The 72,089-nt window shown below is 38.2% G+C and overlaps 2 protein-coding genes across 2 annotated transcripts; both read right to left on the reverse strand.

Annotated features, from left to right (window-relative positions):
* Window positions 1-9,344: 9,344 nt before the first annotated feature.
* On the reverse strand, window positions 9,345-34,144 carry LOC110887807. The gene is made up of 6 exons (XM_022135376.1): window positions 33,967-34,144; window positions 32,887-33,822; window positions 32,117-32,451; window positions 14,880-15,494; window positions 14,393-14,638; window positions 9,345-9,407 (listed from the first exon to the last, which is right to left on the reverse strand). The coding sequence occupies exons 1-6, from the start codon at window positions 34,142-34,144 to the stop codon at window positions 9,345-9,347; spliced, it is 2,373 nt and encodes a 790-aa protein (XP_021991068.1).
* Window positions 34,145-39,822: 5,678 nt separating this feature from the next.
* On the reverse strand, window positions 39,823-41,827 carry LOC110889672 (tryptophan aminotransferase-related protein 4). The gene is made up of 5 exons (XM_022137236.2): window positions 41,501-41,827; window positions 41,043-41,337; window positions 40,669-40,943; window positions 40,292-40,572; window positions 39,823-40,127 (listed from the first exon to the last, which is right to left on the reverse strand). The coding sequence occupies exons 1-5, from the start codon at window positions 41,800-41,802 to the stop codon at window positions 39,913-39,915; spliced, it is 1,368 nt and encodes a 455-aa protein (XP_021992928.1). The 5' UTR covers window positions 41,803-41,827; the 3' UTR covers window positions 39,823-39,912.
* Window positions 41,828-72,089: the final 30,262 nt, after the last annotated feature.

Consider the following 72,089-nt stretch of genomic DNA (forward strand, 5'->3'; position numbering starts at 1 on the left):
TGTTTGTAAAAATGTTTTGGATCTGGACTTAAGTGGTATGCAGTAAAAATGTTTTCGTGAGAGCCCTAGTGATCATAGTCTAGACTCGAGAAGGAATCCTAGTTCGCTATGATCAGAGCTCTGATACCAAGCTGTCACACCCTGGCTTTGCGGAAGCGTGGTTAATTTGGTGTGACTTCTTAATACCATAGCTTAATCATAACAAAGCTATATGAATTAAAACATGCAAGAATCATCCATTAAATTTTTTTAAATCCAAACATAGTATCATTGTTTAAACGGAACAACACTCTAATAATCATAACATTGTTTCCCAAACAAAACAACTTAAACATAACACAAACACAGTTTAAGGACTGTGACTTGTCCAGGAAAGAGTCACATTCCCTAAACCCCGGATGATCTTGGAAACTAGTGCAGCGGGAAAACGTGCCATACCGTGCCAGATCTTTTAATTCCCTGAAATACATGTAAGTTGAAAAATCAACAATAATGTTGAGCGAGTTCATGTGTAAGTGAGTAAATAAACCTTTGTAGTTATCAAAATCCTGGTATGTAGCAAATAAGGAAAAAGAGATCACCAATGGTTTGCAAGGCCATTGATATGTGTGAAATGCAAGTAGGAAGGCTCAAACCTAGCAGATTTATGCGTCGGGTACAAAGTCATCCCGAGGTCCGTTATGCTGGGCCTGGGACTGGGCTCGCTACACCCAAATAGATCTATCGCTCCTGCCCCTCGGTCCTACCCTGAGGATTAATGACCTCAAGTTTCCGCCTACCCATTCACATGATCTAAAAAGTAACCCTCCTTACGCTAACCATACCATGTATAAAGTAATCATAAACATTGTAACATGTATTTCACCCCCGCAGTTTAGAAAACTGAAAACAGTTAAGAGAAAAGGGGGACATGAACTCACAGTCAGTGCGTCTCTACCAAGTACTCCGGATATCTGCTGTGCGACGACCTACATGTACTAATTCTATTAGACGGATGGCCGTGCCTTAGCTTTATAGTTTAGGTTTTTGGGAAATAGTTAGACAACTATTTCGTGTTTATATTTTGCATGTACTTGGTAGTTAATCTCCTCCCCAAGGATGGGGGATTTAATACATGTGCGTTCAATTTATAATATTAAGTCTCACTTAATATATCTTCATTCCAAATATAAATATTTTTCTCAAAAATATTATATTTCCATTTCACATAATTTTCCCCAAAAACAATACATTGATAAAATATACGTTCATAATCATTTCCGTATAATGCGTAAGTTACGTTTTAGTAATCGTGTGGTAATATTAATTACCGTTGTAACTTATATGTTTATCGTGAAAGCGTTTGTATTATTTTGGATTCGTCAATGTTGGTAAATATTATTTTTACTCTAAAAATAATATTTGTGTATTTTCACAAAATAATCATAAACAGTGTGATGAAAATATATTTACCCAATATATATATTTATCACGTTTAGTTTTGTGAAAATCCCACCTCCGGATATTTGTAAATAAAGTCGTGGCGAAATATATTTTGAAATATATCAAAAATAATTCTAGCACTTGTAAATAATTCTAAGTATTATGTTTTTAGAAAAATTTCGCCAGAGTTTCCCCTGTAACTGGAGGTGGGCACGCTTTCAAGCGTATCATTTTCTTTTACAAAATCATTTCAACAACTTCTTGATTCAACCAAACAATTTCTGACACATCAAACTAGTCGACAAGCATGTAAATCGCATAATCACATGAACTTGTGGTTTTTCCGAAAACTATAGTGTAGATCCCGTTATATGTTGTGGATCTTTGTATAAAGTAACTCAATCTTGTAAAAACCTCGTTTTTAGAATAAATCCATCCTTACAACTTCCCGTCATCTTTCACAAAGATTGTTATTTTGTCGGATCTTTCATTTCACAAGTGTTTATACGCTTGTGGTTTGTAAAAATCACACTTGTTAGTGTGTTATCCGTCTTTTAGAAAACATGATTTTCTCGACACTTGGTCCTTTGAAAATACCACTTGCAGATACGTAGATCCGCTAGTTTTAAACACTATTTTACAAGTAAAAATACTTTTACACAAGTTCATGTTTCTCGTGTGGTAGAGTTTCACCTTTTAACCCTTGTACCGATAGAAACAAGGTTATGTCAAGATCTATGATCTTAACAAAGTCGGGTTAAACGATGATCCGAGCTACCACAACGTAGATCGGGTCTCAATATTCACAACTTTCAAATACTACAACTTTTACACAAGTATTAAGTTTTTATCCAACAATATTCATGTTTTAGTAGCCTTTAAAGCTTCAAAAGATAAGTTTCCGCATTTTAACCGTTATGAATCTTATTAACCACCTTAGAATGATTCGAGTATGAGTTTCAAGTGTTATACCTCTAGCTCGGGGCTAGGGAAGAATCTATGCGAAAATGTGGTGGATAAAAGCAAGATAACGAGGTCCTTCGCCTTCCGTTAGCTCCAAGACTCCTTATGCGTGACCCGAAAGACTTGTATGATGTTGGAATGAGAAGATCAAAGCTCGAAAATGGATGTAGAGGGGAGGGGTGTTTCGGCCGAGAGTTAGAGAGCAAGAGGGAGAGAGTTGGTTGAGTGGTTTGGTGATAATGATCTTCCATGTAAACCCAAGTTACTTATAGGCATTAGTTATGGTTATGATCCAATGGATCCCTTGTCTACTAGATATGGGACAAGTGATTATAAAATAATCAAAAATGGTACAAGCTTAGTTACATTGGGACCGAAATCGGTCGTGGGGGGGGGTCTAGTTCGATTCCAACAAGTTGGTTGGTATTTAGTTTAGTTAACTAGGTTAGATTAGGGGTTAACTCAGTTAGTCACATGTTGTGCTTTAACGCGGGTGTTAGGGTATTCAGGGACCCTAACTGGCTCAGAAAAAGACCAATAATATTATTGTCAATATTTTTATGTTCCGGGTATAATCCGGTTGTTCGGTTGGATAGAAATCCTTTAAAGTGCTTAAATAAGCTTTTAAGTGTCGTAAATAATATTTTTAGTGACACACTCATTCTGCAAAGTGTCAGGAATATTTTCCTCATGTTTTGGCACTTTATTAGTTAGCCAGAAGCTAGTATGTTAAAAAAAAAATGCTGTGGCTTGTGCTTAGAGTACGTTTTAGGCACATCCAGTCATTATATCTTATTCCTAGAGACGCAGTTCTCCAACCCTTGTATCCTTACACTCACTATGGGTGTAGTAAAATATTTCTGGCTCATACAGGCCCTTAGAGGCAGTGTCTGCCTGATGCTGGCTTTATCAGCATGTTCAATAGGTTATCCGTTCTAATGCTACTGTGCTTTAGTGCATCATGTTTGTCACTAAGGTTCAACGTGTAAATAATGTAGTGACGGTAATTAAAGTATGATGCAGGAATATACAAGTACTAGAAATCAAGTAGCAGTTCGTCAGCAATTTCAGTTAAGCACAGTAATTAAACAACAATTAATTATTAATTAAATCGTACGGATACCTGGTTTAGTGAGGGTTGTCACATCATAATGGGAAAATAGTTTGTTGTCAGGGGGAGTTCTGATTGTTTAATCCAAGAGAATGGAGAAATGAAGCAATTCACATCAGTTTGTCATTTTATTTGTACAGTTTATTGCGTTTATTTTTTTTTTTGAAAAAAAAATTCAAATTTTCCTTGAAAATAAAAAATTGAAACATATTTTTGATTTTACGGGGAGCAAAAATTTTTTTAGAAATTTTGAAAATTTGAAAAAATCCAAAAACATGATAAAACAAGAAAAAAAACCAAAAACATTGAAAAATCAAAAATGAGTTTTGTTTTGAAAAAGAGGAAATGATAGTACATCAATGGACTATCACAATATGCTAAAGAAATGAAAAGTCAAAATGTTTTTAAACAAGTCTAACTGATGATGTGCCAGTAGAAGATTGAATTTGAGATATAAACCTAAATATCAATACTTGCTTATCTCGTGGGGAACATCTCTCGGATATATGGGTAACCCCCGAAATCTTGTTTGAGAGATTGCCTAATTCTGAGATACTAGGTCTTTATACTGTTTGATATCTGGGGTATTATACCTAGTCTTCTAATATTGCGGAAGCAATGGCCTAGACTTTGTATAACACTTTACACGCTTTTAAAGCTTACCCTCTGTATAAAAATTGAAAAATATCGAAAGATATGAATCAATTGCAGTTGAAGAAAAGATTCCCTAAAGGGAACACACCTAAAGTCGAGCATTCATCTCTTTGACTGAACGGAAGTTCATACCTGAGCTCTCAAGGTCTCGCATTAACCCAGATATAGATATCAAATTGGTATACTCACCTGTAAGACTGAATCTAGGGAATCTTGATACGGGAGTATATTCTGAGGTGGGACGCGCGATTAAGTTAAGTGCTTAAAACACTAATTCTCGTATCTCGAAACAATTGAACTTTGTGTGAAAATTTAAATGGATCAGTATACTGACAATCTAAGTGAATCATTTAGAACTTAAAGTCTAAAAAGGTCAACGGTGTTAGTGATAAGTCTTAAAAACTGATATGATCCTCTTACACAAACTCACAAAAATATGTCTGTATATAGTTTATTTCCCAAAATCCAAAAAGATTTTCAGTGTGTTTTAGCATAAAATTTTGAAAAATCAAAAAGATTTTATTTCATTTTATTTTCGACAACTGATATTGAAAAGCTGATTTTTAAAATTCCGAGTGCTAAACATGATGAACAACAGTGGATTGGGAGAGTGTGTTTGAAATGAAAAATGAAGATAAAGTTTGAGATAATTTGAGAAATGTTATAAGATAATCTTAAAAGTGATGTTTTGAGGCTGATTTTACTATTAGTTAATCAAAGTCATTAATTGAACTTGATATAACTATTGTTGATGTTGAGTGATATCTACAAGTGGTTTCTAAATTTGTTAAATTTTAACAATTGTGAAATTTAGTTTTGGGTAGAGAATTGTGCAGGTTTCCAGATTCCTGATCCTGTTGCTACGGAGAGCCAGGAGATGTTTCTGAACCTGTGAAAGCTGTAGAGACAGATCCCCATGTCTAAGCCTGAGCAGAGTTTGAGCCAGGACACGATCTTAGAACGAGTGCCATGTCAGATTGCGATCCCGGAACAACTTAAGGGGGAGTCTGTTAATTGGAAGATTTCAGATTGCTGATGAGTTTAAAGAATCGAGAGATCTGATCAAGAGAGACTGAAAGATAGAGATTGAAAGATGCTTACAGAGAAAGATACTTTGGAAAGAGCGAGAAGACCGATCAAGACTGAAGACTCAATACACTGAAGACTCGTCAACATCCAAGGGGGAGTTTGTTAGTGCATATGTCTGTTGACTTTGTCTTGTATCGAGGCATGTGATAGAATAGATAGACCAGGACATATTATACGAGAGAGTCGGGAAACAGGCCTGAACCAGCCACCTCACACGAGGTGACCAAGTTCATGCGACCTGGCAGGTTCATTCGACCTGGCCAGTTCGTGCGACCTGGCAAGTTCATGGGGTCTGGCCAGAAAGCATGAAATGGTTCGTGTGGTCTGGCATTCCTATAAATAGGTGGTCTTGGATCTTCATTTGTAACTTTGTGATTCCGGAGACGAAGTGCTGCCGAAGTGTCGAACGATCTGTAAACACTATCAAATCAATACAATCGACAGTTAAAGTGATTCTAAGTGTGATTCTAGCTGATATAACATCAATACGTCTGATTCCGCCTTTCGTATTGATTGAGAACTCTTCTGAACGACTCGTTTGATCGATTCCCCGATCCTACATGATAAGATGTATCAAGACTTAAGAAAGAATTTCTGGTGGATAGGAATGAAAAAGGATATAGCAGCCTATGTTGCCAAGTGTCTAACCTGTTCACAGGTTAAAGCTGAACATCAGAAACCCTCAGGTTTGTTACAGCAACTAAAAATGCCAATATCGGAATGGGAATTGATAATAATGGATTTTGTTACCAGATTACCCAAGTCACGAAAAGGTAATGATACAATCTGGGTGATTGTAGACAGATTAACCAACTCTGCTCATTTCTTACCGATGAAGGAAACTTTCAGTATGGAACAATTAGCCAAATTTTATATAAATGAAATAGTTTCATTACATGGAATTCCTTTATCTATTGTATCTGATAGAGATAGCTATTTTACTTCTCATTTTTGGACTAGTTTCCAAAGAGCAATGGGAAGCAAGTTAAATCTAAGCACAGCTTATCATTCTCAAATGGATGGACAAAGCAAAAGGACAATCCAGACAATGGAAGATATGCTTAGAGCTTGTGTAATTGATTTTGGAGGAAATTGGGATGATCATTTACCATTAATAGAATTTTCCTACAATAACAGCTATCTTACCAGTGTCAACGCTGCACCATTTGAAGCACTCTACGGACGAAAGTGCCAAACTCCAGTCTGTTGGGTAGAAATTGGAGAAAGGCAACTGTCTGGACCAGATTATTCAAGTCAAGGAAAGACTAAAAGCAGCACGTGATCGCCAAAAGAGTTATGCTGATAACAGACGAAAACCATTGGAGTTTCAAGTAAGAGACAAGGTATTATTAAAAGTACATCCATGGAAAGGAATAGTCAGATTCATCAAAAGGGGAAAGCTAAGCCCCATGTATGTTGGACCCTTTGAGATTATTAGAAGAATAGGACCCGTAGCTTACCACCTACAACTGCCAGAGGAAATGGCAGGAATACATGATGTGTTCCATGTATGTAATCAAGTGCTTAGCAGATAAATCATTAGTGGTACCTCTTAAGGACATAGAGGTAAATGAGAAACTTCAGTTTGTAGAGAAACCCCTACAAATTGAAGGAAGAAAGATCAAGAATCTCAAACACAAGATACTAGTTTTAGTCAAAGTAAAATGGGATTCCAAGAGAGGACCAGAGTACACTTGGGTGCTCGAGGACGAGTTCTAAAACAAGGTGAGGAGGATATAACAACTCTCCTAAAATCCTTAAAACACCCTTATATGTCCTAAAATACACCCCGTATATGAAAAACGGCCCCGTAATGCCTTTATTTTTACAAAAATAAAATAAAACCAAATCTGGTAGGCTCTCGCGGGGCGCGACACAGACAGGAAAGTCTGTCGCAGGGCGCGACAGTTGGCCACCAGGCCGCACCCCATGCCGCCACGTGGCATGACACCCGGCAAGCCTATGCCGGTGACTAACCGAGGCTAGGGCCTACCCTATAGCCTCTCGGGCCGCGAAGCCCTGTCTTAAATCCCTCGCGGGCGCGAGCTGCCCCATTTCCAGTCCTATAAATTGAGGTTTCGACGTTCAGTTGAAATCGTTCATAATCGAAATTTCTCTCTCGAATCTCTAATAGTAAAAATAATTCTCGGGTATAATACCCACTAAAAAGCGAAGCTCTGCCTAGATGTAAGTATTATAACCCCCGGTTACCTATTAGTTACGCTGCCTGATTGATCTAGAGCTCTGTAACGCATGTCAAGGCTCTGCCTGACTCAGGCGTTGGAGTTCTGTCTCGGGGATAAAACTAATGTAAATTGAGTTATCTTACTAACATGTGTGTATTAATTAATTTAATAGATTATAGCCAGGAATTTTCTAAAATAGCAATGTGAGTAATTCCTCTTTTTGTAAACTGTTTTTACAAAACCTCAATTTTTTTATATCATAAATAGTGATCGAGTATTTGTGATTCTACAATTACTGTCGGTATGTTGGGGTTTTATATACATGACTTGTTATTACACTGGGAGTAGTAGCATGACCACAAGTCAGGATTGACAGTACCGTGGGTGGTAATTCAAGTAGATGTAAACGAATGTAATTGCGGGTTGCCCTCAATGCTGTAAAATGATAAAACTTATTTTGATTAAACCGGGATTCATCGCTAGTATTTCTTGCTGATAAAACTTTTTAATACGCGTTTCAGGTAACAAAATGTGAAAGCCAATAGAAGCCAGCTGGAGAGCACTGAAGGCTTTGAAAAGTGTCTATAAAAGTTACCTAAATAAAGAAGAAGTTTTATTTCAATGAATTAGGGTTTATCCCTATAAACATGTTGTAATGGAAACTTGGGATTCTCCCATGTATTTATTATTATATAAATGTGGTGTTTTACTCTGATAAACTATTTCTTAACTACGGTCTTGATGTAATTTCCGCTGCCAAATTTATAAACATCGATACCACTAATACTGGCTTACGGCCGCCCGCTCCTAGGATAGGGGTCGGGGGTTGCGACAATACTTGATTAAATATGTATTTAGTTTATGTTTTGTGTTTGTGTTTTGTAGAGAGCGCAAGGAAGGCATTAAGCCATGCTGAAACAATGCTCAGTTCTTATCCTGTTAGGGGTCTTCCTTCAAAAATCACAATTGCAACCATAAATCCAACTTCTTTAACTCGGGTAAGAATTTTTATGTTTTTAAATGTGAATGTATGGTTTTGGTAAGTCTTGATCTTTTTACAGGTGGATGGCTGAGTCACTTGGGCACACGGTTCTTGGCTAGCATACCTTCCTACAGATAATTCTGGTTTGGGTAAATCCGCTCTGTCAACTTAACCTGTTATTGAACAAGTATTTCTCACACTCACTTCTAGGTCTAAAGCTGACTTTGAACAACAATTATATGTTAAATTTACCATTTTTAATGGGTTTATGTTTATCTTCTTTATTAATTAGTATTTGCAGATGTACATACTAAGGAGGTTTTCAAGGGTAGCCATCCATGCTACATTAAACCTTCAACATGGAGGGATCAGGGACTTCTACATGCGTTTTTTGTCATCTAGGTTCGTTTATTGATTATATATATTTTTTTAATATTTATACATTTGACTTCGGGGCTGTAAACAAGCCTATTTGAGCTGAGATATGTTATGCTCGGGCTCGGAGTTAAACTATCAACCTTGGCTCGGCTCATTTAATTTCAGGTGTGTATATTTTATATAAAAGTTTCCAACTCTCTAGGATTACGTGCCCTTGGACTCTAAGTTTGTGGGACCACGAGATAAGAGTTGATGCTAAATTGGCAGACTCATTAGGATCGTTCCGGTTGAAGCTTATTCGTGATGAATTCAGATATGGAAAAATTGGCAAAGATATCTATAAGAAGCTTGAAGACAAGTATGGAGGGATGACCATTTATGCTCGAAAGTTTGATTGTCAAACTGCAGGCTTGTGGTTGTCACCGACAGTTTAAAAGCGCCATTCAATGTCTTATATTTAATATTATTTGAACTTTGATAATGGTTGTTGACACAATTCGAACAACTTTTAATTGCTGGTGCTGCTGGAGGGACGTAGGCACATGCAAAGGACTATTGTTCATTTACCGGCTTTAAACCTTTCTAGAGGGATCTCACTAACACCTGGAGAGAAGGAGCCATCCTAAATTTAAGTGTAATTTATTAAATCCGTATATTTATAACAAATATTTCCTTTATACAACCCGTATGAACATATACTAGTTTAATATATTCTTGTTTTGTTATCTATACAAACAAGTTTGATGTAGTAATGAAATCAATGATTCAGTGTATCATATCATCAAGATTTCACTTGAGAGGTATACACCCTTGGCCCATACCACACACAAGGTTAAAATTCTACATCTTCCGGTGGTATCTTAATGGCTATGAGTAGTGGCGGACCCAAGAATTTTTCCTGGGGCATAGAAAAAATTTAAAGCTTTTAGGCCCCTAGTTATATAAAAAAATTTGGTTTATAGCGGGTCGTGTAATGTAAAGCCAGTAAACATAAACAAACAAAGTTTTGCAGACCGGATTAGATTGGGTCGGGTCGGGTTGGGTCAATTTCAATTTTCAAACAATGAAACCCTATTTTCTTACTTCCTATCGCATTAACAAACAAAGTTTCAAGTAAAACAGTAAACAACATAAAAGATCTTCATAAGTAAGTAAATTAACAACAAAAAACCATCAAAGTTCAAATGTTACCTACTTCTATTTCTCCTAATCATTAAATAAAACAACAAGAAAACTTATCTAAGACATAACTTGGTCTCTAACTAGAAGAATCCGACAAAAAAAGTGGTCCAGCTCTTTTCCTCTTGAGAAATCGCACCATAACTTCTCTATGCATGGTTCTCATCACATATAAATTGGCTCCATAAGTTCATAAAACAACACTATACACTTAAAAAAATAAACAATCATATTCAACCAATACCATAGTCCATAATTTTCAATTTTAATTTTCAAACATTCAAGCCCTAGTTTTAAATTGTAGGTCCACTAGCGGAGGATCTAGTCCCCTAATCCTTGTGATACGAACAATCCCGGTTGTGCGGAATCCAACCGGGAAAGCAAACCGAGATCAAGAATACAAAGACACAAAGATTCAACTTTAAAGCTCACTTATATAACATTCAGAACAGTTACATTACAACGATTACAACACAGCTCTTAAACTTTTTGAATACTCTCTCAGTGTGTGTTCTCTCGTGTGTCTCTGTTCTGACTTCTGTCTTCAGTCTGCTGTTTATATAGGCTGCAGGTCGACGAAAGACCTGCAGCGACGAAACATGTTGACGAAAGATTTTGGTGCCGACGAAAGACTTCAGTCCACAAAGAACCTCGACGAAAGACCATAGATGACGAAAAACAACAGGTCTTTTGTCACTATCCATGCATGACAAAAAATGACTTTCATCAAGGGGTTTTTCGTCATGTGACAAGGTGCTGGTTCTTCATCGCAGAAAGCAGCAAACAGAATAGCAAACAGACATATCTGCAACATTCAGATCAGCAACATGATTGAATCGAAACTTGATGGAGGATATCCGCTTTGGTCTTCATTCCGTAACACGGGCGAACCAAGTCGAGCCGCATCCACAAGAGATGCATTAACAAACTCCCCCTTGGATGCTGCTCGTGAGGGTTCGTTCTTCACGTAGTTGTCGGATCTTGAGATGTCTTCACTTGACGTAAGTAGAAAGTGTATCAACAAAATCCCCCTTTCATTTAGGAAGTGTGTTAACAAACTCCCCCTTAAAATAAACTCTCCCTTGAGTTATGCTTGTGAATCTTTTGATCTTCAATTCTTTAGATCCTTATGGTGTTGAAGAGTGGTCAGCGACAACTAGATCATCTTGAGAGCTTCCATGTTGTGTCTTCATTCCAAAGCTGGTTATCCAACACGTTCTCTTTGCCTTTAGTTGGTTTGAATGTCGCATCTGCACATACAAGAAAGCTAAACGCGTAATGAGAACAACTGCTTGGAATATAATTAACATAAACAAACTACACACATGTGACCATTTTTCAATCAACTACCGTCCGACAGTTTGAAAGTTTAACAAATTGTTCAATTTTGGTTTTTAACTTTCAAAACTTACAAATTTCTGACCGTTTATGAAGATTCAGTCGTTTTGGTTTTCGTTCTGGTTTCAGGTAACGGAGACTCGAGTTCCAACATCGGGTAATCAAAAAAATTAGAAATAATTTTTTTTTGGCTTTTATAAAGTTTATATTAAAACACACCTAAAATCTTTTTGGTAATTTTGAATATGTGAAATATAAAGACGGAAAGCAGTAAATAAATATATACAGAGATGCAGAAACTGAAAGCATTAAATAAATATTTACAGACATTCTTTTTGCGAGTTTCGAGGGTAAGGGAATCATATCAGTGTACGGTCACGCCAAAACGCTCTTGTTGCTCAGTTAGTTAACATTTAGATAAGCATCCTATAACGATTATCGGTATTGTTGTTCAATTAAGCTCAACTTATCAGATGTAATCACGGCGAGGGGATACGTTAAGGTATTATTTATACTTGCCGACCGGTGTTCATCCACACACGACACATTCCCGTATCAAGGTATGCACGAGAGTTCTTCTTACTGGCGAGTATACCATTTATCATCTGTTTTGACGTCTATGAAAATGTGAGATACTCACTTATTTTTGGTTGAAAACAAGCCCTATGTGATAGAATCACTTATTGATGAGGAACTTGATTTTCATATGCATGAGGGCACAAGAGCAAGTCCGTGAACAGGTTAGTACCAACGTACAGACAAAGAGATGAACTTGACTCCCGCATGAAAGCTGTGATATTATATCACTTATTGATTGGGGATGTGATTATTTATCACTTATTGAGGTCGTATGCACTATGTACACGTATGTATGGTATCATAGAAGATCTAGACTTCATCTCCATTATTTTTCGGTAAAAGAAACAACCATGATACCCAAATGATAAACAGCATAAAGACCACATATCTTAGAACCTCGGCAATCTATCAAACAAAATTTCAGTACTAAGACCATATGCAAATGAGCGGTTCCCACACAGTCTTTAGTCGATTTAGGTTTATATCACCCTACACACTTTAAAATGATTGTGAGCCTACCGATACATCTTATATAGAGCTGCTTATCGTTTTTCATTTTAGGTTTAAAGTGGTTTGGACAGACCACTGATGTACTATCATTTTCTCTTTTTCTCGCCAGGAAACTCATTTTTGTTTTTCTATTGTTTTTGTGTTTTTGAAATTTTTCGATGTTTTTGAATTTTTCAAATTTCGATTTACTCCCCCTAAAATGTAAATACTATGATAAATTAAAAACACAAAGATATTTACAAAAACGATTTTCCAATGTCGGTTTTACTTGCTTGACCTTAATGCCGTTTACCAATAATAAAAAGTTAAATCGTGATTTGTCGAATGCTTTGGTAAAAAGGTCGGCACGTTGGTCATTGGTGTGAACCTTAACAACATCGACAAGCCTTTTATCAAAGCAATCACGTATGAAGTGATACTTAATTTCGATGTGTTTGATCTTTGAATGCTGCACAGGATTTCTAGTGATCTATAAGGTAACAGAATTATCAACGAAAATAGGAGTAGTTAGGAATTCAAAACCGTAGTCTCGCATTTGTTGTTGGATCCATATGACTTGGGAGCAACAACTTGAGTCAGCAATGTATTCAGCTTCGCAAGTTGATGTAGCAACACAAGTCTGCATCGGCGATTTCCCAAAAACTGACCTCCAGCCGTTGTGGATTTGCCGTCGATTTTGCATCCGCCAAAATCAGAATCACTGAAAGCGATCAAGTCAAAGCTATCATCCCTAGGGTACCATAGACCGGTGTCCGGGCAACCCTTCAAATAGAGGAAAATCCTTTTAACAGCTGCAAGATGTGAGGCCTTCGGGTTGACTTGATATCTGGCAAGCAGGCACGTAGGATACATTATGTCGGGCCTCGAGGCTGTGAGATACATTAGAGATCCGATCATTGCGCGGTAATATGAAGAGTTAATGATTTCACCCTTCAGATCCGGAATAATCCTGTGATTCTGCGGAAGTAGGGTACCAATGGGCGTTGCATCAGACATCTGGAACCGGCTCAAGATGTCACCAACATATTTAGTCTGACGGATGAATATCCCAGACTCTGTTTGTTGAACTTGTAGGCCCAAAAAGAAATTCATTTCCCCCATTGCGCTCATCTCGAATTTTTCTTGCATAACACGCTCGAATTGCCTGCACAAAACATCGTTTGTTGAACCAGATATAATATCTTCTACGTATACCTGTACCAATAGAAGATCTCCATCCTGTTCTTTGATGAAAAGAGTGCAATCGATAAGACCTCTGCGAAATCCATTCTCCAGCAGATAATTTGATAAGGTTGCATACCAAGCTCGTGGTGCTTGATGTAGACCATAGAGAGCTTTGTTCAACAACCAAACCTGATCAGGGTGAATAGGATCTTCAAAACCTGGAGGTTGTTCGACATACACCTCTTCTTCAACCACACCATGTAATAATGCACTTTTCACGTCCATCTGTTATACCTTGAATCCTTTGAAGGACGCATAGGCTAGAAAGATCTGATTAGCTTCAAGATGTGCAACCGGTGCATAAACTTCATTGTAGTCGATACCCTCAATCTGACGAAAACCTTGAACGACTAATCTTACTTTGTTTTGAGTGACAATCCCACGGTCATCCTTTTTGCACTTATACACCCAACAGGTACCAATCTTCTTGTAATCATCAGGTTTGTCAACGAGTTTCGAGACACCTAGCTTCTGGAATTACTGCAGTTCTTCCTGCATAGCTTCCACCCAAGAATTATCTTTCAAAGCTTCTTTCCAAGATTTTGGTTCCTCTTGTGAAACATAACACGCGAAGGACCAATCATTCTGCAAACCTGATTCTCGAATATATGCATACAAGCCTGCATTGTTGTTGTTTCGCAACTGGTTTCTCGTTTGAAGGCTACTTTGTACATTTCCAATGATGTGTTGTTGAGGATGGGTATTATGAATTCTTGTTTCTGGATTATTTTGAACTTGAATATTTGTACCCAGATTGTTGAAATTAAGATCAACAACCAAATCAATACCCTGAACTCGCGAAGAGGATGATGCAGTAGCTTCAGCTGTTATAGGGGCGTCTACTGGAGGTGTAGCCTCTGAAGTACCATGAACAACTTCTTGGTCTGCATCGAGAAATTCATCATCCTCTGAAGATTCGTTCAGTTCGGTAGCATCGTAAAAATCCTCATTGTCGAGAGCATTATTGTTCACTGAAGATGGTCCTGGATTGTTGACAATAATTGGACGAACCAATGGTTGAATCTGTTGCATTGTCAATCTCGAAAACCATCTGTGCCGCAACATCTACTGCAACTTCTTCAATATTGATCTAATTGAAAAAGTCATCGTACTCAAACATCCAAGGCTGACCAGGACATTTAACTGGAAATGTGTGCCTTTTTACTCTGACTTCAGACCATTCCTCGACCCTTTTTGTCTCTAGATTCCAGACTCTTAAGTTCGGGGTGGCATACCCAAGAAAGTATCCTTCAATTGCTTTTGCCCCAAACTTTCCATTCGGATCGATCATTGTGCAAGGAGCTCCAAACAGTTCAAGATATTGTAAATCTGGTTTCCGTTTGTGAAGAAGCTCAAAGCAGGTTTTGTTGTGTCTTTTAACTGTAAGGACTCGGTTCATCGTATAACATGCAGAGGCCATAGCTTCACTCCAGAACGGAATGGGTAACTGGGACTCTACCAACATGGTCCTAGCAGTTTCGATCAATGTACGGTTCTTACGCTCAGTGACGCTATTCTGTTGAGGAGTGTAACTTGCACTAAATTCATGAAGAATACCATTGGATCTACAGAACTCCTCCATGGCATGATTCTTAAACTTGGTTCTATTGTCACTGCGTATCCGTCTAACTTTCAAAGTATACAAATTCTCAATCTTTGTGATCAAGTTTTTGATAATTTGGAAAGTATCACTCTTGTGTGCCATAAACGCCACCCCAGAAAATCTTGAATAATCATCAGTCACCACGAGGCAGTACTGATCATTCCTGATGCTTTTATGCTTGACATGACCGAACAAATCCATGTTCAAACGTTCAAGCGGAACGGCCATGGTGTTGACTTTCTTTGTAGGGTGCGACTTCTTTCTTTGCTTCCCTTTCTGGCATGAAACACAGACGTCTTGAAGATGGAAATTTTTAAGAGGAACACCAGTCACTAATTCATTCGACACCAAATGATTCCTTTTTCTTAAATGAAGGTGTCCCATCCGTCTGTGCCAAGAGATTGAATCCTTTTCTGTGGCTTTGGAAACGAAACAGGTTGCTTGTGCAGACGTTGTAATTGCTTGGCTCATATCAAGGACATACAAATCATTAATCCTTGGAGCAGATAAGAGAATCCAGTCTTTTGGAATCTTGAAGCCGGGTTTCGGCACATAACATCCATTTGCATCAAAGTGTACTGAAAACTTCTTATCACAAATTTGTGAAACACTGAGAAGATTGTGATCAAGTTGTTGCACAAAGTTGATCTTATCAAAGCTTACAACCCCATTGGATACCATTCCTTCACCAGTAATATATCCGCCTTTATCTCCAGCAAAAGCAACATAACATCCTCTAATAGATTTAACGTCGTAGAGAAGCTTCATGTCGCCTGTCATGTGCCTGGATGCCCCACTATTGTCACACCCCTAATTTCCACGTGTCACCGGTGGGCCCGGTGGGGGTTCCGTGACGTAGTTGATATCGTCATAGTCAAACATACAATAATATAAATGCACAGCGGAAGCAAAGAAAGATTTATTTCAACTTTAATTATTGTAATATTCAAGTATCACAAAATGTCGAAATAGATCCACAGGCAGATTCAAACAAAAAGGAAACTTTATTTCAACAGACTTCATGCATCCTAAGCTTGCGAGACTTCTATGGATGCTTAAGGAGTGACCAGCCTATTACGCGTAGTACCTGCACTTAGCCTTTTTGGAAAATACGTCAGTTTACACTGGTAAATACAATTTAACTGACTCATTTTGAAAATGTTTAAAATTGATTTAAATGCCCGTGGCATAAAACTTTTTATAACTTGGGATAATTATTTGCTTAATAATCTTGTAAAAGAATTACATGTTCGTTATACGTTCAGTGGCCCGGGTCGCGCCGGGTTAAAGTCCAATAGACACACCACTTAATATAATTCCACCGCAAGACTTCTCTCGGCCGGCGATTATACATTTAATAAAACACACAACGGGTGTACGCCTACACCCGTGTGCTATGGTCGTGGCCATTCTTTGAATGATGCCAAGGATATCCGGGACATGGTCATTAAACCCCCAAAGGCGTTAAACAAACAAAACAACATTTTTAAACGAGTTAATTTGACAACACTTAGCCATCAACTGGTTAAGGTCAATTCCCCGACCAAGCGGTATTTTATATACCGTACCCTAAGCCCGTATAGGGAAAATAAGTTAAACGTATTTACCTGAGCAAAGTATAAACCAAAAACAGCGAGTGCACGTAGCTTTTACTGGGCTCCTAGATCTGGAAATTAAGGTTTTAATAACCTATTAGAATTCTAACGGGTCTTAAGCTTAGACCGGTTAGTTAAAAAGGAAGATTGCGGTTTTAAACGCAAAATAAGGCGAAGACCGTTTTAGAATGTGGTTTTGACCCAACAAGCTTGCATACTTGTTTAATATGGGTAATATAACCACATTCTGGATTTTGAGACCAAAAAGATATGGTTTAACCCGTTTCGGCTAAGATGGCCAAACTAGTCACATAAGCCGATCCGAACGCGTATAGTGCGTAACGAGTAACCATAAGAGTCAAATACAAGTTTCTGAAGTCAATATGCTTAAAATATGTTGTGATATCAGAATGATACCTTCCATTATGCCCCAAATGATTTTAAACCAAAACTATGCCTTATAAGGGCGTTTTGGTCATTGTATAAGGTGTAAAAGGGTTAAAATAATAACCTGAGTTACAGGTCTGACTAATTTAGTAAATATACTTAATTTACTAAGTTATAACAGTAGGGTATCAAATCTATGTGAAATTTATTACCCTTAACCTTACTATGCACCGTAGGGGCATTTTGGTAATTTCACATGAGCCTAAAAGGTCAATTCTGGAATTCTGAGGTCAAAACATTTGCCCACTGATTAAAATATAAAAATTCACTGATTATATCAGTAGGTTCAATCCTTTAAGCTTAATAAGGTTCTAGTGCATACTTATGCGTTAAAAATGCTTAAAAAGACGATTTGGAGCCATTTTCGGGTTTTCTGTAAAAAGCTGATATTTTTAATATTCCAAAAGGCTCAAAATAATTTATTTATCATAACAAATCAGTAGAAATTGGTTTGAGGTCAAAAGGATTTGTAAAACTCATTTTATGGCTAAAAAGGGCAAAACCGGCATAAACCGAATTAATCTTAGAACACTAAGTTATGCTCAGCCTAAAAATAAATAAAAATCACCAAAAATCCCAAAATATTATTTTATAACAGTGGGTAAAAAGTTTGGTATAAAAATTTGGGTTTTGATAGGCTATACGTAATTTACGCCATTTAATTAATAAAGAAGCTCTTAATTACGCTATTGAGCATAACTCTTAATCTAGACCTCAAACTGACTTCAAATTGTGGGTGCAAGTTTATAAATTAGTAGCTAAGGTGCCTACCCTTTTACATTTTCAAAAATCACGTTTTAAGGTCAAATGGGCATAATGGTCAACATATAAGCGATTAACGAAAACATGCATGTGAATAGGATATCTAATGAACCAAGTTGTATAATCTCAGAGAGTTATACTAACATGTAAATAGGTTCAAAAGAAGCTCTAAGGCAATCCTAATCTTGGCTTAAACAGGTCAGAACTGATAGTCAAAGCAATAGTCAAACTTTGCGACTTTCGGTTCCAAACCGAGCCTAAACTGAAAATTGTCGAGTTGAACATGTTGGAACATGTTCTTACATTAATTACCAAGTTATTTTAATGATTAAACGGGTTGCATGTACCCTACGTTGCTAATTATGCATTAATTTGCAAATAACCTTTTTGTTGACTTTTTATAATAAGCTTTGACTCGACAATTAGCATAGTTAGAGTGGGAATCTGGAAATACCCTTTTAAGGGTTTGTTACCCACATAATTACCTACTTAAAGGTACTTTTAATTCGTGATTTGATAGAGCACATTTTAATTAATTACGAAGTCAAACCTTAATTACGACGGTTTGACTTTTAGCTAATTAACTAAGCTAAAACGAATTTGGAAGGGTTAAGGACACTTACAAGAGTCCTAATTAGGATTAGGGATGCTAAGGATGAGTGCTTGCTTTCCAGAGAGCTCCAGAAGTGTTCTTGTGAACTTTGCAAATGAGTGAACATTTTGTTCACAACTTGGAAGCCCTTTATATACACTCTTTGATCTTACAAGATGATGCCAACATGGTCTATGGATGATTCAAGATCATTACAGGTGCCCCCTATGCATGAAATACCATTGGGGCAGCCCCTGGTATATAAAACAAGCATTCTAAGTCGGTTAACAGCTTTAACAGGCACCTGTCCACGTTTTTCTGTTACTGGCACCCTGATGCGGCCCGCTTGAGTTTACAAGGGATCCTAATGCGGGCCGCCTGGACCGGCAAAACCTGCCAAACAAGTTTCAAAGTCTGCATTTTTGGTCCCTGGTCCTTTGTAGCGTGGTTTTAAGCTTTGTTTTTGCACTTTTGACCTCTTAACCTTATTTTTAAGGGCCTTGGGACTTTTACTAACTTGGTTAAGTCCTTGACCAACCTTGTAACCACTCATAAGGCCATAGAATTCAATGTTGACGCTTTTAACCCCTCGAACACAAATTTTATCATAACTTTCTCATACGATAACGAAACTTTATTGAAATTTTAACCACATATTCTAGTGAGTATATTTTATCATTACAAAGCTTTGGGTCTGCCAAAAGGTCACTCAGAGGTATACTTTGCACATGTTGACACTTTTAGCCCCTGTAGTTTGTAATTCCTCACTTTCTTTCATGTTTAGCTTCGTATGATCCATGATTCATTCGTTGGGAGGTATAAACATTATGTAGGGCTATTTTAGAATATATTTATCCATTGTTGACACTTTGGACCCTTATATTCACATAGTTTCCCCGTTTGTCAACTTTAGTCCCTCTAAAGTATTCTTTCTCACGTTCAGAGCTTATGACACGTGTTTATACATTATTGGACACAAATTTTCAAGGTGTTAGATCCTCACCCCCTTAAAGAAATCTCGTCCTCGAGATTTAAGGAAACAGATGAGGGTATTTCTCTTTCATTGTGGATTCTAGCTCCCACGTGTATTCAGGACCTCTGCGGGCATCCCACTTCACCTTGACAATAGGCACAAGCTTTCTTCGAAGCTTCTTCACCTGTCGATCCTCAATCAACACAGGTTTTTCCACAAATTTTAAGCTCTCGTCTATATGCACATCTGTGTGTGGTATGACTAGTGACTCATCAGCTAGACATTTCTTCAGATTGCAGACGTGAAATACATTATGAATACCATCGAGCTCTTCAGGTAAGTTTAACTTGTAAGCCACTGATCCTACACATTCGATGATCTCGAATGGTCCTTTATTCCTTGGGCTTAACTTACCTTTCTTACCAAACCGCATCACCCCTTTCCAAGGTGATACTTTGAGCAAAACCTTATCGCCAACCTCAAACTTGAGAGGTTTTCGCCTTTCATCCGCATAGCTCTTCTGCCTGTCTCGAGCAGCTTTCGGGCGGTCGCGAATTTGGACAATCTTGTCCGTTGTCTCGAAGACTAAGTCAGGACCTGATAATTGAGTATCCCCTACTTCTGCCCAGCAAATGGGCGTTCTGGACTTTCTACCATATAGTGCCTCAAAAGGCGTAGCCTGGATGCTGGTATGGTAGCTATTATTGTAGGAGAACTCGACCAATGGAAAATGCCTGTCCCAACTACCTCCTAGATCAATTACACATGCACGCAGCATGTCTTCCAACGTTTGAATAGTACGCTCACTCTGCCCATCCGTCTGAGGATGGTAAGCCCTACTGAAATTCAATTGAGTGCCCAGAGACTGTTGGAAACTCTTCCAGAAATGAGATGTGTATCTAGTATCCCGATCTGAGATAATGGATCTTGGTACGCCATGTAAGGACACAATCTTATCCACGTACAGTTGGGCTAACATGTCAGAGCTGAAGGTCTCTTTAATGGGCAGGAAATGTGCTGACTTAGTCAGTCTATCAACTATGACCCATATAGTATCATTTCCCTTCGGCGTCTTAGGCAATTTGGTGATGAAATCCATCGTCACCATTTCCCATTTCCATGTGGGAATCTTAGGCTGTTGTAGCAAACCAGACGGCTTCTGATGTTCAGCCTTGACTTTAGCACACGTCAAGCATTTAGCTACATAGGTAGCTATAGACTTTTTCAAGCCTATCCACCAATAATTTGCCTTTAAATCCTGGTACATCTTATCAGCTCCAGGATGGACGGAATACTTGGAACTGTGGGCTTCTTTGAGGATAACATCTCGAAGTCCTCCATATACAGGAACCCATATTCGTTCATTTAACCTCAACATTCCGTCCTTATCGTAGGACAACTGTTCTTTAGTCACTCCTAATTTTTCCTCAGGATAGTTAGCTTCCAACACAGCTTCCTTTTGTGCAGCTAACAACCTTTCATTTAAATTGTTCTTAATTTCAATGCTCTTGGCATTGATTCTTATCAGCTTCACTCTTTCCTTCCTGCTCAAGGCATCTGCGACTACATTAGCCTTGCCTGGATGGTATCTTATTTCACAATCATAATCGTTCAAGGTTTCCATCCATCATCGCTGCCTCATGTTCAAATCCTTCTGATTGAACAGGTGTTGAAGGCTCTTGTGATCAGAGTAGATTACACATTTAGTCCCATATAGGTAATGCCTCCAAAGCTTAAGTGCAAATACAACGGCACCCAATTCCAAGTCATGGGTGGTGTAATTCTTCTCGTGCACCTTTAGTTGACGTGAAGCGTAGGCAATGACCTTGCCCTTTTGCATTAACACACAACCCATTCCGGTGTGTGATGCATCACAATACACTACAAATTCTTCAATGCCTTCAGGTAGAGTCAGCACTGGAGCGTTACTTAACTTCTGCTTCAAGATATCAAAAGATTCTTGCTGCTTAGGCCCCCAATTAAACTTAATATTCTTACGCGTTAACGAAGTTAAGGGTGCAGCAATCCTAGAGAAGTTTTCAATAAAACGCCTATAGTATCCAGCCAAACCTAGGAAGCTACGAATCTCTGAAGGTGTCTTTGGCTCTTGCCAGTTCATAATAGCTTCTATCTTTGCGGGATCCACTTGAATTCCACGTTCGCTCACAACATGTCCAAGGAACTGGACTTCGCGAAGCCAAAATTCACACTTTGAAAATTTGGCATAGAGCTTCTCTTGATGGAGCAGCTTAAGAATGCACTGAAGATGCTTCTCATGGTCAGCTTGGTTCTTCGAGTAAATGAGGATGTCATCGATGAAGACGATGACAAATTTATCTAGATAAGGCTTGCATACGCGATTCATGAGATCCATGAATGCGGCAGGTGCGTTGGTGAGCCCAAAAGGCATCACTAGGAACTCGTAATGACCATAACGAGTCCTAAACGCGGTCTTATGTACATCCTCCTCCTTGACCTTTAGTTGATGATAGCCTGACCTGAGATCTATCTTAGAGAAGTAACTCGCTCCCTGTAGCTGGTCGAATAGATCATCGATTCTAGGCAAAGGATATCTGTTCTTGATAGTAACCTTGTTTAGCTCACGGTAATCAATGCATAGACGCATTGATCCATCCTTCTTTTTAACAAACAGAATTGGTGCTCCCCATGGAGACGAACTAGGTCTAATTAAACCTTTAGCTAGTAAATCATCTAGCTGTGTCCTTAATTCCTTCATCTCCGTTGGTGCTAATTTATATGGTGCTCTGGCCACTGGTGCAGCTCCGGGGATGATGTCAATCCTAAATTCCACCTGCCTATCTGGTGGCAAACCAGGTAGTTCATCCAGAAAAACCTCGGGATAATCAGAAATGACTGGTATGTCTTCGATCCTGGGCTTCTTCTCATCAATGGTTACTTGTGCCATATAAATGACGCAACCCTTACTCATGCATCTGGATGCCTTGAGCATGGCCACTTGCTCTGGCAATCCATGTTGAGTATCTCCCTGAATAGTGAGTGGCTCACCAGATGGGGTCTTGATTACTACCTGCTTCTTATTGCACACTATCTGGGCTTGGTTATGCGATAACCAATCCATTCCTATTACTATATCAAAGCCTGCTAGCTTAAAGGGTAATAAGGACAAAGGAAAAGAGTGGTTCCTAATGGATAGGACACATCCATCTAATACAGTCGAAACTGTTTCTATTGATCCATCAGCTAATTCCACTTCATATTTCATACTTAGGGTTTTAACAGGTAATTTCAATAATTCACAGAACTTATTATCTACAAAAGATCTATCCGCCCCAGAGTCAAATAATATCCTTGCGTAGACATCATTAATGAGAAAAGTACCTGTTATGACATTATCATCCTGAATAGCTTCCTTTGCATCCATGCGGAAGACCCTTGCATTAGTCTTCTTTCCCTCCTCTGCTTTCTTTGCAAGTTTCGGGCAGTTGGATCTGATATGCCCCTTCTCATTACAATGGAAGCATGTGGCATCCTTGAGTTTCTTACAGTCTATTGTCTTGTGATCCAGGGACTTACAGATTCCACATGCTTTTGGTTGGGACTGCGATCTTGACTCTTGCCTGCACTTCCCAAAGTGGTGCTTCTTACAAACCTTGCACCGGGGTTTATCACTCGACTGATGATCACCCTTTTTAGATTCCGACCCTTTCTTCTGGTCGTTGTTTCCCTTACGCTTCTTATCTGAGCGTCGCGAACCATCATCTTCGCGTTTTCGTTTCTCGGCATCTGCAGCTCTCAGGGATCTCTGTCTAACTGCGTCTAGTGTAAGGGATAGAGAAATGTCAGCCACTGATCGAAATGTAGTGGGCCGAGAGGCCTTGACGCTTGCTTTAATTTCTGGGGCCAGACCCCCAATGAAACGGGCTATCCTTTTTGGTTCAGGTGTTACAAGATAGGGAACTAGCCTTGACAAGGTATTGAAGGTTGTAAGGTAAGCCTGGCAGTCCAGGTTCTTCATTACCAGAGACAGGAAATCGGACTCTATTCTTTCGACCTCGTGCTGAGGACAATAATTCTCCTTGATCAGGGCAACAAATTGTTCCCAAGACATGTTGTATAGAGGTACCTTTCCGGTGGCTTGAATCAACGACTTCCACCATGATAGGGCATCACCCTTGAAAGATTGTGACACAAACTTCACGATATCTTTTTCAGCACAGCCACTTATATCTACCACTGTTTCCATTTCATCAAGCCAAGTCATACAGTCCACTGCCCCCTTCTCCCCAGTAAAATCCCGGGGTTTACAAGACACGAAGTATTTATACGTGCAACCCTTGGCACGTGGGGTATCATCAAACATGATCTTCTTGGAATGATCACCATTCTCATTCGAAGAATGTCTATCATCATCCTTCTTAATTTCTTCCTTTTTAGACTTGGGTTGGACAGAAGGAGGCTTGCCGTGAGACTCCGAATGAGTCTTGGATCTGATATGCGGTGTAGATAAGGTCCTACTATGGGTCCCACTGTACTCACTGTACTGTCTTTCTAATGCCTTTGTAACCGCATCATCAACAAGCGCTTTCAGCTCTGCGCCAGTTAACTGTATTTTTGCATTATCGTGATTCTCTACCGGACGACTGTTCACTTCGTCCGACCCCGCCATGTAGCTTCAATTGCTACATATAGACAATAATAGGCAAGGTTTTATTTAGAAGCTATTACAGCATTTTATATTTTTATTAACCATGGTTTTAAATAGCCATTGCTGGTTAATTTATTAATCAAATATTTATTCAGAATCTTTATTAAAATCCTATTATTATATTTACGAATTAACATGTAACTTAGTCACAAAGACAGTGTTAATCTATAACCTGGATTCTTACAGGATCAAGGTGTTAGGGTTTGAATCACAGTTCATTACCCTATTCTAGACAGTGAGTTGCAGACTCCAACTGTCTCTTAGTCCCTAGGACATTAATTTATTACCCGTAGGCACTTCATCCCCAATGGATGGTTATTTAAATACAGGGAATTTTAAATTATCCCAAATTAAAGATGGCTTATGTGATTTATATTGCATCACAATTTGCCTGATATGGTAACATACATACAGATGTTAACAAAGTTTTGGAATCTTTTGGACAGGTTCTACCATCTTGGCCATGTCTGCGACGACACGTGGCTAGGTTTTACCCCTAAGATTCTCTTTTAACATAACGCAGATCAATCCTAAGTTGAAATGTTAATTATGGACCGGAATCTAGTTATGGAGATACCATCTTAGCCTTGTCCTATAATGACATGTGGCTAGGTCTTGTCCTTTTTTAGATTTTGCCATTCTATATTAATGGTAGGTCTACTTTATTTTAGGAAATGTCATTTTCATTTTACTTTTTATTCTAAGTTTATTCATATACTTATTTATAATAACAATCATGAAAATTTAAATGCAACATTTCACTAATAAAGATTTAACAGTACAATACTTGCCCTAAACGGGACATCTACAAATAACATGCCCACGTAGGGGCGAAATACAACAAACAACAAACAAACAAACCCACGCAGGGGTCAACTGAAAGACATGCCCACGCAGGGGCAGAATACTAAAAGACAAGCTCGCGCAGGAGCTGAATACTGAAACAACAAGTCCACGCAGGGACTGATTACAACTAAGCAAATAAACAACAAGGTCTTCAGTGACCCCTCCTCTTGGACTTCCCCTTTAGCAAGTCTGACAAGCCCTTGAAGAAGCCTTGCCGCTCCCTGCGGTCTTCTCGAACTTCTTGTTCGACCTGGTTCAACCTATCAAGAACCTCCTGCTAACGCTCCGGCGGAATAAGCTGTGGCTGCGGTGGCTGGTACAACGGCTGAGGAGGTGGTGGATGCTGGTACCCATAAGTTGGGTAACCAGTGGTCCAAAGACCACCATAAGGTCCCTCTAGGTGACGTGCGTTGTAGTCCCACGCCTCCTGGTATGGGTCCACAGTAGCATAGTCGAACTGGGTGTGAGCCGGTTGCTCAAAAGGGTTGTACGTCGCTGAGTCGGCGTAAGCAGGTATTGGGTTGTCAAAACCTATCGGAGGTGCTATAGGCACTGAGTTGACCTCTGCAATGGGGTTCGATGGACCCCCCATTTGTGGTTCTTCTTCTTCTTCCTGTAGTGGCGGAAAATGACTGCCACTCGATGGTTGGGGAGTGCTGATGCGGACACCCCCTCGCACGGACATCCGTGCGTTTGACCTCCTCCGCCTCGGTGGCTCCGGAGGCGGTTGTTGCTCCACTGGTGGTGGTGGTGGCGGAGTAACTTCCACGAAGCGAGAATCCTGAGAAGGATCCTGTTGCTGTTGTTGCTGCTGCTGATATGGAGAGGAGTGGTGTGAGGGGGTAAAATACCAGTCGATGTTTCAGAACCTCTCCTCGTAGCTGTCCGGACCGCGATAAGGCGATCCGTGAAAAGACGACCCATCCGAGATTTCGATGGGGTGGTTCGGCGTTCCGGACACGGGCTCCACGGGATCCGTGTCTTCGTCCATGTCAACAGCGTGGTCACCTGAGAAAGGATCCTCAGGTCCTAGTGGGTTGAATCCCATGGGCTCTGGAAAGATGTTGGCCGGGTTGAACCGGCTTTGGAAGACTGGGGTTGGGTCACCAAAGGAGTGGTGAGAGTTGGATCTCTGCAAAGGTATGAAAGAGGGTGGTTGCTCGTTGGGCTCATTTTCCGATTGGGGCCCAAAGGAATGCTGGTAAGAAGGTGAAGAGCTGAGGGAGACTGACCGCCTCCCGGGTTTAACATAGAGCCTCCACAGCTCTTGTGGGCTCGTGCTCATAGTAATGGATGGTGTTCGCCGGTGTGAGGGTCCGGCTTCGTGATCATGGCTTGTAGCTAGGCCCTTGCCTCGTCCTCTCAAAAATCTTGGTGGCATTGTCGACCTGCATACATGTTTTAGATAAGGACAACAATATATAATATAAAATAAAGACAAAATGAAATAAAACAAAACAGAGTTTGTCCTATGTTCTTTGTCTAGACTCGGAACTCGAGGAATGTGCATTTATTTAACTGAGATTAAACACTGAAGGCTAGTGTTTAATTCACTCAGCGTTGGCTCTGATACCAACCTGTCACACCCCTAATTTCCACGTGTCACCGGTGGGCCCAGTGGGGGTTCCGTGACGTAGTTGATATCGTCATAATCAAACATACAATAATATAAATGCACAGCGGAAGCAAAGAAAGATTTATTTCAACTTTAATTATTGTAATATTCAAGTATCACAAAATGTCAAAATAGATCCACAGGCAGATTCAAACAAAAAGGAAACTTTATTTCAACAGACTTCATGCATCCTAAGCTTGCGAGACTTCTATGGATGCTTAAGGAGTGACCAGCCTATTACGCGTAGTACCTGCACTTAGCCTTTTTGGAAAATACGTCAGTTTACACTGGTAAATACAATTTAACTGACTCATTTTGAAAATGTTTAAAATTGATTTAAATGCCCGTGGCATAAAACTTTTTATAACTTGGGATAATTATTTGCTTAATAATCTTGTAAAAGAATTACATGTTCGTTATGCGTTCAGTGGCCCGGGTCGCGCCGGGTTAAAGTCCAATAGACACACCACTTAATATAATTCCACCGCAGGACTTCTCTCGGCCGGCGATTATACATTTAATAAAACACACAACGGGTGTACGCCTACACCCGTGTGCTAAGGTCGCGGCCATTCTTTGAATGATGCCAAGGATATCCGGGACATGGTCATTAAACCCCCAAAGGAGTTAAACAAACAAAACAGCATTTTTAAACGAGTTAATTTGACAACACTTAGCCATCAACTGGTTAAGGTCAATTCCCTGACCAAGCGGTATTTTATATACCGTACCCTAAGCCCGTATAGAGAAAGTAAGTTAAACGTATTTACCTGAGCAAAGTATAAACCAAAAACAGCGAGTGCACGTAGCTTTTACTGAGCTCCTAGATCTGGAAATTAAGGTTTTAATTACCTATTAGAATTCTAACGGGTCTTAAGCTTAGACCGGTTAGTTAAAAAGGAAGATTTGTGGTTTTAAACGCAAAATAAGGCGAAGACCGTTTTAGAATGTGGTTTTGACCCAACAAGGTTGCATACTTGTTTAATATGGGTAATATAATCACATTCTGGATTTTGAGACCAAAAAGATATGGTTTAACCCGTTTCGGCTAAGATGGCCAAACTAGTCACATAAGCCGATCCGAACGCGTATAGTGCGTAACGAGTAACCATAAGAGTCAAATACAAGTTTCTGAAGTCAATATGCTTAAAATATGTTGTGATATCAGAATGATACCTTCCATTATGCCCCAAATGATTTTAAACCAAAACTATGCCTTATAAGGGCGTTTTGGTCATTTTATAAGGTGTAAAAGGGTTAAAATAATAACCTGAGTTACAGGTCTGAATAATTTAGTAAATATACTTAATTTACTAAGTTATAACAGTACGGTATCAAATCTATGTGAAATTTATTACACTTAACCTTACTATGCACCGTAGGGGCATTTTGGTAATTTCACATGAGCCTAAAAGGTCAATTCTGGAATTCTGAGGTCAAAACATTTGCCCACTGATTAAAATATAAAAATTAACTAATTATATCAGTAGGTTCAATCCTTTAAGCTTAATAAGGTTCTAGTGCATACTTATGCGTTAAAAATGCTTAGAAAGGCGATTTGGAGCCATTTTCGGGTTTTCTGTAAAGAGCTGATATTTTTAATATTCCAGAAGGCTCAAAATAATTTATTTATCATAACAAATCATTAGAAATTGGTTCGGGTCAAAAGGATTTGTAAAACACATTTTATGGCTAAAAAGGGCAAAACCGACATAAACCGAATTAATCTTAGAACACTAAGTTATGCTCAGCCTAAAAATAAATAAAAATCACCAAAAATCCCAAAATATTATTTTATAACAGTGGGTAAAAAGTTTGGTATAAAAATTTGGGTTTTGATAGGCTATACGTAATTTACGCCATTTAATTAGTAAAGAAGCTCTTAATTACGCTATTGAGCATAACTCTTAATCTAGACCTCAAACTGACTTCAAATTTTGGGTGCAAGTTTATAAATCAGTAGCTAAGGTGCCTACCCTTTTACATTTTCAAAAATCACGTTTTAAGGTCAAATGGGCATAATGGTCAACATATAAGCGATTAACGGAAACATGCATGTGAATAGGATATCTAATGAACCAAGTTGTATAATCTCAGAGAGTTATACTAACATGTAAATAGGTTCAAAACAAGCTCTAAGGCAATCCTAATCTTGGCTTAAACATGTCAGAACTGATAGTCAAAGCAATAGTCAAACTTTGCGACTTTCGGTTCCAAACCGAGCCTAAACTGAAAATTGTCGAGTTGAACATGTTGGAACATGTTCTTACATTAATTACCAAGTTATTTTAATGATTATACAGGTTGCATGTACCCTACATTGCTAATTATGCATTAATTTGCAAATAACCTTTCTGTTGACTTTTTATAATAAGCTTTGACTCGACAATTAGCATAGTTAGAGTGGGAATTTGGAAATACCCTTTTAAGGTTACCCACATAATTACCTACTTAAAGGTACTATTAATTCGTGATTTGACAGAAGACATTTTAATTAATCACGAAGTCAAACCTTAATTACGACGGTTTGACTTTTAGCTAATTAACTAAGCTAAAACGAATTTAGAAGGGTTAAGGACACTTACAAGAGTCCTAATTAGGATTAGGGATGCAAAGGATGGGTGCTTGCTGTCCAGAGAGCTCCAGAAGTGTTCTTGTGAACTTTGCAAATGAGTGAACATTTTGTTCACAACTTGGAAGCCCTTTATATACACTCTTTGATCTTACAAGATGATGCCAACATGGTCTATGGATGATTCAAGATCATTACAGGTGCCCCCTATGCATGAAATACCATTGGGGCAGCCCCTGGTATATAAAACAAGCATTCTAAGTCGGTTAACAGCTTTAACAGGCACCTGTCCACGTTTTTCTGTTACTGGCACCCTGATGCGGCCCGCTTGAGTTTACAGGGGATCCTAATGCGGGCCGCTTGGACCGGCAAAACCTGCCAAACAAGTTTCAAAGTTTGCATTTTTGGTCCCTGGTCCTTTGTAACGTGGTTTTAAGCTTTGTTTTTGCACTTTTGACCTCTTAACCTTATTTTTAAGGGCCTTGGGACTTTTACTAACTTGGTTAAGTCCTTGACCAACCTTGTAACCACTCATAAGGCCATAGAATTCAATGTTGACGCTTTTAACCCCTCGAACACGAATTTGATCATAACTTTCTCATACGATAACGAAACTTTATGAAATTTTAACCATATATTCTAGTGAGTATATTTTATCATTACAAAGCTTCGGGTCTGCCAAAAGGTCACTCAGAGGTATACTTTGCACATGTTGACACTTTTAGCCCCTGTAGTTTGTAATTCCTCACTTTCTTTCATGTTTAGCTTCGTATGATCCATGATTCATTCGTTGGGAGGTATAAACATTATGTAGGGCTATTTTAGAATATATTTATCCATTGTTGACACTTTGGACCCTTATATTCACATAGTTTCCCCGTTTGTCAACTTTAGTCCCTCCAAAGTATTCTTTCTCACGTTCAGAGCTTATGACACGTGTTTATACATTATTGGACACAAATTTTCAAGGTGTTACAACTATCTATAATCCAATGACTGCTGAAAGTTCCTCCTGGAACATCCTGCACATGAACTCACATGATTAGTTGGAGATGGGGACCCAAGCCATTGTGGTCTTGGGTCTTCCATTTTCATCGACAAAAGTTACTTCAACTTTTCGGTGGTTTGGAAATTGTGATGTTCCCCCTGAATTCGTGGTCAATTTGGGTTTCCATGTCTGTTGATTTTTACCAGTTTGATTGTTTGAAATTTTAACTTCTTTTTTGTTTGAAGTTTTAGAAATTTCTGGTTTGACAGAGACATGTTGTTTTTGAACCACGTTTTGAACCACGTCGGTTTTAATTGCCTTCTCAATTACCTTGACTTGTTGGCGTTTCTGTTTCTTTTCCCTTTCTTTTACAAGACGGGGATCTTGTTTTGAAGAAACAGATCGCTTTCGATAATTTTGTTCACGGGGAACATCAACTTTAGCATTTAACTTATGAAGATACGGACAATTTCGGATGATATGTCCAATTTCACCACACTCAAAACATGATCTTCATTCAACAAACCCCGAAGTATCATGTGACTGTCTTGTTGATGAACTTTGTGATCCCAAGGTACTTGGTTTTGAACTGTTTTTGTTCATTTCTTTTCAAAAATTAACTTGATTGACATGATCTAAGTTAGATATATTTACAAAAGTTTCCAATTTATCCGTTCCCTTTGATTTCACAAAGTTTACCTTTTTGTTCTTCTTTTGGTTTGGTTCCTTTTGACTTTGAGTCGTTGATTTATCGTTTGGTTTGGTATGATTTTGCTGCGTTTTCACTGTTGGTAATTTCTGATTGCCATATTGTTTTCGAATTTCGGCCTTTGGAATCAGAGGACACTGTGTTACCACAACGTGTGAACCTGACTTTCCCAAAAACCTACTTGTCGAATCTTCAAAAACTTTACTGATTAAAGATTGATTTACATTTTTAATCAGAAAATCTTTGTCAGAATTGATTTTATCGTCACCAACAAGAGTGTACAGCAAGTTCACACTCTCAAACTCTTTCGAGGAAGTGGACTCGACCAGAACAGTCTTAGCAGGTTTTGCGGGAGGATCACAGAAAATATGATTCTCGAGAGGTATGCCGTCTTCTTTGATTATCGCATCAGACTTTGTTGAGTCAGTATCATCGGATTCATCATCTGAAGAATCAGCATCCTCAATAATGACTGGAGGATCCTGATTTTGTTTAGCAGTTGATACATCTGTATCTGCTGACACATCCGAATATGATGATACTTCCGTTTTGTATCCAAGTTCGGTTGCAAATTCCTCAATGTCTAAAGGAACAGATTGCTCAAAATAAGTTCTATTATCCTCATCAGGCATTGCGTCATAATTTTGTCTAAAAGGTGGTGGACACTTCATATATCCAATGCACGTGACATCCTTTTTCTCTTTTTGTATGTCAATGATGTGATCCAGCACATACCTAGAGTTTGAATAACTATCTAGCTTAAGCTGGATCGCCTCACTTTCACACTTCACACAGGCTAGCTCTTTTTGCATGACCTCGAGACGATTGATATAACAGTTTATGTCAGTTTGTTTTCTTGAAACCATTTTTGTTAGCTCGGTTTTATCTTCTCTTAAATTCTCAATCACCGTTTTAAACTCTTTTTCATGGTTTTCATAAAACATGTTAGCCTCTTTGCATTTTGAAAGATCTACTATCAACTTTTTATTGTGGATATGTGTCACGTCATACTTGCTTTGCAAATCATTATATTTACTTTGCAAGTCCAACAATTTATCACCTAAACTAACACATTTATCGCATTTATCAGAAGTTGGATCATCGACACATACCTGGTTTGATGAACCGCCCACATTAGACATAAAGGCTGAATGATTAGATGAAGAAGAATAAGCAGCTTCATCCACCAAGATTGATCTTCTATGATTCCCTGCTGCAGCTTCTCCCAACAATTCATCAATATCTGCATCGACTGACACACTTGACGTTTCATCCAAATGATCGTCGCCTGAAGTTGAGGATTCTTCATCTGAGCTTCTACTGTAACCAGAACTGTCTTCATCTTCAGATGATTCTCCACCACTGGCGGAAGATTCTCCACCACTGGCATGTTTCAGATCCTTGACAACCTCAGCAAAGCAAGCTGTTCCATCCTGAACATCACTTCCTAACTGAATCGACTAGTCACAACCTTCATCGACTTGTACCACAAGAGCCTGGTTGGCATTTGATACTCCTGCTTGATTTGGATTGTTCACAGGCATCAACGTACGCTCGTTATTCCTGTTTTGATTCTGATTCTGCTGGTTACCTTGATTGCCTTGATTCCTGAACGGATTCTGGTTCCCTTGCTGAGCTGGCTTTGTACATTCTCTCTTGAAGTGACCTCTTTCACCACAATTAAAGCACTTGACTGATTGTTTATCGAACCCATACTTGGTATCTTTCTTGCTTTCCAAGCTGGTTCTACCAGTCCTTTCCATGAAGTCTTTAGCTCGCCTAACCGCACTAGCAAAAACCCATTTGATGTCCATCATATCCATTTCTTCCTTATCAATCTGCTGATAATCTTCTTGTGTCAGATTGATGTTTCCAATCTAACCTGCTATTAACCCACAATACGCGCTCATCAATGTGTTTAATAGCTCCATATGATCTTTAGCTACTTCAACACTTACTTTCGAGAAATTTGAAGTGTCGAGCCGAACTGTATTTGGATTAGATGGCTGACCGGCAGATGAGGTGCTTCCATAACAAGCTTGTTGTGGAACTGGTAGTGGATTTCCGTACATATCTCTTGCTCCGGTATATTGATAGCTTTGCTTTGAGACTTCTGGTTGTGGATTTCCGTACATGTCAGTGCTTGAGACAAAAGTCGTTTGAGTTTTGGAAACTGGTAGTGGATTTCCGTACATATCTCTTGATACAAAGGCCGTTTGAAGCTGAGCATGTGGAGCAGGTCTTGCAGAAGTGCTAGAACTTCCACAGTTTCCATAATACATATCAGGATTCTGTTGCACTGGAATCCTTTTGGCCTTCCTGATTTCTTCTTGATCTTTGTTCTCCAAGAGCTGAACGAAATCATTGATGTTTGTCGCAGCCAAAGTGCCATTATATTTCAAGATTTCCAAGAAACCATTCCATTGAGCTGGTAATGCGTCGGCAAACTTGATGACTACTTCTTTTGGAGTTACTACTACTCCATAACTATTCAATTCAGTCAACAAGTGATAAAATCGAATTTTCAAATCTCCCAAAGATTCCCTTTCCATACATGTGAAGCCATCAAACTCCTTCTTGAGTAGATCATGTCGCAATTTGCGTGACGCTTCATTTCCTAGACCTATCGTCTTCAATGCATCCCATAACAGCTTTGACGTCTTGAAGCTGACAAACTGATGATATATATCCTTGCTCAACGCTTGAGTTAGAATAGAATATGCTTTCTTTTCTAAATCATATGCCTTTTTCTCGTCTGCCGTAAGATCTGCAAATGTCGCGGCAGTTGAAGCGGCAACATCAAGAGCTTGATCGAAATCTGTAGTAAAACATAACCACAATTCCGTGTTTTGCCCAAGGACATACGTATGGAATCTTTCTTCCCATCCAGGATATTCATTCATGTGCATTAGCTTCGGTGGACGGTTAATGCTTCCGGTTTAACTTTCGCTTAAAAGAATACTTTGAGTACTTTGAGTTTGATTTGAAATGAACGCCCATTGACTTGTCGAAATTTGATTCGCTTGTGATGGAATAGACGAAGATGCGGGTGCAGGAGATTCGGCCCATGATGGCGATAAACGCGTGCTTCTATACTTGCTCTCCGTATTGGATGGAATACCCCACCAATCTGAACTCATTTCGGATATATAATAATGAATACCTGCTTAAATCACTTAAAACAATCCATTAAGACAACCTTTGAAAGCTTCAGTTAAAAATTGACAAGAGTGACCCACAAAAGACTTGGTTCTTGGCGAAAGACCTTAACTGACGAAATACTAGTTTTTCGTAAAAGACAATGTGACGAAAAATAAGGTTTTTCATCTAGACCAATTGTGACGAAAAATGTGTTTTCGTCAAAGACAAATCGAATAGAGAATAGGTTTTTCGTTGACCTTTAATCACAATCAGATAAGATATTCAAATTTTATCCTCTGACAGATAGAAACTTGGTAAGCAACACCCATGCTTTTCATCATAATTTCCAAACAAGCACCATCATTCTTACCAACTTTTGTTTACCAACTATTACAGTAACAATATTATAATAGTAACATCGACAATGCAGTCTTCAAACAAACCTATAAAATGAAGAACAAGATGTGTTTTCCAGTGAAACTTATGAGTTTTCCGGTGTCGGACAAACTTTTCGAACACAAATTTTTGCACAAAATTTACTCAAAACCAAATCTTAACATGGATACATGAAATCTAACAAGGTTTTGTAAAAACTAACAGCAAAAATATCATGATTTTCAAGGTTTTGAAACTGTTTTTCCCAGAAAATACAAACTTCAAATACAAGAAAAACACTCGGTTTTAACAAGGAAGAGAGCCACCCTTGGCTCTGGTCCCACTTGTAGGTCCACTAGCGGAGGATCTAGTCGCCTAATCCTTGTGATACGAACAAACCCGGTTGTGCGGAATCCAACCGGGAAAGCAAACCGAGATCAAGAACACAAAGACACAAAGATTCAACTTTAAAGCTCACTTATATAAGATTCAGAACAGTTACAGTACAATGATTACAACACAGCCCTTAAACTTTCTGAATACTCTCTCAAAGTGTGTTCTCTCGTGTGTCTCTGTTCTGACTTCTGTCTTCAGTCTGCTGTTTATATAGGCTGCAGGTCGACGAAAGACCTGCAGCGATGAAACATGTTGACGAAAGATCATGGTGCCGACGAAAGACTTCAGTCCACAAAGAACCTCAACGAAAGACCATAGATGACGAAAAACAACAGGTCTTCCGTCACTATCCATGCATGACGAAAAATGTATTTCATCAAGGGGTTTTTCGTCATGTGACAAGGTGCTGGTTCTTCGTCGCAGACAGCAGCAAACAGAACAGCAAATAGACATATCTGCAACATTCAGATCAGCAACATGATTGAACCGAAACTCGATGGAGGATATCGGCTTGGTCTTCATTTTATAACACGGGTGAACCGAGTCGAGCCGCATCCACAAGAGATGCATCAACATAAATGTTGATTAGTAATCATTTAAACAAACAAAGCTTAAAATAAAACAACAAAATCACTAAATACAAGTCTAGAACAACTAAAAAAATATCAAAAAACATAAATTGATCAAACCCTTATACATCTATATTTTCTCCTAATCACCGCATAAAACAACAAAAAAAAATCAATAGAAAAGGATAAATCTTTAGGTTGGATTAGGTTTGGGCTTGGGTACTTGGTTTTCAAGGCGGATTCGAAATTTATGTTCTTATTGTGGTTGCTGCCTAAAGATAGGCAACGGTATTGTTTTATGACTAAACGCAAGTAAACTCGCGTTAGGGTCCTAGGAAGGTTATAGTCTAGGTAAAAGCATTACTAATAACCTAATTCCCTATAACCATTGGCTCTGATACCAACTTTTCTGTCACACCCCGACCACGTAAAACAACAAAACGTGGCGGAAACGTCGGGAAGTGTTGTAACAGAATCATTGTTTCACAACCATGGATTAAACAGTTTCGTTTTATTGAATTAAATGTATTACATTACATTGGAATTAGAAACAAAACAGGAACAATTAAACTTTCATTGTCATTAAGTTACTAAGGCCTCGTCCATTCCTATGTGAGCGTACACAAGTATCATCATCAAACATCATCAACTATGGTACCTGAAACACATGTGAAAATACGTCAGCATAAAAATGCCGGCGAGTACATAGGTTTTATGTGAGTGTCAGATGCATGGCTCGTTTTACATGTTGCAATACTTATTTAAAAACTTTATTTTGAAAAGTATAGTATTGCGACATAATTAACCAACTCAAATCAAGTTGGATATGATTTATAAAATCTCGCAGCCATGATTCTGAACTCCAAAACATTTGTTTTATGAAATCAAATTGTAAAATATATCGTAGAAAACTCGTTAACAAAACTCGTATGGTTTATATTATTCAGAAAACATCATTGTGTGACATTGTTTCAAAATCGTTTACCCAAGTGATCTAGATAACGCAACGATATATAATGTGTTAAAAGCACTTATATATAGGAAGTACCACCAGCGTATCCACCATGCTTTTAACACATTACACCCGCCCCGTTACCTAATCACTTCCCTAACCCAACGGTTCAAACAGTTACAAATGGTTCACATATATCAAATGGTTACAAATGGTTCACATATATCAATGGTTACAAATGGTTCACATCAATCAAATGGTTACAAATGGTTCACATTCATCAAATGCTTACAAACGGTTCGAATAGTTCAAAATGTAAAACAATGGGCTAGCATGTTAAGTGAACATACATAGCAAAACATAATGAAAACATGTACTAATAGTGTACTAATGAACATAGCAAGTATATGATATGAAAACATGGAAAGCATGAAAGTAACAAGTAGGCACATGTGTTTCACCCCAAAACAGTTGAAAACAGTAAAAGAGGGGACTATGTACTCACTTGAGATTGCCTAGAAGTCCTTGAGTAACAACCAAGCAATGCTAGAGCTCACGGAAATCAAACGGCACCTAATATAGGTAACTACGTAAATAAATCGGACCTAAATCAGAAGATCGGATAGGATGAGGTTTCGGAAACCAAATGAGTATTGGAACTCATATGATATGGTTTAACAAAGCCTACATACTAAATCAAAACCTAACCTAAGTGCTTACGACCCATTACGACCCGTTTAGGTAGTTTACGCTACTTTAACGTGTCGTTTGCGTAAAACGCGTTCGGACCGCCTAACTACTCCTATGACAAGTATTATATGCCTTAACATGTGTAATAATGTTACCTAATTAGTTTAGATATAAAAATTTAGGTTACCTATGCTTAAAATGAATTTATGCGTAAAAAGGGCATTTTGGTCATTTTCCTAAGGCATATAAACTACCTATCATACAACTAACTAAACGAAGTGACCATAAGATATAACCTCGGAAGGTTATTCCCTATACAACTACGGTCACTAAACATGCTTGGTCGGATCCTAATGATCGACCAAACGGGTCTAGTTCTAAAGTCTAAGCGGTTGATAAGACCGCTTGACTTACGACTCTATACAAGCACTATACTAAAAGTGACGAGCTAAACATGTTAAGACATGTTTAGTTAAGTTAGAAAACATGTTTTGATATCAAAACAAAGGGTTTTGATACCCAAGAGTAGTTTGGTTACAAAATACGCATGAATACGCATTTTTGCCGAAACTACGACTCGTCACTACGCCTAATCAACGTGGTAATCAGTAGGTTTAGTCACACGGGACTAAAACCATTGTGATTACGCTCACGTTGCGAAGTTCAACGAATTTCGTGTTGACCAACTTGTGGTCAAAGCAGAAAGTCAAACACTGTTTGACTTTCGTGCTAAAAACGCTTAAAAAGCACGAAAGAGACTTACAAGGGGTCCAAGCTAGGAAGTTTTGATTCAAACAACTCATGTATGAAGTAATAACTTCAACTTAGAGCTGATTGAACCAAAGTGTGAGTTGAAATGAAGTGAATGCATGGGTTTATATAGGATTCGGTAAACCGTTAGGATCGTTCCTCGCATTTCGTGCTTTGATCTTGGCCCTCCACTTGGGATCATGGTTTTCAAAACCATGGGAATGTTTAAAACCAAAAAATTTGAGCCCATAGCATCCAAAACCAGCCATTAAAACCATCAACACTTCAAAATTGGACTAGGTTCGTTGAATCTGGTCAGAAATTTCAAAAATGGTCCCTGCACTTGTAAAACTTGATTTTTGGCACTTTTAAGCCCCGTTAACCCCATTTCAAAGCTCTAAAATGATGTTAAAGTATAGGGAACTTAAAATATGCTCAAAAACATCTCGGATGTCGGTTCGTTTGGTCGTACGGTTGCGTTGTTCGGTTAATTACGACGGAAGTCGTAACGAACGCAAAAACGATTCAAATTAAGCGACGAATGGAATTTTATCATGCCAATCACTAAAATAAAATATTTTAATGATTACATAAATTTTTGGATGTCCGGATATATTCAGAATGTAAGATATGCGCGAAAATGCAAACTTATGCACTTTTTGACGCTTTTAGTCCCTATTGATCAAGAAAGTTTATTTTTGCGCACAAAACATCTTAAAGCCTATTTCTCAGCTATGTAAAGGATATTTAGGTCATATTTAACTTATGATCAAGTTCCTGAATGTTCGTTACAGTACAAATCGGCATACTTTCGCAGTTTGTCGAAATTAGTCCCTGTAAGCGAATAAACTTGATTTCGCCACACCAAACCCTCCAAAACTTATTTCTAAGTTATGTAAAGGTTATTAAAGGTATGTTAAGCGTATTTCACTATTCCAGAGTTTTCATTGCATTAAACTGGTTATATTTACGCGTCAGTGCGCGTATAACCTTTAAGAAAGCGATTTAAAGCTTGAAATCGAACATGAATTGATATGTGCAAACGATACACATATTTTTACAAATCCCAAGTATGAAACACAATATTTCATAAATTTGGTATTTGTTTAATGGTTGCAGAGGCACAGGTGTCACATAAAGAATCATCATCATCATACTCAGTAAATCCCACCAATAGCAAAGCTAACATAGGGTCCGAGGAGGGTAAAATGAAGAGAGCCTTACCTCTACCTCGAAGAAATAGAGAGGCTGCTTTCAGTGAGACCCCCAGCTTCATAGTAGTTTTGCATCAAGCGTTGGACATAAGACGCTAACTCTCGGCAAAAAGGCCGATAAGTGCATGTACCCTTTTGTCTTTCGACTATCAACGTCACTGCATGATGCATGATTAAAGCGTCCCCGCTTTTAACGTTATTTTCACAAAATTAGTAAAATAACGTTAAAATTAGTGCAATGCTCTTTTGTCCCCGCGGGGTCGACACATATATACATTATATGTGTACACCGGAAGCGGGGCCGAAGTGGTTAAAGAATAATTATACAAATTGTGTTATATACTTATATATTCATAATAATGGGTGTTTAATTTTTTTTTTTATAATTCATAATATTTTTTTCTAAGGTGGGCGGTGGAAAATTTTCAAGGGGTGCGGTTGAAAAAATCCACGGGGTGCGAATGGGATTTTCGACGAAAATTAGCACTAAACACCTTTTTTTCATGGGGTGCGGCCGCCCACCCACCATCGTGGGTAGATCCGCCCCTGACTATGAGAGACAGGTTAAAAAAGACAAGGGATTTTAAGTTACTTTCCGTAACCAGACGAATTCAGATAAATTAAGAGAAATAAAAATGATAAACGCCAAACTTTACAAATGAGAATGAATCATATTTTATTTTTGACCTATTAGATGTTACAAGCAACGCCATTAAGTTGCGTGAAATCTAACCACCCTAACAAGTTTATATTACAAAGATGGTTAATCTTCATAAGTCCTAAAGAGTTTCTATAAACTATGATGAATTCATTTTAGCTATTCACATTATCTCTATGTTGTGGTTTTCAAGAGACACTAGCTCGGTCAGTCGTTGCATAAGCAGCTCAAAGTCATCTTGGCTCTTAATTAGACTAAGTCGTGCATAACGATCTTTGGCGCTAAAGGTACTTCCACTTTGGCCGATGATTTTGCCGGCTTTTAGCACTGCAGCACAATCATTGTCTTCTTGTCTTTCACATCTTACCCATGCATAGGCTGTAGTTATTATTTATCAAACCATAAGTTCATATCAAACATTTCAAGAATATACCAAAATACTAGCTAGCTTTATTATAAGTTTTGAATTTCTTTTAAAGTTAAAAAAGTTTTACTTGTTATTTTAGAATAAGTAACCAGATTTTCCTATAAATTAAAATTACCTGGAGATGGTTGCCTAGTTTGGTGAAAGAAATTGCAATGCAAAGGATGTCTTGGCTGGATTGAAAATCTTGTTGACTTTGAGAAGACAGAAGTCAATCTATTCCAACGGTCACTCATTTGGTTATAAGCGAATTCGAAGAAGGGTTTTCCATCTGCTTTCATTGCGACTTTAAGAACCTTTAAAACTCTTAATTGAGTGTCCTTTGAAATCCCCGCATTAGCCAAGTAGATATAGTTTAAAACCTTGTCATATACGTCTTTATCTTTTATAATCGCCCATCTATATATAATCAACGTACAAAGAAAGATGTTCAATATATACCTGACAGATGATAATTGAAAAAAACTAGAAGCTAGAACGGCGTAAACAACATACCCAAAGCGTGTACCGGCATGACCAGTGAGCTTAGAAAGACTAAAAATCATGAGATCATGATCTGAAGGGCCCGGGATAGGTGTAAACTGTGGCCAAAAATAGGCATGATCGTGTATTGTCTTCCCTCCTGTAACCGATTTCTTCAACTCCCCACCTGGATTGGTTGGTGAGGTTACAAATTCAATAACATCCGTGTTATTTGTTTGCCATGAGTTTGTGTCTCCTCTATACACAAAGTTCTTCGAGTTAAACAACCTTGTTTGATCCTTGTACAACTGTATGTATATCACCAAAAAACAAAAGCTATATAATTAGAAAGAAATCATACAACTGGAATATATAATAAGTAATTATATAGATAGATAGATATTTACGTGATAGAACGGCGTGGAAGCCAGGACGTTGGATGGTGAAGAAGAGTTTTGAGAGGAAAGCGCATAAACAGCTGCACTTAGAAGTTGGGACGACCCGACACCAAAGACAATGTATCGGTCTTGAGTGATCGCATTCCCGGCAACTGAATGTAGCTTACGAATGTACTTGTCGAGCTCTGGTGACATCATAGGGTCATCAGCATATTCGTAACTCATACGATGCCACCCCGATATGACGACTGCAGTATCCGCTGCATTTTGCATCCAGAATGGCTCAAGGTATATAGGATCCCCACTGCAAGATGCATAAAGGTTACAGCTGGTTTAAGAATAAATTTTAATAATGTCATATGTATATTGTGTTGGAAATGGACATAATAAATATGTATATTTATTTATACGTTACATAAGTAGTTATCTTTTGGTTTGTCCGACATCTGCAATAGAAATCTATATACCTATTAGCATCAGCAGCACATCCTGGAGACAATTCTGAGCAATCAGTGCCACTGTAACAACCATAGCATTCACAAACAGGTTGACCGTCAGATATCGAACCGTCAAGGAATGCTCTACCGTGGCCGGAGCATGAGATTGCTGCAACCGCCTCCGCCTCTGCGGCTGCTTTCTCGCTCCATGTCAATGACGACCGGCAACTAATCTCCTGATTCGGACCATCACCTACATATAGATGTATACTAAATAATATATTGATTGCTACTGAAATTAAGAAACATATTCCATAACAATATTTCTTCATTTTGTTCGTAGGTCACTTAGATTTTTGCAGGCTTGAAGATGCAGTATGAAACGTTGTCATTACATATATATAGTGGAACGGGGTATGATCCACCCGGTCAAGCTCATGTACGTGTGAATCTCATATGTAATTAGATATTGGATGGCCAAGATGGGCGGCTCAGTGTGGGGTTTATACTCTTTTTGTAAGCCATATTTAATTATTACATGATTAACGTTGTTAACAACGTGTTTTCATTTTTAGTTAGTGTTTATTATATTACTAATCAACTTCGTATCACAGTCGTTTGCATATTAGTAACATAATATTGGTCTTCATAATCTGAAGAGAATAGAGATGGTTGTTGTGATTAAAAAAAGCCATGAAAAAGACCCGGAATTAAGAAACTGGATCAAGTTTCTAGATAGATTGAACAGCCTCGCATGCATAACCAACGTTTTGTTGTCATTATTTTAGTTATTTCACATGTGTTAAAAGTGATTTACGCCAAGAATTAGAATTCAGTTGGTGGCAAAATGTTCATGAAAAAAAAAAATAATAATTCAAAAGTTGGTCGCCAAAACGGTGGTAAGTATTTTAAAACAAAACTGTTATGGAAATTTTTTTTTTTTATAACAAAAAGTTTCTTTAGAACTATGGTCAATGATTAAACACAACTTAGATTTCAATATCAGTTAAGAACGTGTTTTCATTTTTAGTTTTAGTTTGTGTTTACTATATTAGTTAAGAACGTGTTTACTATAATGCCCTCTATCACAGAAATGGATAGAGGAGTTTTGAAGAGCTCAAAAAATTAATAAGTTTAGGCTTTGTAATTACCTGATTTAGTTGAATATTGAAAGAGATAGCGGTTGGAAGATACGAGCCTTAGATTGTTCGTCGATTTAATTCATTGATTGTTGTGGATGATAATGGAAAATGTTAGTTTGGTTTTGTGTGGAATAAGTAGTAGAACATATGATATGAATTTTAGTAGTTAATTTAACGATTCATGTAATAACCAATTGGTGTTCTTATGGTCATTAATGGGTGTAATGAGGACTTCAATATTTGATTAAATGGATCATTAAAGGTGTATTATGGATCGATTAGAAGGTAGGTACTAATGTTCTCTACTATTGTGATTCATATGGGGTCGAAAAGGAGATGACCCGTCGCTCAAAATCGAGTTATGGCGTCAGATCCAGTGAGACGGGTTCCGGGTTCGTGAACAAGAGGAAGAGAAGGAAGGTGATGCAAGTTTGCAGGTCCAGGATGGGACTAAATATCATCCGAAATGGGTAACGAATTGAAAAGCGCTGCAACACATCTAGTTTCTGTGTGGTTTATTTAAGCAGGTGGGCCGGGTTTGAGTCCCGTGTCCACCGTTTCTTTTTGTCACACCCTTAAATCCCACATGCGGAGTATTGCCGCGAGGTGTGTGACTGCCCAGGATCAAGCCACCAATCACATTGAATATGTATCATAAGCAAGTAAAATCATCCTCAACATGATTAGTGACAAAACGTTTAAGTCTAAAACATGGTAGGTTAAAATAAAGTTCCAAGACAAAGCAAGTTTAAAACAAAGTTCAAAAGTTTAGCGGAAGCATGAAGTTCATAAGTAGCTCAAAAACATAATTTAAAAGTAGGAATCCGACAACGGATTCTAGACGACCACCACAATGCTCCCAGCAGATTCCAGCGCAGCATCTACGAACCTACAAGCATGCAGTAGTGTGTATCAACATAAAGTTGGCGAGTTCACGGTTTTCAAAAAAAAGGTTCTCTCGTTTTATCCCAAAAACGTTAATTTCATGTAGTTACCAAGTTGTAATTAAATCATGGGGAGCGACCCTTTGGTCAATGTCTACCATCATTAACCAGCTTTCCAGATAATAGTTCAAGGCCGGCTCCCAGCACGGTGTGAGGTTGTCAAACCTAATAGCGCTATCAACTAATATCTCGTTCGCTCCCAGCGATTAATCGGTATAAATGTAAGGGACTTTCTTGGTAGAGTTTCGTTTAGTGTATGTAGTTCTTATCCATCGGGAATAGATGAAGTTCCCAACCTGTGGGAATATAATAGGCGCCAAATACTAAATCAAATGATTTAGTCAAATCTCACATATCTTGTAATATCTTGTATTTTATCAGTGAGATTGTATCTCCTTATTTGTAATACTCTCTTCTGTATTTATAGCTGTACAAATGAATAGAAAAGCAACCTTTGGCAATAACAATTCTCTCATGGTATCAGCCTTGAGATCCTACACCTCTTGACCTACCCAACCTTCTCTTTCCTCTGCCGCCACCCTTCTCCTTTCAACCCTACTTTTCCTTTTAATCATGTCTACCTCATCAGACCTTTCTGCCATTCCTCTACATTCTCTAACCCACCTTATCAACATCAGACTTACTTCCACAAATTATCTTACATGGCAAAAACAAGTCCAACCTGTTCTTGATTATCTTGGTCTCCTTAATCACATCGATCCTACCTCGGTCATCCCTTCCGAAACCATTACTAAAGATGAAAAGTCCATCACAAATCCAGAATTTATTACCTGGAAATCCGCTGACCAAAAGGTTCTTTTACTTCTTAACTCCACCTTAACCGAAGAAGCCATGGCCGAGACAATCGGTTCTACTACTGCTTTGCAGGTTTGGCAAGCCCTTGAGGCGGCATACAGTCACCATTCCCTTGAACGCATGCATACATTGCGTGACACCCTTCGGCAGCTTCAGAAAGGTGCCTCCACTGTATCGGATTTTGGTCGCAAGTTTAAAGCTTTATGTGACCAACTATCCGCAATCGGTCATCCCGTCAGTGACGACGACAAACGTCACTGGTTCTTATGTGGTCTTGGCATTTCTTTTGAAACCTTCTCCACATCTCAACGAACTGTTCAACCAGCCCCCCCCCCCCATTTCGTGATTTATTTGCTCAGGCAGAAAATGATGAAATATTTTTACACAATCTCCATGGAAATCAACCTCCCCAGGCCGCCTTTTCTGCCCAAGCACCAAAATACAATACTCAACGCCCATCCCGTGGACGTGGACGTGGCTCGTCATCAACTCGTGGTCGTGGTACCTATACCAAACGACCACCTCATTGCCAACTTTGTAGAAAAGACGGTCATTACGCGAGTGCATGTCCAAACCTTGCTTCCTATGCTCAACGGGCTATTCCTTTAGATGCAAACTTAGCACAAGCTTTTAATGCTCAGTGCAACATCAATGCTCAAGATCCAGATTGGACCGCCGACACCGGAGCTACCGCACACATGCTTCCTAACACTCGTGGCCTAAGTGATGCTCAGTCCAATCTCGGTAACTCTCGCGTTACTTTTGGAAATGGGCAATCACTACCTGTCACTCATATTGGAAAAAGCAATTTAACAAATTCCATTTCTTTACAAAATGTGTTGGTTGTTCCAAATATTACAAAAAATCTCCTTTCCATTAGTCGGTTAACAAATGATTCACCGGTTGATGTTCTTTTTTCTAACAATTTCTTTCATATTCAGGACCGAAAAACGGCGGCGGTCCTTGCTAGAGGCACATGTGAAAACGGATTTTATGTTCTCTCTCAAAGTCACAAGTCCCTTGTTGCCGCTCCTTCAGCATCTCATCTTCGAGCTTCCTTTGATAAATGGCATAGTCGCCTTGGACATGTTTCATTTGATACTATTAAAACTTTGAATAAACTTGGTTATGTTTTTGTCACTTCTTTATTACCCAAACCGGGTTTATGCACGTCTTGTCAATTGTCAAAAGCTCAACACCAACCATTCTTTGAAAATACAAAACGTGCCACACATGTATTGCATCTTGTGCATTGTGACCTTTGGGGACCCGCCCCCGTCACATCTACAGATGGATATCTCTATTACGCCATCTTTATTGATGATTTTTCGAGATTCACTTGGTTTTATCCACTCAAAGCCAAATCGGAATTCTACAACGTTCTCATCGCTTTTCTTAATCTTGTGCAAAATCAATTTTCATGCAATGTTAAAATTTTTCAAAGCGATGGTGGAACAGAAATTTACCAATAACCGGGTGCAACAATGTTTTCACCAACAAGGCATTCATCATAGGCTATCTTGCCCTTACACTCCCCAACAAAATGGGCGGGCTGAGTGTAAACACCGTCATATTACCGAAACCGGTTTGGCCATGATGTTTAATGCACATGCACCATCAACCTTTTGGGTTGACGCATTCACTTCTGCTACTTACATCATAAACCGTCTTCCCACCCCACTCCTCGACAACAAATCTCCCTTTGAGGTACTTTTCAAACAACCTCCGTCTTATTCAAATTTACGGGTATTTGGTTGTCGAGTCTTCCCGTATCTTCTTCGGGATTATATAAAAAATAAATTACTACCTCGAAGTGCCCCATGTGTATTCATTGGCTATAGCCCTCGTTACAAAGGCTATCGATGCCTCGAACCAAATACCTCACGGGTCTACACTACGAGACACGCCAAATTTGATGAAGATGTGCTTCCTTTCAAAACACCAAACTCTTCGTCCAATGAAGCAAATCTTCAAATTTCGAATTTTGAAGATACCCTTCCCTCACCACCCTCCACTCAATCACCCTCAACACCTAAACCAAAACAAACAGTGCCGTTGTGCACGTCCTGTCCTACGCCACTCTCAAGCCCACCAGTTATCCCACACACTTCCAGCCCACTCCAGTCCAGCCCACACCATTCCGCCACTCCTTCCAGCCCACTCCAGTCCAGCCCACACCATTCCGCCACTCCTTCCAGCCCACACCAGTCTAGCCCAAACCCTACCCTTACACAACATCCTCCAGCCCAAACCATTGACCCCTCCATGTTATCCCAAGCTGAACCGCCAGCCCAAACCGTCGCACCCTCCACATTTCCTCAAACCGATTCATCAGACCAACTAGACCCACCACATCTGAACGTTAACTTATCCCATCCCATGACCACTCGGTCAAAATCCGGCATCTTCAAACCTAAATACTATGCAAATCTATTCGAACACACTCTTCACCAGGCTCTTCTTTCTTCACATGTACCCAAGGGTATCAAAATGGCATTGAAAAATCCCAAATGGGTCAAAGCCATGCATGAAGAACTTGATGCTTTGCATAAAAATCAAACATGGGAACTCGTTCAACGACCTTCTCAAATCAATGTGATCGGTTCAAAATGGATATACCATGTTAAATACAAGTCCGATGGCTTGCTCGATCGATACAAGGCTCGTTTGGTAGCCCAAGGTTTTACTCAAGTTCCCGGTATTGATTTTTCACACACTTTCAGTCCAGTGGTTAAGTCCGCGACTATCCGTGTTATACTTAGTCTTGCGACCATTCAACGATGGCATTTACGTCAACTTCACGTTAATAATGCCTTTCTAAACGGTCACCTAAACGAAACCGTTTATATGGAGCAACCTCCCGGGTTTGAAAACCCATAATTCCCTAATCATGTTTGCAAACTTAATCGTGCTCTCTACGGCCTAAAGCAAGCTCCTCGAGCTTGGTTTCAAAGATTAAGTAGCTTCCTTACCACTCTCGGTTTTCAATGCAGTCGTGCCGACCCATCTCTTTTCATCTATCACCGAGCGAAAGTCTTAATTTATCTCCTAGTTTATGTCGATGATGTCGTTATTACTGGCAACGATAATCAAGTCATCTCCTCCTTTACATCACGTCTTCATGAGGAATTCAAGTAGAAAGATCTCGGATCCCTTAGCTATTTTATTGGCTTAGAAGTTACTCACAATGCAAACAGTCTCTTCTTAAGCCAATCAAAATATGCTTATGACATTCTTTCACGTGCCGGTCTTCTTGACTCCAAACCCGTAGCCACCCCTCTCACATCCACAGATATATTCAGCTCAAATGGTCAGCCCTTTCATGATCCAACGCTTTATCGATCTTTAGTCGGAGCACTCCAATACCTAACGATAACCCGTCCCGACCTTTCCTACGCCGTAAACCAAGCTAGCCAATACCTTCAAAACCCCACCACCTCCCATTTTCAGCTGGTAAAAAGAATTCTTCGATATGTTAAAGGCACGTTAATTTATGGGTTAACATTCACACGTCCTCCAAACACAGTTTTGCTAGGGTATTCGGATGCGGATTGGGCTAGGTGTATTGATACTCGAAGATCCACTTATGGTTATTGCATCTATTTGGGTGGAAATTTAGTCTCATGGAGTGCAAAGAAACAACCTACAGTTTCTCGTTCAAGCTGCGAATCGGAATATCGAGCAATGGCAAACACGGCTGCAGAAATTATATGGTTAACTCATTTGTTACGAGAATTGCATGCTTCACCTACAACTCCTCCAACCCTCTTATGTGATAACAAGAGTGCTTTGTTCTTAAGTCAGAATCCAATTTCACATAAACGAGCAAAACATATAGATATTGATTATCACTTTGTTCGTGAGTTGGTCGCTGATGGACGCCTAAACACCAAATTCATCTCCACCACTCAACAAGATGCAGACATATTTACTAAGAGTCTTCCACGACCGTTGTTTGAAAAGTTTCGCACAATGCTTCGCATCGGACCTCCTCCAGCTCGCATTGACGGGGGGTAATAGGCGCCAAATACTAAATCAAATGATTTAGTCAAATCTCACATATCTTGCAATATCTTGTATTTTATCAGTGAGATTGTATCTCCTTATTTGTAATACTCTCTTCTGTATTTATAGTTGTACAAATGAATAGAAAAGCAACCTTTGGCAATAACAATTCTCTCAGAATATATGTGAAGTTCCCAACCCACCGGGAATGTAGGAAGTTCCCAACCCATCGGTAATGCATGCTTGTAGTTAGTGTGAACTCACCTTAAGTTGCTCAGTAGATAAAGTATTTACCCTAAGCTTGGTCAACCACGTCCTATTATGGTTACCAATGTTAGGACCGTATTCAAGTAGACACGCATACACCTATTAACAATTAGCACATAAGTCCATGTTTCACATAGCACAGGTCGTTTGCATAATTACACAGTAAGAGTAACAGTATTTATATAGTTGAACAGTACACATACATAGCCCAAACATAACACCAAAGTGTGCAGCCCATAAAACCGTATGGCCCAAACATAACACTAATAACAACTTAATTAGATTTCACTATTAGTTAATAACGTGTTATCATGTGTACTATATTAGTTAAGAACGAGTTATCATTTTTAGTTTGTGTTTACTATATTAGTTAAGAAGGTGTTATCATTTTTAGTTTGTGTTTACTATATTAGTTAATAACGTGTTATCATGTTTACTATATTTGTTAAGAATGAGTTATCATTTTTTGTTTGTGTTTACTATATTAGTTAAGAAGGTGTTATCATTTTTAGTTTGTGTTTACTATATTAGTTAAGAACGTGTTTAGCATAATGCCCTCTATCACAGAAGTGGATAGAGGAGTTTTGTAGAGCTCAAAAAATTAATAAGTTTAGGTTTTGGAATTACCTGATTTGATTGAATACAGAAAGAGATATCGAGGTTGGAAGATACGAGCCCTAGATTGTTCGTCGATTTAATTCATTGATTGTAAAGGAGGTAGGGGCGCCCATCACTCATCACTCATCACTCACTCACAACTTTCAATCAAGTTCCGCCATGTCATCAAAAATTATTCCATATGGGTTTTAATGGAAATGCCCATCACTTTTGATGGAATTCCATCACTTACAACCTATTTTTTTTTTGTTTTAAAATTATAAATTAGCATTATTCCATCAAGTCCCTCCACAACGGTCAATTTTTCAATTTTACAACGCGAGATAATTTTGACGCGTTATGAAATCCACGCGTTTTAAAACGTAGGGGCGGTGGTGTTTTTTTTAATTATCACGCGTTATGGGGCCGATCACGGGGCGCCCCTACCCCCTAATGGATGATAATAGAAAATGTTAGTTGGGTTTTATGAGGAATAAGCACGAGAACAAATGATATGAATTTTAGTAGTTAATTTGACGATTTATGTAATAAGGGGGTAGGGGCGCCCATCACTTATCGCTCACTCATAACTTTCAATCAAGTTCCGCCATGTAATCAAACATTATTCCATCACTAGGGATGTATTTTAGTTGAAATGCCCATCACTTGTGATGGAATTCCATCATTCACAACTTTTTTTTTGTTTTTAAATTATAAATTAACAATAAAACAATAAAATTATAAATTATAAATTATAAATTTCATTTAAATTAAAAACAATATTTCTAGAAATATTTTAGACTACAATAAAAATAAAAAAATACATAAAGAAAATCTACTCCTCGTCCGAATTAGGAAATTCCAAACCTAAAGAACCTACAAGTTCAATTAAATCGTATCTCAACCGAAAGTGAATTTCTTCATCACGCAAGTCTTGGATATTTTCAGGAACGGGAACTTGCGTAGGAGGATCCGGCACCCAATCTTGAGATATTGCACATCCGTCTTCTTTGATTAGCATATTGTGCAATATGATACATGCATACACTTTGCTATGTATTGTTTTCTTATTCGTCGTATGAACCGGTCGGTTTAGTATGCCCCATCTACCCTTTAAAACACCAAAAACCCTCTCAACATCTTTTCTTGCCGATTCTTGCAACCTTTTGAACGCCTTTTCTTTAACCTCGACAGGAAATGAAGGAGCTTTAACAAAAACAGACCATGATGGGTAGATACCATCCACAAGTTGAAAGCCTCGTCTGTAATATCTTCCGTTAACATAGAATGGACAGAAGGATGCGGTACCATCCGTTACGGTTTGAAACAACGGCGACGTGTGCAAAACGTTGATGTCGTTGTAAACTGGAACACCAAAATATGAATGCCAAAACCATAAATCATTCGACATCACTGCTTCAAGTATGATGGTTGGTCTTTTGACGTCACCCCTAACATACACCCCTCGCAACTGTCTTGGACAATTTCTCCATTCGATATGTGTACAATCGATGCTACCGAGCATCCCTGGAAAATGCCATCTAGCCTCATGTGCGGCGTAAATACGTGAGATGTCGTGTCTCTTCGGTTTACGCAAAAACTCTTTACCATACAATTTAATAATCGCGTTAAAAAAATTGCAAACATTCACGTGAAGTTCTGTCCGACATAGCTAAGTATTCATCAAATTGATTAGGAGGGTTACCTGTCGCTAGTTGGCGAATGGCGGATATGCATTTTTTATCGGCGTGAAACTTCGTTTGCCCCTCCTGTCGTAACGTTCTTCAAACCATTCTTCGCTTGCTTAGATGTATCCAACAATCTTTAAAAATAATTCTTTTGGTAAACGAAACCGATCTCTACACGTTTCGGCATTGTAGACCCAATTCTCCATAAAATAATCGGTCATTAACACTTCGTTGGCATGTATACGATCACGATCCACCATTTTCATCTTTGGGAGGCTCGAACTTGCTTCAAGTTCATTATACACTAACTCGAAAAATTCAACCATCTCATTGTCGGAAGATGATTGGCTATCGCTATCGCTGTCCATCGGAAACGTCGAAGCCGTAGGAAAATCCATTTGTGAAATATGTAGAATGTGTGATATATGTTTGTGTTTTGGTGTGGGTATAATGGTATAAAAGTGTGAAATATAAATAGATTGTTTAAGGGGTTTTTTTATTAAACAACGGTCAAATGCCAACGGTCAAACAAAAACGGTCGAAATTTTGAAAGTTTAACGCGTCAAAACGTTAACGCGTTGTAAGGTTGACGCGTGATACAATGGGGTGGCGGCGGTGTTTTTTTTTCACGCGTTATGGGGGCCGATCACGGTGCGCCCCTACCCCCTAACCAATTAGTGTTCTTATGGTCATTAATGGGTGTAATGACGACTTCAATATTTGATTAAATGGATCACTAAAGGTGTATTATGGATCAATTAGAAGGTAGGTACTAATGTTCTCTACTATTGTGATTCATATGGGGTCGAAAAGGAGATGACCCGTCGTTCAAAATCGAGTTATGGCATTGGATCTGGTGAGACGGGTTCCGGGTTCGCGAACATTTGGGGTTTTCACATCATGCATTTCTAGTAGGAGAGAGAGAGAGCAGCGATGGACAGAGAGAGAGAGAGGAGCGGCAGTGATGGAAAAACCGGCCATGTCTCCGACCGGCCAACCTCGTGTCGGCTTGGTGGTGGTGGTTGACGGCGACCGTGAAAGCTGTGGCTTCTAGGATTCCGTCAAGGGTACCGGTGTCTCTCATCGGACGATCTAGAGACAGAATGGGAAACTTGAAGATGATTTTGAACAACCGCAACGTCAGAGACTTGAATCGGTTCTGACAAGAATGGTAAGCTCTTTTTGTCTGAATCTCTCCATTTTTATGTAGATCAGCTCATCGCGTAGTTAGGGTACATCATGAAGCCATGCGTGAGAGTGGCTGGTGGTCAGAGGCGCCTAATAATTGAAGGTAACCGCTGTCAATGCATAATTATGTTAACCACCTATATGTTCTTTGTTCTAAGTGTGTATTTCCTTTAATTTTTCTACTTTTGCTCAGTATGATTTTGAAGGAAGATATGTTCTGGTGAATTTTGTAAAGGTGGTGAGAGCCAATGGTCCTTATCTTCATCTCTGAAAAGGCACATTGAACTTTGGCTCTTAATTCTCAACTTTTTTCCTATATTATATTATATTACCTATTATAAAACCAACTTTGCTTTGTGAGAAGAAAGTATAGTGTACAAGTTCTCAAAGCATTTGTGCAACTTTGCTTTATTATTGTTGTTGTCTTATTTATGTTATCACGATCTTCCTTGTGCACTTCTATTTGTATAAGGCACCAAATCTTCTCTCATTTCCCCTAACAGGTTCGATCATTGTAAGTACCTAACATTCTTATAAGAAATTAGGATAAGGTGTTAGTAATTACTTTACTTTGGTTAATAGAGTAGTAGGATTACAAGTTGTGGATAAGATTTAGTAATGTGCTTGATTCAATAGTTACTCTCATGTGGTGATACTTGATACTGTTGTCTGAGATGATGATTGCCTAATTGGTCATGGTTCCAACAACCAAAAAAAAAAAAAAAAAAAAAAAAAACTAGACAAATAAAGTGCAGCTGCCATGGCCCCGTATTTACCAGCGGTGTCCCAAGATATCCTATGATCAAAGGCTTTGTTTATTGGGTAAATCAAAGCTGACTCATAATATGTACCTTTATATTTGTTGAAGGAGTCATATGTACTTTATTAGCCTTCTTTCAGACTAAGGCATTAATGTTTAGATTGACCCGGTTTGTAGTTGTATTCTCAAATATAAGGAAAACTTTGTATGGTGAATCTCATTTATTTAGATACTGGTTAATAAACATATAATAAGTTGTATATATAAAGATATAGTGTTTCAATGTGTTTATTCCATTCAAAAATTGTGATATAAGTATAGTGATTTTGTATGTCATAGCACTAGAGCTGAAAAAAGGGTGTGTCCACATGGTAAAAACATTTCAGGGTTAAAACAGTGAACCTCTTATACATGTTAGGCCAATTCCAGTTGATTTAAAACTATTAGAGGAAAAATGTTTTGTTTTTCATAACGAATAATGTATTGTAAAATATTTTCCGGACAACTTTTGACCTGTTTAGCCTACCTGACACATTTTCTTAATGAGTTATTTATTTTGCCTATTAGTTTCGTGTTGATTCATCAAAATACTTATATTGCAACACTATCATGATGGTAAATGTAACGTGACATGCCTTTGTTTGCTTATCGTAATTATAATCACACTTTACATTACTCCTTCATTTGACATATCAGCTTCCTCTACGTCTATCGAGAGGAATCGTCTTTTATCAGGAGAGTTGGTTGACTTATGGACACTAAAGTCGGGTTTCATTGGTAGGTAAGAAACTCCAACTATGTTTTAATTTTTGAATATTGGGGTCGAGTACAATAAAAGTTTATATAATATCTCAAATCACGTATTTGCATATATTTCTCCTCATATGAGTTTAGTGATAGAATGAATATGGGAATAATTAGACAATATTTTTTTTTATAAACAAAGCACCTATAATGCATGTTTTTACAGTTATAGTGTTGATTGCATATATAACAAACTTTGTATTACCAAACTACAATACTTATAACAACTCTCCTAAAATCCTTAAAACACCCCTATATGTCCTAAAATACACCCCGTATACGAAAAACGGCCCCGTAATATCTTTATTTTTACAAAATCAAATAAAACCATATCTGGTTGGCTCTCGCGGGGCGCGACACAGACAGGAAAGTCTGTCGCGGGGCGCGACAGTTGGCCACCAGGCCGCACCCCATGCCGCCACGTGGCATGACACCCGGCAAGCCTATACCGGTGACTAACCGAGGCTAGGGCCTACCCTATAGCCTCGCGGGCCTCGAAGCCCTGTCTTAAGTCCCTCGCGGGGCGCGAGCCGCCCCATTTCCAGTCCTATAAATTGAGGTTTCGACGTTCAGTTGAAATCGTTCAAAATCGAAATTTCTCTCTCGAATATCTAATAGTAAAAATAATTCTCGGGTATAATACCCACTAAAAAGCGAAGCTCTGCCTCAATGCAAGTATTATAACCCTAGGTTACGTATTAGTTACGCTGCCCGATTGATCTAGAGCTCCGTAACGCATGTCAAGGCTTTGCCTGACTCAGTCGTCGGAGTATTATCTTGGGGATATAACTAATGTAAATTGGGTTATCTTACTAACACGTGTGCATTTTTTAATTTAATAGATTATAACCAGGAAGTCACCAGGAATTTTCTAAAATAGCAATGTGGGTAATTCCTCTTTTTGTAAAATGTTTTACAAAACCTCAATTGTTTTAAATTATAAAACAGTGATTGAGTATTTGTGATTCTACAATTACTGTCGGTGTGTTGGGGTTTTGTATACATAACTTGTTACTACATTGTGAGTAGTAGCATGACCACAAGTCAGGATTGACAGTACCGTGGGTGGTAATTAAAGTAAATGTAAACAAATGTAATTGCGGGTTGCCCTCAATGCTGTAAAATGATAAAACATGTTTTGATTAAACTGGGATTCACTCGCCAATATTTCTTGCTGATAAAACTTTTTAAAACGCATTTCAGGTAACAAAATGTGAAAGCCAATAGAAGCCAGCTGGAGAGCACCGAAGGCTTGGAAAAGTGGCTATAAAAGTTACCTAAATAAAGAATTTTATTTCAATAAATTAGGGTTTATCCCTATAAACATGTTGTAATGGAAACTTGGGATTCTCCCATGTATTTATTATTATAAAAATGTGGTGTTTTACTCTGATAAACTATTTCCTAACTACGGTCCTGGTGTAATTTCCGCTGCCAAATTTATAAACACCGATACCACTGATACTGGCTCGCGGCCGCCCGCTCCCAAGATAGGGGTCGGGGGTTGCGACAGAAGGTGGTATCAGAGCTACAACCATTGTTTTGTGTTATTTGACAATTTGTTAGTTTACAGTATGAGTGATCAAGGTCCGTCTGATGCCTATCGTCACCTATCTAGTTCTCCCAAAAGTGAAGGAACTTCCTCACAGCCTACTCCTTCGGGGTATTCTACTGATACAGAAGAAGGGATCTTCATCTTTAAGGTGCAATCCGAAGAACCATTCCCTACGAAAAAGAGAGGATGGTTCAGTCGGAGAGCACATGAGCGTAGGAAGCGAATGAGAAAGTTACAGTAACAAAGGGCTTTAGTAGCATCCAATAGGGAGATGAACGCCCAGACCCAAGACATAGTCAATAGGCGATTGGCCAACTTTCACATACTAGCCACCACTGCAGCAGACCCAAACCTAGACCAGATCCTAGCACCACAACCACTATCACTATTCCCAACCCAACCAATGGAAATAGAACCTAGCCAAGGAGACCAAATTCCCATACCAGCTTTCGACCCAAACGAAATCCCTAGAATCCCAGCACCAAATCCTCTAGATTATGATCCATGGGAAGATGAACATAGGGATTATCGAGAACTCTATCCACAGGAAGAACCAATACCAAACGCTATAGCATAATATACCAACCTTAATCCTCTAGAATCATATTGGGATAACGACCAGTATGTCCAAGAAATACTAGACAACCCATACCCATATGGAGAACCTATACCACAGTACCCTGACCTAATACAAGCACCACCGCCACCCATGAGTACAGAAAACGTGCAGGAACTCCGCACATTTGGTGAGGAATTAGTAGATGAAGGAGAAAGGATAAGACAAATAGGGGAAAAGCCCGTGTGGAAATACAACGAGCGAAACATGCAATACTGGATGAACCCCTAGTAATATATATATATATATATATATATATATATATATATATATATATATGTTTGTGTGTGTAGTTTGAAAAGAAATATTATCAATAAAATACATAACCTAATACCTACTGATGCATAACTAGTAGTGTGTTTCAATTCCAGTTGTAGATTGTAATATATATATATATATATATAGAGAGAGAGAGAGTGAGAGGGAGAGAGAGAAATTGTAAATGTCGCAATGCTCGACGATTTTGATCAATGTGTTTGCGTGATTGTTTGCATTAAATCTTATTCTATAATATTAATAACTGATAAATGTTTGAAATCCAGATGGACAATGAAGTGAATCAGGAAAACTAGAATAACGATAATAATGGGAACCAAATAGATAATAGTGCCATTCAACATATAGTGGCACAAGGGATTATAGACGCTATGCCATATATTATCAAGACTGTTAAAGAAGCGGAAAATAATAAAACTAACAGTGGAAGTAAACGACCACCTACTGACCCAGGCACAGCGTAAACAATGGACCATTACTTCAATTGTATATTCCAAAAAGAAGAAGAACCATGTCATATGGTTGTTCTTACAAAGAATTCTGGTCTTGCAAAACGATAGAATTCTCTGGCAATGAAGGAGCCATTGCAGCTCTACGTTGGATAGAAAAGACTGAGGCAGTCTTAAAAATAAGCAAATGTGCAGAGGAAGATAAGATTATGTTTGCTTCTAATCTATTTAAGAATGCAGCTTTAGAATGGTGGAATACTATTCTCTAGTCTAGGGGAAGTGACAAAGTTTATAATATGGAATGGACTGATTTTAAGAACATGGTTGAAAGAAAATTTTGTCCTCCCAATGAAAAGTAACAAATTGCCAATAAATTCCTAAACCTTAGAATGACTGGAGTAGACTGTAAGGATTATACTACCATATTCTTCGAATATGCTAGAATAGTGCCAACCCTAGCCTCACCAGAACCAGTATTAATCTCCTGTTACATCTGGGGATTAATCAGTGAGATTAGACACGTAGTCAAGGCAGCTAGACCACAAACCATAGAAGAAGCCGTAGAACTAGCCAATACCTTGACTGATAAATTAGTACGTACACAAGAAGAAAACCAGAGGAAGAACCTAGTCCAAAAGCTTACCCAGGAATTTCGCTACGGTAATTCTAACTGTGGGAAAAATACAGGTTCCACTTCCGCACCTTACTGTTAGTACTGCAAGAAAAAGCATTCAGGAAGATGTTCCATATACTGCAACTTCTGCAAAATATCGGGACACAAGAAAGAAGACTGTAGGAAGAAACCCAACAATGGGATATGCTTCAATTGTGGGGAGAAGGGGCATATCAAGCCGAAATGTCCGAAACTAGCTCCAGCCATGAACAACAAAACTACCAAGAATGCTAGAGATTTGTTTTGACAACTGAAGAAGCCAAGATGATCCCGGATGTAATTGCCGGTACGTTTTTAGTTAATGATATTTTTGCCAAAGTATTATTTAACTCTGGTGCAAACCAAAGTTTTATTAATACTTCATTCTACAAACTTCTCAATCAACCATTAACTAAACTTCAACAAGAATGTCTGGTAGAAACGGCAAATGGAGAATCCATTAAGATCACTGAACTCTTGCAGGGAGCAAAAATAGAAATTTTAAACCATAATTTTATTGCTAACCTTTATCCAATGAACCTGTCTGGATTTGATATTGTATTAGGAATGGCTTGGTTAGTAGCCAACCATGCCAGTATTCTATATGATCAAAAGTCAATACAAGTGAGTTCACCAAAGGGTGAAAAGATCATAACTAAAGGAGATAGGCCAACCAAATCCACAAAATTCATCTCGGTGATGAAAACGACAAGTTATGCAAGGAAAGGATCCCTATTGTATATGATCTCCATAATCATTAACCCTAAAGGAAAAGAGTTGAAAGATATTCCCGTAGTATCTCAATTCTCAGATGTTTTTCTAGAAGAGTTGCCTGGATTACCACCAGATAGAGAGGTTAAATTCAGAATTCACCTATTACCAGGAACATCACCGATTGCCAAGGCACCTTGCCGTTTAGCACCAGCGGAGATGCAAGAAATGAAGAAACAACTGGATGAACTTTTGGAGAAAGGTTTCATACAGCCTAGTTCATCGCCATGGGGAGCACCAATCTTGTTTGTCAAGAAGAAGGACGGATCAATGCGTATGTGCATTGATTACCGAGAATTAAACAAGGTCACGATTAAAAATCGGTATCCATTACCGAGAATCAATGATCTATTTGATCAGCTTCAAGAAGCTCGATTGTTTTCTAAGATCGATTTACGCTCAGGATATTATCAATTGAAAGTACAGGAAGAAGACATTCCTAAAACTGCTTTCAGAATAAGGTATGGCCATTATGAATTTACAGTCATGCCATTTAGTTTAACCAATGCTCTAGCCGCATTTATGGACATGATGAACAGAATATCTAAACCATATCTGGATAAATTCATAATTGTCTTTATAGATGATATTCTTAATTACTCTAAGAGTAAAGAGGAACATGCAGCGCATCTGCATGCACTCCTTAAATTATTAAGAAAGGAAAAACTTTATGCTAAATTCTTAAAATGTGAATTTTGGTTACAAGAAGTACAATTCCTTGGACATCTGGTTAATCAGGAAGGAATTCATGTGGATCCCACAAGTATTGAGGCGATTACTAAATGGAAAGTCCCTGAATCACCAACGGAGGTGAGAAGTTTTCTTGGACTAGCAGGTTATTATAGACGGTTTATCCGAGATTTTTCTAGAATAGCCATCCCTTAACAAAACTGACTTGCAAATCATTTAAGTTTGAATGGGGACCAAAACAGGAAGAAGCCTTTAGAATTCTTAAGCAAAGATTAACCAACGCACCCATACTAGCATTACTAGAAGGAGCTGAAGAGTTTGTAGTCTATTGTGATGCGTCTAAGTTAGGTTATGGATGTGTGTTGATGCAACGTCAAAAGGTTATAGCCTATGCCTCTAGACAACTTAAGAATCATGAACAGAATTTTACAACCCATGATCTAGAGTTAGGAGCCATAATTTTTGCCCTTAAAATTTGGATACATTACCTTTACGGTAGTAAGTTTACCATTTTCACCGATCATAAGAGTTTAAGATATGTTTTTGGGCAAAAAGAGTTAAATATGAGACAGAGACGCTGGATGGAAATCCTTAGTGATTATGATTGTAATATCCAGTATCATGCAGGAAAGGCTAATGTAATAGCTGATGCTTTAAGTCGAAAGTATCATGAAAAGCCAAGACGGGTACGTTCTCTTAAGTTAAATCTGTAGATAGATTTAAACGAGCAAATTTAGAAAAGTACAGGAATCAGTAATCAAGAACGATACAGAGATATTAAAAGGAATGATTAAGGAATTAGAACAAGGAACAAATGGAATTTGGAGATTCCATAAGAAAAGAATCTGGATACCAAAACAAGGAAACCTATGCCACCGAATTTTACAAGAAGCCCATAAGTCTAAGTATACGATACATCCCGGTAGTGATATGTTAGTGCATATGTCTGTTGACTTCGTCTTGTATCGAGGCATGCAATAGAATAGATAGACCAGGACATATTGTACGAGAGAGTCGGGAAACAGGCCTGAACCAGCCACCTCACACGAGGTGACTAAGTTCATGCGACCTGGCAGGTTCATGCGACCTGGCTAGTTCGTGCGACCTGGCAAGTTCATGGGGTCTGGCCAGAAAGCATGAAATGGTTCGTGGGGTCTGGCATTCCTATAAATAGGTGGTCTTGGATCTTCATTTGTAACTTTTTGATTCCGGAGACGAAGTGCTGCCGAAGTGTCGAACGATCTGTAAACACTATCAAATCAATACAATTGACAGTTAAAGTGATTCTAAGTGTGATTCTAGCTGATATAACATCAATACGTCTGATTCCGCCTTTCGTATTGATCAAGAACTCTTCTGAACGACTCGTTTGATCGATTCCCCGATCTTAGTGGTATCAGAGCTCAGGAGGAAGAGTTCTTACCATTTCAGCTTGATTTCTTCAAAAACAACTTCTTTCTACTCACTTTCTACACGTTTTTCTCAAAATTAACTGTGAATTCGTGGTTAATATGACCTGATTTTGTGATATAACACGTAAAACTGAGTTTTAATCAATCTATGAACAGATTAAACCATAAATCAGACCTAAAACTGATTAAAATTTGACAAAATGGTGAATTTTTGGACTTAGAAGTTTCAAACGGAGTGAATCTTGTTCAAATCGCATGAAAAATATCCTCAGATCGTTCGGAAAACATTCAGATCATTCGAAACACCTTCAGATCGTTTGAAATCTTATCAGATCGTGTGAAAGTTTATCAGCTCGTTTGGGTTTTGTTGTCTCAGACCGTATGAGGTGATCAGGTCGTTTGAGATTTGAGCCAGGTCATTTGAAAAAAGTCAGACAGTTTGAAATTTTGTCTAAGTCGCACGGGTTGATTAGTTGTCAACATGTATCGGTTTCATTAATAACCACTTCACGTGATCTCCTGAATTCATATCTTTGGTCAAATAGAATTGATTCGTCATAAAAGGTTGTCGGCCATTATATTTGAATACATGTGATAAAGTGATAGCAATTGATTGAATATCGGCCATTATATCATTCACGTGATTACCTTGATAGATACAACTACTGATCTTGGAAGTTGGGCATATTCAAATTAGTCAAATATTCATATGGAAGGTCCAATTATATTCAAATTCCTGGGAGGAGTGGGTTTCCTTTGTAAATATGTAATTGTTTTGTGTTTTTTGGTTGGCCCGGTTTGGGTCGGCCGGTTGTGAATGAAGTTTACTTTTCAAAAAAAAAAATTATATTCAAATTCACTAACATTTGTTTACATAAAATTGAATTCAGATCGCACGGTTTGACCCAGTTCGTTTGAGTCAGGTCGCAAGAAGTGATTTAGAGTTACCAGACCATTTGGAATTCACTCCTGGTCGTACGGAGTGAGTTATAAATCTCAGTTTGTACAGTTTGAAGATTTCCAGGCCGCGTGACTTTCCAGCTCATTTGAACATTGTGTTTTTGTATACTTTTTACATTGAAACATGGAAAACGAATTTTACAACGCATTTGCTACCCCGATCACTATGGCTCAGAATGTGAACTTAGAGAATGAAATGGGCGCCATGCAAAAACCGCCTAAGCTCATGAATATCGAGGAGTATAGTGGATGGGAGGAACGTTTCGAAAATTGGGTTCAAGCGAATCACTTAGAGGCGTGGGTGTAAGAATTCAAACCCCTTGCCTTCTCATTAATCATAAACGAATATATAGTTTACAATCAAATCTCCACATATTTTGGGAGAGATATACATCAGAATAATCACATATAATTTCCTATTATATACAAATGTCTATTACGCCCCCGCAGTCGAAGCTAGAGGAGGTCGAATGCTGAGACTGGAGCGAAAATCGTCAAATAATACTTTAGGTAACCCTTTCGTGAATATGTCAGCAACTTGAAAACGCGTTGGAATGTGTAAAATCCGAACCGAACCACGCTGGACCAGGTCACGAACAAAATGAATATCCAGTTCTATGTGTTTCGTACGTTGATGTTGAACAGGGTTCCCGGAGAGATAAATGGCGCTGATGTTATCACAATATACCAGACTAGCAGTGGTTAACGGCCGGTGTAATTCCAGCAAAAGATTGCGAAGCCAACAAATTTCCGCAACCACATTAGCGACCCCCCGATATTCTGCCTCCGCGCTGGACCGAGAAATAACTGATTGTCGTTTAGACGACCATGAGATAATGTTAGGGCCTAAGTAGACGCAATAACCGGAGGTAGACCGCCTTGTATCCGGACACCCCGCCCAGTCGGCGTCAGTGTAAGCACGTAACGAGAAATCCGTAGATGGACCGATAGTTAGGCCGTGAGAGGAGGTACCTTGAAGATAGCGAATTATTCTTTTAAGAGCATTCCAATGATCCACTTTCGGTGCGTGCATGTACATGCACACCTGTTGAACTGCATAACAAATATCGGGTCGCGTGAATGTGAGATATTGAAGAGCTCCTGCAAGACTCCGATACAGGGTCGGGTCTTCGTAGTCTGGACCCGAGGTCAAACCGAGTTTAGGCTTGGTATCAACTGGTGTGGCAGCAGGTTTGCATGATGACATGCCAGCTCTGTCTATGATTTCTTTCGTGTATGCCTGTTGGGAAAGAAAAAGCGTGTTACCTTGCCGGGTCACGTGAAGGCCCAAAAAATGACTTAAAGGCCCGAGATCCTTCATTGCAAATTCAGCTGCCAGACGAGACATCAGCTGAACGCGAAGAGAGTCTGTCGATGTTGTGAGGATGATGTCATCAACGTAGATAAGAAGATAGGCAGTGTCGCCGTTGTGCTTGTATGTGAACAGTGAGTTGTCACATTTACTTTGTTGAAATCCCAAGGAGAGAACGAAATCAGTAAAACGTTGGTACCATGCACGCGGAGCCTGTTTCAGCCCGTAAAGAGATTTATGGAGAAGGCACACATGATCTGGATATTGCCGATGCCGGAATCCCATGGGTTGATACATGTAAACAGTCTCGTTGAGATTACCATGAAGGAAGGCGTTGGTAACATCTAGTTGATGGATCGGCCATGAGTGAGACAAAGCCAGAGATAAGACAGTACGTATCGTAGTGGGTTTAACAACAGGACTAAATGTCTCACCACAGTCTACTCCAATCTGTTGGTTACTCCCATCACAAACAAGACGAGCTTTATACCTCTCCAACGTACCGTCCGACCGAAATTTGTGTCGAAATAGCCACATACTACGTAAAACGTGCATATGAGGTTGCCTCGGAACTAACACCCAGGTCTTATTTTTAATAAGAGCATTAAATTCAGTGGTCATGGCGTTATGCCATTCCGTGCTAGACAAGGCATCCTTTGGGTTTTTAGGAATGGGGGTAATGCACGAGGAATTAAGGTTAAACACCTGTTTTGGTTTGTGTATGCCATCCATAGAACGGGTACGGATAGTACGAGAGGGTGGTGGTGGGGGTGGGGGGTGAGGGGGTGGGGTGAAGGATGGGTTAGTCGATTGAGGAGAGTGGTTAGAGGTGGGCGAGTGACCGAAGTCGGAAGAATAGGTGGGTAATGGGCTGGGTGAAGGGGAAGATGGGTCGAAGGAGGGAGAAGGAGATGGGCCGTGGGGGGGTGAGTGCGGGCCGAGAGCTGAAGTATTAGGTGGGTCGTTGGTAGGTAACAGTGAGTTATTAGGGGTATTTAGTAATGGGTGTGTATTGGGTAGTGAGATGTAAGTTGGATTAGGTGATGTAGGGTGGGCAGTGATGTGGGTAGGAGATATGGATTGGGCTATATGTGGCGTAGGTGGGGAAGGTGTAGTGGGGTGGAAATTTTGGTGGGAACCAAAAACATGCAGAGGGTGAACAAAGTTGGTAAGAAAGTCATAAGTATTTGGGGGAGGTTTGGGAGTGTTGGCAAAAGGGAAAACAGTTTCCTCAAAAATCACATGACGGTTAATAATGATTTTGTGAGTGGCGAGATCAAGGCACTTGTAACCGCGATGATTGGGTGGATAGCCAAGGAAGACACATGGCATTGAACGGTATTGGAGTTTATTGATGTTAGTGTGAGGTATGAGGGGGTAGCATAGGCAACCAAAAACACGTAGGTGTGAATATGAGGGTATGTGTTTGTATAGTTTCTGAGTGGGGGAAATATGAGAAAGAATTTTGCTAGGTAAAATGTTGTGTAGGTAAGTTGCCACATCCAAGGCATGGTGCCAATATGTGTTAGGTAAAGAAGAATGAGCGAGAAGAGTACGGATAATATTGTTAATTGAGCGAATTTTGCGTTCGGCTTTCCCGTTTTGGGAGGAGGTGTATGGGCAGGAGAAACGAAATTGCATGCCATGTAGGTTGCAAAATTGGTGAAACGCATTATTATTGTATTCCGTTCCATTATCGCATTGAAATTGTTTGATTTTCCGTTCAAATTGAGTATTGATCATGTTGTAAAAAGTAGTGAAAATAGAGAAAATGCTCGATTTAGTGGTAAGAGGGTAAGTCCATAAGAAATTAGAAAAATCATCTAGAAATAGTATGTAGTAGCGATGACCCCCCGTACTAAGTACTGGGGAAGTCCATAGATCACTGTGTATGATATCAAATGGCATATTTGCAGTCTTATTAGAATCAAAGAAAGGTAATCGAACATGTTTACCAAAAACACAAGATTGACAAACAGTATTTTTCAAAGTTCCACAAGAAATAAAACTAGAGTTTTTAAGTGAATGCAATAAAGAAGATCCCGGATGACCGAGACGTTGATGCCATGTGTCTTGAGAGATAGCAGTGAGAGCAGTGGGAGAAATGATCTTGGTGACTTGCGATGGATCAAAAGTGTAGAGTCCTTCCGAGCTATTGCATCGTAGGATAGGGGTCCGAGTCTTGAGATCCTTCACCAAAAAACCATACGGGTCAAATTCAATGGATAATTTATTATCGGTAGTAAAACGACGAACGGAAAGTAAATTTTTAATTAGAGATGGGGCGTAAAGGACATGGTTTAATTTGAATGGTGGGAGGGGAGGGGGTAGGGTAAGGTTGCCTTGTCCATGCACGGGAATGGTTTGACCATTTCCGACAATAATATTTTTATTAATACTTTTATTAAAAACAGACGAAAGGTGAGAGTTAGAAGTCATATGACCTGTGGCGCCTGTATCCATAGCCCAAGAGGGGTCGTGAAGCGACATTGCATACATAGCTTGATTAAGATCCGTGGGCATGTGAGCGGTATTAAAAGACTGAGCCGGTCGAGGGCCAAGAATACCCGCCGAACTATTAGTGGACTTGTTGTTCATTGTTGGGTAAGGGCAAGGTGTAACAACTGTCACTAAAATCCATAATTAGGATGGTAATTAGCTATTAAGAAAACCCTAATTGAGAAACCCAAGTAATTCTGCACTAACCCTAAAATTTCCAGAACAATCAGAATCAGGATCAGGGCCCCTAAAACTCAGGGGGGGATAAACACTAGCCAACGATTATCTTCATAACTCTTTATCAAAATCGAATTTTATGAAACTGTCAACACAGCAAGCCTAGTTACACACGTAGCTACCCTATGAACATAGGTTACCACTCGCGTAGCGCGACGCCCATGGGGGGTACCCCTCGCGCTACGCGACGGTGTCAAATTTCATGTATAAATAGAGGAGTCTGGGACTTGAATTATGTCTTTGAAACGACGTAAAAACTCACTGTGTACGTCAAGTTATAGCAGAAACAATACAACAAACACACACGGGTCTCGAATTGCTGCCGCAATCAGGATAATAACTCGATCGCTATTACGATTCAACGTCCGATCGATTATAACTATCCAACGATAGTCCAGATGCTGCTCAATTGAGCTTGTACTTTGATTATTCGTCGTGATTTCGACTTGAATATTAGAGTGCTGTTCGAATTCGGACTATGCTCTGTTATTCGTTGTGAATCCGATTGAATTATCGAGTATTGCACTGATTAATCGTTGTGAAGGTTTAATCTCGTGAATTGACGTAATTGCTGTATTAGTTACTAACCTGTGTGTGTGCATTATGTTAAATTAGGTTTAATCAAGGCTAATCAGTAGGCCTATACCTTGCCCGTTAAATCTGCAATGTGAGTCATTCTTCTTTTTAAATTGTTTTCTCACAGTTTGTGAGTAAGTATTACAATACCTCAAATTATTTTCAAAGTGTTATAATTACAGGGATTAAGTCGTGGTTATCTTAACCGCTGGTTAGTGGGGTATTGTGCACATTACTAATTTCTCACCGTTAGGCAATAAGCCCTAACATGGGTTAGGCTAATAAGACCTAACAGTGACAAAACGTCACTAATTGGGTGACTGGACCCAATAGTGGTATGACCATCGTCACACGGGTGGCAAGACCAGATATTAATTAAGATACTGCCATAGTAATCGCTCTTATGCTGTAATTTATAACTATGTATCATTTTATCAAAATGAATGATTCACTCAGTATTTCCCGCTGACAAAACTTTTTTTTAAAACACGTTTCAGGTAATTACAGTATATTGGAGTAGGAATTGGATCCAGCACTGAAGGACTTCAAGAAGTGGCTTATTTTATTAAATTAAATCAAATTAACAAATATCATTTTTATTAAAAGCTACCTTTGTAAAACATGGAATTTATTCCATCTATTTAAATAAAATCCGGTGTTTCTAAACTCTGATATTTTTCCTAACTCACGGTCCTGATGAAATTTCCGCTGCAATGTTTTCCAAAAATAATCACCGGTACCACTGGACTGCTCACGGCACCCGATTCCGTCCAGGGTGGGTCGGGGGTCATGACAGAAGGTGGTATCAGAGCCACTGCTTTAAGCCTATAAGTGTTGTGATAATAATACTTAAGCTTAAATAAAAAGAGTTAGGAGATTTCTATTAAATGGTAGCACAGCTGATAGCAGTTAGACTTGAACATAAGAAAAGATGCCTTAGTATAAGCTAAGTCACTGGTTTACACAATTAGGTGTTATGATAATACCTAAGTGAAACGGAGAATTAGAAACTTAATATTATCTGATAGCACTCCGGATGGTATTTAGACTTGAACTTACGAATTTTGCCTTAAAATAAACTTTAAGGTAAATTACTTATATAAGTATAATGGATACTGGTATGACGGTTAGCAGGCAATAGCACTTAATTGCTATTTATTCTTGCTTACTGATATTATTTGGTCTAGAATAAGATATGTTATGGGAATACAAATTTTCTTGATTCTGGATAAAAGCCCTAATGAAAGAGGCACTTTTTGAAAAGATACTATTTATGGGAAATAGAAAATTTTCTCCGGCAAAACTGGGTCTAGAGTAGCAGACTCTCCAGCTTGTCCGGACATATTGAGATTACCGCTCCGGCGCGAACCGGATAAGACGGGGTAAAGGATATGTCAAATCAGTGACAAGATTTCCCTAAATAGTATCATGACCAAATACCTGAGTGGTTCTTGGAAATATGAATCTGTTAAATACATTGACCTGATAAATGGTATGTTTATTTCAGCATGTGAAATATGTGATTATATAGATAGGTATATCTATAAGGAAATTCCAAAAACATAAGAATTGACAAATTGAAATAAAACACAAGCATCCGTGTCTAGAGTTCTTTATCAGGAATCTCTTTTCCAATATCAAACATTATTTTGTTTGATCATTTACCTCGTAACTCATACAATGAGAATCCTTTAAAGATGGGATATCATCGAAAGTATAAAAATTTACAATACACAAGTAAGAAACATATAAAGTTGTGCTAATGCACAAGAAAACACATGAAACTTAAAATATACGTCCACAGACGTTGAAATATATCACACACGACTTTCCAAGGCAAGACCTTTGAAAAGTATAAATTAAGCACGATGACACCAATACTAATTCTGTCAGTAGAAAACTACTAATCAAAAAGAAGCACTTTGCCACGTGATCCTATAAACGATCTACATTTCGCTGAGGTACGTTGGAACAAGATTTCACAATCATTGGTGCACAGTCTAAACTAAGTCATAATTATTATCACTGAAAAAGGAGTCACCTACCTTTGCAAATTCCCTATTCCATTTCAGTTCATTCGACATTCCTTGATAATGGCACTTAACAACGGTTATCACACAAAATTCCAGATAAAAGTTCTTATATTCCCTTCGTAGCAATTCCGACTTCTGCCTATAATAAGTTGACTTTCGTGTTCTTGTAATGGTCATCATACCATAAAGAATTCTTTCATAATAGCAAATAGTGATCTATCTCGTTTCTTGGTAAATCCATACACTATTTGTTGTGCATGTGGTTCATATGAGTTATAAGACCCTAGGAAGGCTTCATTCCAAATTATTGTTTTATCCAACCTCAAATATCATTTCATTATACTTGATCTTTGCGTTACCGCGTTTTGCAAAATGATTACTCTTTGATATTTGATCGATAAATTTTTCCTTTGAAAAACTCGATTTCCTTTTAATGGTATACATGGTTTTGTTGTAACCATGTCAGAACTTTCTTGAACTCATTTTGTTTACACCAAAGTTCAATTGTTTGAACTTGCTCGCATTTTCGTATTCAATTCAAAATCCCATATGATGGATTGAAGCCATCATATTCAAAATAGTCCCAACAAGCACTTCAATTCTCTTGAACCATAGCATGTTTGTTTAGTCTTCGAATTCATCAAATCATTTCTTTGATTACGATCACCTTGTGGTGACATTCTTCACAAAATTTAAAAATTGCGCTAATCTCGTTTAAATTATTTATTTTTGGTGAATATTTGTAATAAAATATTAATAATAGTAGGTATTAATAGTATTTTTAGGTATTAAGGTTATTATTAAGACAGGTATTGGATAGCGTAGCCTTAGTTAGGCATGGACTGATCACCTATGCTTAAACAAGACAGCACTAACCAATATCCAACAATGATAATAACTATTTAATATATATAAATTAAGACATCATACTTATTTAGTAAATTTCAATTATATATATATAAATATTTTACATTATATATATAGATATATATATACTTTGTACTGTAAAGAGAAGATATATTTTCATAGAACAATTAAAGGGACGAATAAAATTATCTAAATAATTGTCTAAGTATTCATGAACAAGACATATTATAAATAAATGTTCATCTTATAGAAATATTCTTTTATAAAATATATATATTAAAATATCAAATGTTATTTACACAAACCAATATTTAAGTATGCTTGATATTAAAATAAACATTTATTATCTTACTTTTATGATTTAAAATACCTCATTATAAAATCTTATAGTTAAACACACTTGATTTTAAAAAAATGGTAATCGTAAGTTCTAGAATATTGGGTAAACCTATATCATTATTTTGTCACAATTTACCACGGGTTTTGATATTTTAAACCTATCTATATTTATTTATTATTCTACTTTATGATAAGATATGTTATGGGAATACAAATTTTCTTGATTCTGGATAAAAGCCCTAATGAAAGAGGCACTTTTTGAAAAGATACTATTTATGGGAAATAGAAAATTTTCTCCGGCAAAACTGGGTCTAGAGTAGCAGACTCTCCAGCTTGTCCGGACATATTGAGATTACCGCTCCGGCGCGAACCGGATAAGACGGGGTAAAGGATATGTCAAATCAGTGACAAGATTTCCCTAAATAGTATCATGACCAAATACCTGAGTGGTTCTTGGAAATATGAATCTGTTAAATACATTGACCTGATAAATGGTATGTTTATTTCAGCATGTGAAATATGTGATTATATAGATAGGTATATCTATAAGGAAATTCCAAAAACATAAGAATTGACAAATTGAAATAAAACACAAGCATCCGTGTCTAGAATTCTTTATCAGGAATCTCTTTTCCAATATCAAACATTATTTTGTTTGATCATTTACCTCGTAACTCATACAATGAGAATCCTTTAAAGATGGGATATCATCGAAAGTATAAAAATTTACAATACACAAGTAAGAAACATATAAAGTTGTGCTAATGCACAAGAAAACACATGAAACTTAAAATATACGTCCACAGACGTTGAAATATATCACACACGACTTTCCAAGGCAAGACCTTTGAAAAGTATAAATTAAGCACGATGACACCAATACTAATTCTGTCAGTAGAAAACTACTAATCAAAAAGAAGCACTTTGCCACGTGATCCTATAAACGATCTACATTTCGCTGAGGTACGTTGGAACAAGATTTCACAATCATTGGTGCACAGTCTAAACTAAGTCATAATTATTATCACTGAAAAAGGAGTCACCTACCTTTGCAAATTCCCTATTCCATTTCAGTTCATTCGACATTCCTTGATAATGGCACTTAACAACGGTTATCACACAAAATTCCAGATAAAAGTTCTTATATTCCCTTCGTAGCAATTCCGACTTCTGCCTATAATAAGTTGACTTTCGTGTTCTTGTAATGGTCATCATACCATAAAGAATTCTTTCATAATAGCAAATAGTGATCTATCTCGTTTCTTGGTAAATCCATACACTATTTGTTGTGCATGTGGTTCATATGAGTTATAAGACCCTAGGAAGGCTTCATTCCAAATTATTGTTTTATCCAACCTCAAATATCATTTCATTATACTTGATCTTTGCGTTACCGCGTTTTGCAAAATGATTACTCTTTGATATTTGATCGATAAATTTTTCCTTTGAAAAACTCGATTTCCTTTTAATGGTATACATGGTTTTGTTGTAACCATGTCAGAACTTTCTTGAACTCATTTTGTTTACACCAAAGTTCAATTGTTTGAACTTGCTCGCATTTTCGTATTCAATTCAAAATCCCATATGATGGATTGAAGCCATCATATTCAAAATAGTCCCAACAAGCACTTCAATTCTCTTGAACCATAGCATGTTTGTTTAGTCTTCGAATTCATCAAATCATTTCTTTGATTACGATCACCTTGTGGTGACATTCTTCACAAAATTTAAAAATTGCGCTAATCTCGTTTAAATTATTTATTTTTGGTGAATATTTGTAATAAAATATTAATAATAGTAGGTATTAATAGTATTTTTAGGTATTAAGGTTATTATTAAGACAGGTATTGGATAGCGTAGCCTTAGTTAGGCATGGACTGATCACCTATGCTTAAACAAGACAGCACTAACCAATATCCAACAATGATAATAACTATTTAATATATATAAATTAAGACATCATACTTATTTAGTAAATTTCAATTATATATATATAAATATTTTACATTATATATATAGATATATATATACTTTGTACTGTAAAGAGAAGATATATTTTCATAGAACAATTAAAGGGACGAATAAAATTATCTAAATAATTGTCTAAGTATTCATGAACAAGACATATTATAAATAAATGTTCATCTTATAGAAATATTCTTTTATAAAATATATATATTAAAATATCAAATGTTATTTACACAAACCAATATTTAAGTATGCTTGATATTAAAATAAACATTTATTATCTTACTTTTATGATTTAAAATACCTCATTATAAAATCTTATAGTTAAACACACTTGATTTTAAAAAAATGGTAATCGTAAGTTCTAGAATATTGGGTAAACCTATATCATTATTTTGTCACAATTTACCACGGGTTTTGATATTTTAAACCTATCTATATTTATTTATTATTCTACTTTATGATAAGATATGTTATGGGAATACAAATTTTCTTGATTCTGGATAAAAGCCCTAATGAAAGAGGCACTTTTTGAAAAGATACTATTTATGGGAAATAGAAAATTTTCTCCGGCAAAACTGGGTCTAGAGTAGCAGACTCTCCAGCTTGTCCGGACATATTGAGATTACCGCTCCGGCGCGAACCGGATAAGACGGGGTAAAGGATATGTCAAATCAGTGACAAGATTTCCCTAAATAGTATCATGACCAAATACCTGAGTGGTTCTTGGAAATATGAATCTGTTAAATACATTGACCTGATAAATGGTATGTTTATTTCAGCATGTGAAATATGTGATTATATAGATAGGTATATCTATAAGGAAATTCCAAAAACATAAGAATTGACAAATTGAAATAAAACACAAGCATCCGTGTCTAGAATTCTTTATCAGGAATCTCTTTTCCAATATCAAACATTATTTTGTTTGATCATTTACCTCGTAACTCATACAATGAGAATCCTTTAAAGATGGGATATCATCGAAAGTATAAAAATTTACAATACACAAGTAAGAAACATATAAAGTTGTGCTAATGCACAAGAAAACACATGAAACTTAAAATATACGTCCACAGACGTTGAAATATATCACACACGACTTTCCAAGGCAAGACCTTTGAAAAGTATAAATTAAGCACGATGACACCAATACTAATTCTGTCAGTAGAAAACTACTAATCAAAAAGAAGCAC

This window comes from Helianthus annuus, chromosome 11, assembly GCF_002127325.2.
Source record: "Helianthus annuus cultivar XRQ/B chromosome 11, HanXRQr2.0-SUNRISE, whole genome shotgun sequence".
Classification (NCBI taxonomy): domain Eukaryota; kingdom Viridiplantae; phylum Streptophyta; class Magnoliopsida; order Asterales; family Asteraceae; genus Helianthus; species Helianthus annuus.

Coding starts and splice junctions, on each gene's coding strand:
- LOC110887807 (XM_022135376.1), bottom strand. CDS start 34,144: ATGAGTTCAGATTGGTGGGGTATTCCATCCAATACGGAGAGCAAGTAT. Junction 33,823..33,966: donor TCAAACTCAAAGTACTCAAA/GTATTCTTTTAA, acceptor GTTTTACTACAG/ATTTCGATCAAGCTCTTGAT. Junction 9,408..14,392: donor GAGTTCAGGGTATTGATTTG/GTTGTTGATCTT, acceptor ACTTAAATTTAG/GATGGCTCCTTCTCTCCAGG.
- LOC110889672 (XM_022137236.2), bottom strand. CDS start 41,802: ATGAAGAAATATTGTTATGGAATATGTTTCTTAATTTCAGTAGCAATC. Junction 40,573..40,668: donor CATGCCGGTACACGCTTTGG/GTATGTTGTTTA, acceptor GATTATATATAG/ATGGGCGATTATAAAAGATA. Junction 40,128..40,291: donor AACTAGGCAACCATCTCCAG/GTAATTTTAATT, acceptor TAATAACTACAG/CCTATGCATGGGTAAGATGT.